Here is a 72,089-nt window from a genome sequence, read left to right on the forward strand (position 1 = left end):
TGCCGGTCGTAGTAGGCAAACGACGTTATTCCTGCAGTTTGATATACTTCAAACACAGTCACCGACACCAAAACGCACCTCACAGACACCTACAGGAATACTACGGCGTTTTGAATGCCACAAATCACACGCAACCAACACAGCGACGCGCCCGTCCGGTCCGAAGCCGCGAAGACAACCCGAGCGCGGAAGCGCACGTTGAAATAGTCCACGGAAACCGTTGCGTTAAAACAAACAAATGACCCATTCCTACAGAACTCGTAACACTATCTCGGACGCTATTTCGAATACACTGCACTGTAGTTTGAGTAGGCGTTGTTTCATGGCACGGTGCTGTGGCTCTTGCGGTATACGTTTTGCTGCGTTCTTGCCTGTTCACCGCGACACCCGTCGTGTTTGCACACGCAATGCACGCGGCATGCGCTTGGCCAGGAACCACTTTTATCCGTCTGCTAAGGCTTGGCCTTCGGTGTGCTTTCTGTGTGGCACTCCTTCCGGTCATCGACTTCTTGGTGCTCAAACAATCTTTCATGCGAGTGACCGATGGTTAGCCGATATCTCGGAAGCCAATGGGGACGGATCGGGTTTCTAAGCATTAGCAATCAGCCACTACCACTTGGACTCGTCTGCTACACTGCGCCTCGTTTTTGCGCACCTGTGCAGTTTTCTGCGCACTCTTATTAAATACTGCTGGTTTTTGGCCGCAGTTAGAAGTACGTGGTGCACCGCTGGCTTGTATTTTTTATTGCATCGTGGCTCAGTGACAAAATACAGCGATCGTCAGAAGCGTTATTTCCGTTTTGTAATTCCGAAAGAAGAGGTCGAAGAGCAAAGCGGTCGGACGAACTGAGTGGTTGTTCTGTTTTGTTGTTTGCTGACACTTTATTTAATTACGCTCTTTCCTCAACTATTCCCAGTTCGCACTTTAATAGATTAGAACAGGTGTCGGCATTGTTTTGAGGTGGTGGGCCGAGTTGCATGATGCCGACACGGTGGAGGGCTGGACTTCAAATCGGGTGGGAGGGAGAGGGGGCTTTTAAGGCAAAGAGAAATAATTCAACGAATGGCCAATAATATTTGACAGTAATCGCGAATCTGGCTGAGTGTAAAGATGAAGGACAATTCTACTAGAAGCAATCAATCCTCTGTTCTTAGATCGGGTCTAACGCCATTTGAGGTCAAAACTGGCATGTCGGACTTCAGATAGTTCGTGACACATATAAAGAGAATTTATTATAAACCACATATCAGCGCGCATCGACTAGTGGTAACAGCGCTACCATAGAAAGCGAAAAAAAAAAACCAATCAGTTTCTAAGTACTCCAGGCAGTCAACACTTTGCACGACAAATCTCTATGGTGGTGAAAGAAGCTACTCCGAAATCAATGGGGCTTCTGGCGACATGATGGGGGCCGCATACTACTGCCCCGCCGGCCGCAGGTTGTTGACCCCTGCACTTGAATCTAACAAAAGAAGTCAGTGGCGATTGTATGAAATATTCAGGCAACGAACCATGTATACAGCTGTGTTATGTTATGTAAACATAGAAGTATACAGCTAAGCAGACAATGGACGAACGATCCGGTGCTTGCTTCGCGCCCTTTAATTGTGCTTAATTTTTTATTTGATGCCATTGCCTCACTTTCTACCCGCTAGTATATATGTACCTAGCCGTTCGTAAATTGTGCGGCGTAAACTGTTGCGTAAAAAATCAGCCATTTTGCGAAATTATAACAGAAAATTTCCAGTCGTCTTAAAAGCTGAGCCTCTCCACTGCTCGCGTCCGCTTGCATGCCCCCGGTAAAGCAACCTTTTGCACTTACCTATGCCTTAGGAGAGCAGGCTTATGTGTCCTATGCTGCTTGCGAACTGTTCCTTTGTCGACCGTACGCAATGAGAAATAACCATAAATAGCAAGTTTTAGCTGACCGTTTTGCACGGTCCGCTCGGCTCTGATAGCAAGCGGGAGCCCCATTGCGCATGCGTGGCGCGCTTGGCCGCGAACAGGATTGGCTCCGGTTGCGCTGAGCGGGCCGCCAATACCGGAGTGGACCGTGGGAGACGGTTAGCTAAAATTCTCTATTATCGCCAGGAAGTTAGACAACCTGTTCTGGCCATGCGGACTCGCGTCGCGACGATCGCGGTAGCTCGCTCACAGAAAGCCGACAAATGGGCCTGTTTTAGCGGATATTATAGCGTTATTAGGCTCATTTTTCGACTCCGCCGTGGCTACTAGCCATCCGCTATCAGCCGTGCTCATCATGCGTCCATGCAAATACGTCACTGCTGCTACACGGAAGCTACGATTGAAGCAGCCTCATTCGAGGGCTCCGCTGAACCTGTAATGTGGCGCTACGGCAGCAGAAGTTTGGAAAGGAGAACACTGATACAACGTCGGGCACGAAGGAAAGGACAAGCGTTTTCACCAGGCGCCGCGTCCGCGTGGTGAAGTTTCTTCTGTGTGAATCGGTGGTAGCACGCTCAGCTGACACGGTGTCCGCCGTACCCGCAACTTACGCCATTACACCGAAGCGTGTTTCCATCAGAAGATCAAAAATATGTTTCCAGTAGCTCGATAATGCGCCGAAGCTACTTGTGGGCTACGAGAGATGTAGTAGTGGAAGTATCTGGAAGAGTTTTGACCACTTTAGGATCTTTTACGTACGCCGAAATGTCGCCACACTAACGTTTTTGTTTTCCGCTTCCATCAGGAAAACGGCCTCCGCGGCCGGGAATTGAACCACCATCCTTGGGCTCAGAAGCCAACGCCTCACCCATTGAGCCACCGCGCTTTTTCTTCTGTATTACCTTTTGGTTTCACACAAGACAGGCCACGGATAGATTAAATACCGTCTGCCAAACTTTGGCTGACGGATAAACATACAATAAACATCAAACGTGCACGGTTCTTCTAGAACAGGTGGCCATTCCAGATCCGGTGTCAGCAACATATACACTTCAAAAAGAAAACACACTTTGTGCAAAGTATTTGCTCACAGTGAGCGCGTGTGGGTCAGCGTGGCGCACCGGCATCCTTGATCTCCGGATTGCTTGCAAGCTTAGAGCCATGATGAGGTCATATGCCACACTTTTGTAGCTAGGTACAGCCATGATCAAAGTTTTACGAACCACTAATATGACAATTTTAGGTTATTTCTCTTCCTATAGCAGCCGACAAGCTGTCGAATGCATGCGAGATGTCTTATAAGTTCTGAACTAATGAAAACTACCGCACATAGTATTTCGGGCTGCTTTGCTGCAAAGAAATAACTCAAAATGTCTGCTTTCGTGGTCCGTAAACTTCTGCTCTTGGGTGTACATAAAGAAATCGTATCCCTTGTGGTGAAACGGGTAGGTCACTCTTTACGTTCTCTGTAACACATCCCGGAAAAAGATGGTGTCCCAGTACTCTATGAAAACGTGCTCAACAGTTTCCGGCTTATTGCACGAGGGGCACGTTGTAGGACCAACAAGCCTTTCTCCTACATCCATGTCGCAACGGGCAGCGTACCGGTGTGAAACTTAAAGAAAACGTTTTCACGGATACTGGGACGGCCATCTTTTTGACTCGTGATAACACGTCCTGGCCAGGAACTGAGCCACCGCGCCGTATTTTCCACCGGCCCTTAGGCCGGCACCAACAGTGGGTGACCTAACTACAGGGGACAAATGATTAAAGGGACACTGAAGTGATATGTAAACATTGCGGGATTACTAGCGCAAATTGTAGTCCGGAGTCTCCAGGCCATGTTTCGACCACTCTGGGCGCGTTTACGCGATTTTATTTAGTAGAAAAATTAATTCGAAAATGCTGTCCTCCTCTCTTTACGCTCGCCCATGTTCTGTGGCGTTTTCGTGTGACGTCAGGAGGAGCCGAGCTCGCAATTGGCTGCGCCACGGCTGCGCTACTGCACGGCTCCCCGGCCGACAGAGTCAGTCGGCCCAACGTTTCGTCCGCCGGCCGCCGGCGGGTCGTCGCAATCAAGGAGGTTAAAAAAAAATTGGCTTGGTCGCAATTCGAATTCGCTTAGTTGAAACGAAGCCAGTACAAGTTTGTGAATGGAAGAATGTGCCTTTCTTTACTTGGTTTGTTTGTACACTGTATCTAGCTCCAAGTCAAGGTCGCTTCACACAAGCGCTGCACATGCGACGCTTCGCTGACTGGTACGCCAGTAGGAAAATATAAGGCCTCTTGAAGGCGGGAGAAGAGTCAGCGAAGTCAATATAGGTACTAAGGAAATAAAATCAACTGATATTTTTACCGCACAGCGTAAAACAAAGGGTACGGGAAGCACTTTTTTGCGCTGGGCGAACAAGCGCAGCGGCCAGCAGCACGACTACGCATCTGCGAACGCTTTTCCGTCTAAGAAATGCAATTGCTAGACGAGAGATATTGTGGAAACTTGGGGGATGCTTACTGCACGAGCGCCAAACAACAAATAGTCACCTAAACTGCTTGGAATGCTAAAACTAAATAAAAGTGTAAATTGGTTATACATTATATACCTTATATTTCCGAGGGCGGCCGCTGTCCCCTGTGGCCGAGGGGTTTGGAGCGCTAGGTATGTCATCGCAAGCGTTTTGCAAGTCACAAGTTCAAATCCCCGCTCGTACATGCATTTTTTTAAGTTACCTTTTTCGTTTTTCGCCGATGTTTTCTATACTGAGTTCACCTTTTTTTGGGCCGCAACGTTCACTGCTCCACGAACTAGTCCGCAGAACTCGCGCAGCCTGGCACTTGCGCCGCGCTAGCGAGTTCTCGTTGGCGTGCTGTTGCCATGAGCACCGACTGCTTGCGGGCAGTGGGCACAGGCCAGAATCAACAGACCCTTGGCCTGGTGCGAACACGCTTTTTACGATACAGGCATGAGTGATGCAAGCTCCAAATATGGGGGAATAGCGCATGGCATTTGAGCGTCTGCGGGGACGCGGAGGGCGTTCATGCACTGCGTAGGCCTCGGCTAGTGAATGCTACGATTTCAAGCCGTTCTGGGAGGCTTATCTTATGCATTTTACAGCCGACAACATGGCAGAAGCGCGGTACGATGATTACTGAGATATTGAGAATGCCCACCCAACAACGCCATTGGTTGTGTTTTACAAAACCGAAACAGAAACCGAAACTTGTTTGATTGCTAACCTTGGGTATCGTCCAATCACGGTGCCCCTCCTCCCAACGTCACAGCCTTAGTTAATGCGGCCGCCGCAAACCGGGCATGGTAGTTTTTCTTCTTTCGCGCTTTGTAAAATAATTACCGATTTGTCAACCGGATAAACGATGAAAAGTTTGCTAATTTGAGCCAGTCTACCCAGTGCAAGCAAAAACGGGAGCTTGACAAATTTACTTCAGTGTCCCTTTTACGCCAGTCTCTGAGAAATCAAGGCAGGCATAGACTATAAGCCGAAAATAGCTGAAATAAAGCCCACTATCGTCAAATCACACAAGTTTTCAAAATACGTTTCAATACAACCATGGTTATGTGTCCGCTGCAAGCTGGGTTTGGTAAACGACAGATGGCGCCACGCGGCCATGTACAAAATCACCCTAAACATTGGTAATAAATATCCTTCCAGAGAACAGCCACGTAAGAATATTCGGCGAGGTTGTAGACAACCGGGTAGTTCCCAACTCACAATTGCCAAAAACAGAAAATCTTTAACCAATATTTCCCACAAGCAAAACGTCCAACCAAGAGAAGAGCATGAAAAAGAGAAAGGAAACGATAAACTCATGCAAACAGGGACCATGAACAGAATATTGTAGAGCCTGTCGTACCACAAATTTACCCGCACCAAAGAAAGTGAACGAAACACAGTCAACAGGACAGCGTAAAATGCAGGTCTCAACCTCGCAATTTTGGCCGTGAGACCAATTAACAAATGGTAACAGAAGTATGAGTCGGGTCTAGAAGAAGGGGACGGCCATTTACTAGATGCAGGGATAAAATAACAATATTTGGAGCACATAATGGCCTCTGGAAGCGCAGGACAACAGCTGGTGAAGGACAATGGGAGAGGCCTTCACGCTGCAGTCGTCCTAAATTGGATGTTGGTAATAATGACGATGTATAGATCCTCAACTTGTGCCTTTCTAGCGCATTTCAAAAAATTGGAGGCACCACTCTCCTAGCACCAAGAAAGCGGATGTAAAAACAAAATCGGGAGGGGCCAGCATACCCCCTTCGAAAACAAACAGGCATCCAAACAGGCACTCCCACACAGAAAAGAAAGGACAGGCACTCGCCCCCCCCCCCCTTTGGAAGGAAACCACTGCACGCCATGATAAACACGACACCAATCCAGTGACCCAGCATAAAAACTCTTGTCTACCAAAAATATGGACAGAATTCTACAGAAGGGACGGTATGGCAGGCTAAAGTTCATTTGGGGAAAGTTTCAATATCAAGAGACCACAGTACACGCCGACTTTGGGATGTACGAAAGCACGAGGCCGGATTTGTTGTAGTTGACTACTCTAGAAATCTTTGTGACTGCATGACCGTCCAACATACAGGAACAAAGAAGTGTAAGTTAGAGTTATTCTCTTGGTAATCCGAATACCGGAAGTATGAAATATAAGCGTGAACACATTACAGACTCACAAAACACATGATAGAGCTTTCTGGAGGCAGAGTACCAAGTGATTCTGTAAGATATTCCCATTTACAATGCAGAAAGTTAACAACGTTACCTCGAGAGCCTGATCCAATGATCTGATAGTGAACGACGCACTATGCAAGATGAACATGAACTCGCATATCGTGCTTCTTGTGACCATGACTACCACACTGCCATCTTCGGAAAATGTTATGGAGGAATCCTTATCCTATGCCTAGGAACACAATCTTTACCCTAGCTGCATCGAGGTCTCAATGCCGAAGAATCACAAACTCCGTGGACGAAAAATCAACACAGTTATCTGAAAATCCATGTGCGTTACTGTGTTTGGTGGGAACATGAGATATTAATATAGAACTATACAGTATAGGGGAAACATCCACCCTCTTGCGCGCAACCTTGCCATGTCCAAGGGTATGGCTAGGGGAGAGCAGATGAAACATGACATATTCCACTTCTTCGAGGTGTGGGAGGCGGATTTGACCAGCTCGTTACCTCAAGATCAGCGCAAGCTGATTGAAAGGGCAAGAAAACGGGCTGCTCAATCTAGTGCCGTAGACTCAGCTTCCACCTTGCAACCTTTGCAACCTTTCACGCTCACATTTTAAGCCACAGAAACACCGAGAGCCTTTGTCCCTCCTGGGACACGGCGTTTCTCTGGTTTCTCTTTCTCTTTTCGGAAACTATTCTTGCTCATGCAGCATAGATTGGAAATGCAGCAGCTGCGTACGAACACGTTCGGTGGGATTCGAAGTATCGCTATCGCGCCTTACATCTTAAGATACAAACAAAGATGTCTCTACGATTTTTTTATATTTCGTTCAGCCTCTGAAACTACTTTAAGCGTTATTTTATTCAATATTCTATAGTTCAAACTCACCAAAATGGGAATAAATTAGGTACAATCAGCTTTTATCTTGCTTGTTTTGAAAACAGATGGAAAGCGGCTCACGTCGTTTGCTTCTCGTGCCCGCCAGACTAGGCGGGCACGAGAGGGCGGTGCACGTCGCCAAACCTCCAGCATAGGAGCCCTATAATCGCACGGAGGGAATTATTTAAGCAAGAAGTGCACGTCTCTGATTTAAAAAGGCTACACTGAGGACGTTTGAAAAAAAAACAATTTTTTAAATAAATGGTGGAGAGAACTCTATGAACTCGAAAGCGGGTAGAATGGTCAATATATGGATCACATTCGGGGCGTGAAGGCGGAGCTACAGGCCTGCGATGTTGTGATGTACCCGGAAGCTCCAGTGGGGGAGCTCTCTCTACGCTTTGTGTAGTGCAACCGTGTCGTCGATCTCTAGGTGATTTTCTCTTTCACGCACTCTCTAAACATGCACTTGAAGTTTAGTACAAGCCAAGGTTACTGATGACGCTGATGTCATACTGATGAACTTAACGGATTATTATAGAACCATATTCTAATCACCCAACAAAGCAGTGAGTGAGGTATCTATTTACAAATTTATTAGTTTGCTGCGAGAATTAAGCCAGTACGATTGTGCTCCCATTGATGAAGAGGTTGGGGCGAGAGAACTGGTGTGTAGTATTTTATCATTATCGAAACGCGAAACCCCATAATCCACATGTCACTGCAGAATTTTACCAGCGATGATGTTCTTTGTTGGCTCCATTGTTAGTTGAGGTTCATCGCGTAGCTTGTAAGATTGCATATCTTCCGCCTGCGCTGTACGAAAGCCACCCTGTTCTAGTTCCGAAGTAGTGGTTCTGATAAACTGCATAAAGTACAATTATACAGTATCACGTATTTACGCAAAGTCGATTATAATCTATTTGCTAAGATTTTGGCCAACCCCCTTTAAAATGTTATTGAGCTTCTATTTGCTGACAATCTGACATGTGGCATCCGCGAGCTGTCTATTAAAACTAATACTAACATTCACATTGCCAGGTTTATACTTGAGTGTGTTTTGGGTACTTCAGCACAAGTAGGCCTAGTGCGACTAGATTTTCCAAAGGCTTTCGACTGTGTCAGTCCCCAATTTCTATTTCGTACACTACAGCATGTGAACGTAGGATCAAGGCTTACCGACGGCATTCGAATCTGGTTTGCCAATGACTGTGCAGGAGTGATAGTTACCAATCAATTAGCCCAACCAATGCACCTTCTTTCATCGGTTCGTCAAGGATGCTTCCACCACTCATGTTTTTCGTATACCGGGAACCGTTATATATGCACATAATACTCGACCATTATGTTCGTGGGTTTACGCTATCATAGTTCAAGAGGATAATCTTAGCATACACCTACGACATAGCTTTCTTTTGTACGGACAAGGCAAGCGTGGAGAATACTGTTGCCATTTCGCAAGAATGTTGTGAGGTCTCGGGTGCGGCCCAGACCCTCGAGACAAGCTGTGGCTTTTCGTTGGGAGAATGCGGCCCGAAACCGGAGCGTTTCGCGCGAATCAATTCGAATCGTCACCTGACGTATTTAGGTGCTCCCCTAAGACCGTTACACAATACTAACTCGCATTGGTCGGAGCAGGCCGTGAAGGTATAGCGACAAGCACATGGGTTGCAGCGACCGCCACTGTGCACCTTTTCTCGTGCTCTGGAGGGCGACACGTTTCTTGTAACCGGTTTTCTTTATGTCCAATAGGCTTTACATTGCTCTCGGCTCAAGATGGAGGCATTTCGCCGGATTTTCGCAACCGTCATTTTGTAAGACGTGTTGTTGGGCGAGTTAGTTCATATCACAGAAAAAAAGATTTCCGCAACGAAAGACACGGGCAGCGAACGAACTGGACGGTGGCTAACTCCAAACTGGATTTTTATTAAAGAAGACGGCATGCATGCATACTTTCGGCGTAATCACAAACATGTACAAAAACTAAGAAGCATCTGGTGAAGGCACAAAAAACAAACACAAAGAATAGTATCAAGGAACGAACGCACACTCTTTTGCGTAGACTAGCAGCGATGGCGCGCTCCCGAAATTATCTCCCTTTCTCTTGATGTAGAAGGCTTTCGCAACTTCACGTGCCGTGACGTCCCAACTTCGTTTTCGAATTTTTTTTGTACGATTCGGGTACACAGTGACATTCTTTGCAGTGGAATGGCAAGCGTGATCCGGTTCCGTTTTTTATGGAGAAGGCGTGCTCTCGCAGTCGTTCATTCACACATCGACCAGTTTGGCCGATATATACTTTGATATATATATAACATCTTCAATGCAATTCACAAAAGGCTTAACACGCTTGCTGTCGCATGTTTTTGGACGTTTCTTTTTTGGATCGGTTCGCGCGCATACTGTGCCAAGTTTGAAGCGTGGCTGAAAACACTACCGAGACCTTATACCTGGTTCCGACTTTTTTTAGATTATGTGCGACTCGGTGAAGGTGAAGTATAACTACAGGGAGTGTTTTTTTGTGCAAAGGCTCTGCGTTAGCTCTTTTCAAGACGATCATTGTTTTGCGGAAGGCCTCAGCCACGACAGTGAGCCCTGATCGCGGAAAGCCTGTGGCTTCTATAGTCATCTGAACTCTTTTCTATAGCATGCTCACATGATTTGTAGAGCGCAGATTGGAGGCACGAAGTCTCTATAGCTCGCTTTGCTGTCTTGGAATGTGCAGAATTTTAAGGCAGCAGTTCCTTGGCTGTTCGGGGTGAATATTCCCAGCAAACATGGTCTTCTAAAAAATTAAGGTTAATGTCTAAAAGCTGGAGACTACTCTAAATGGGTAGCTCATGAGTAAACGTCAAACCATTAAACCCTTCGCATAGTGAGCTCACGCGTGATGAGAACCTTCTCGTCCTGTTGTGCGAGGGGTACTTGGGAATGTTTATATTTTTTTGGCAGCCTGTTTCTCGCTTATGGCACTTTTCAGATGTTCAACACCCGTTTTTGAAAGCAGCACTGCAAACTCGTCTTACCCGTTTCGTCCCTAATATTGTCGTGTCTTCGATGTAATTAGAAGCCCCGCGAAGTCAACGAAGTTTTCTCTAAACAATGGGTGACATGTTTCCCTTCTTACAGGGTCGTTCTAATTGTGAGTACATAATTACGCCTCGCCAGAGCCTATTTTTGACGCTCTAGTTTCCGGCCTTTTTTCTATCCATGTATATTGTGTGCCGTACCTCCATTGTCCACTCCGCACGTCCTGAATTGACTGTGTAAAATGTGTGCTTGGTGAGCCATTGAAACATTTTTTTAAATTACACATTGACACGCTCCTTCCAAATACTTGGATCCAAGACCATGCTCCCTCAATAGCTTCGCCGACCGACTGCTGACTGGGTTCACGACCAGCAGCAATTGATCACTGTTTTGTAGACGGAGAGACACGGTCTTTTCTGGGACATTTTGCTGCGAACACTCGAAAATAAATAGATATCCCGCCATTTTCAATGCGATTTTTACAATTCGGCTGCCCTGGTGTGCCACCCTACGACATGTTTGTTTTAATTGATATGTAAAGTCTGCGGTGCTGTAGATTAGGTGATTGGCATACCGAGCAACCTAGATGAGCAAAGTCGTATTTCTGTTAAACTGAGGCGCGTGTACATAGTGTGCATAATTGTTTTGACCGCCCACTTGACTGGTTTTATCTTTTATATACAGCTTGTGTATTTGCCTGAATTTGAACAGCAGACAACAGCCATAACACAAAATACCCAAGAATTTCCAACGTTGATCTTTATTGGTCGCCGGAAATACTGCCGTTCGTTGCTTGGGCGCCAGCAACGAGCACTGAAGAAGGTAACTGGGTGGAAGGGTATTGCAACTCTTCTCCGGTCACCGGCTGGAATACAAAATGTCGTGTACTCCCTCCATTGATACCGAGCAGCTATCGCCGTATTACTAGTGAGACCAATGACGTTGCAGATACAACAAGATTCTTTCTGGTTTTCTTAATCGGAAACCAATTTTTAACGAGAAAAATGCAAGAACAGGAAGCATAGTTTCTCTTTGAAAACCTGCAGGGTTTTTAATTCGATTTGCTGTGACATTATCCGCATATGAAAATGAATCAAGAATATTTCCATTGCTAAGCACCGAAATTCAAAAGCACCTAATCAACAAACTCCATTGGTATTTGATTTATTAGGCAGTTTCAATAATTTTTATATCGCCCTTAGATATTGCAACACAGCGACTTTTGTTTTTTACTCCATTAAGGCAGGCATAAGTACCTTAAAGTAGTTGCTTAATACATGGTCCTTAAGCAGTTACCCAGGGACTTCCTTGGGCTGTACTTCCACCACGTTTTTACATTCATTCCAATGTTCCAAAAACTGTATCTGTCTTGTTTAGGTTAACTAAGGCAGCTTTGATGTACTTATCTTAACTTATTACATTGCTCCCTTACGGCAAATACTTGTCCTCAACAGTGTAAGTTCGAACTCTTGTACTGAGTGAATTTTTTGCAGATAAATCGCAGTACTTCTATACGGTTTTTAAGAATGATTAGTACCGGCTACTTGTTGGTTGATTCATCTTGTAGTTTTAGTGGACATCAACTATATGGGGCCTTTCGGCTTGTAATTACATGCTCGTTACTATTAGTAATGTATTGCTTAGCAAATGCTAGCAATTATTCTATGAAACTTCTCTAAAAAGCTATCAGTGTCAACATGTGCTGAAGCATTTGGATAAATAAGTCTCATTCAACGTCGAGGAGCCAGTGACGGAATTCACAAGGGCAACAAATTTATTTCCACAAACCAGATTGATTTCTCGGTCAGTTGACGTTCCATGCACAGGACGCATGATGAAAAACAAAGCTTAACAAATAATGGGAATTTTTTTTTTCGAAAACCGCTGTTTTATCGAAGCCTCGACGTGCACAACTTCCGGTATTACGGGATGAGTGCTGATCCCTTCAGCTCTGTTTTGGTTAACTCCTTGACTGCCGGTGTAACTTTTCTGTATTCAGGGACACTTTGCTCAGCCCAGCACTTTATCCTGGGAGTTCTGTGACTAAGCTTATCTGAATAGGTCAATTTCTCTATGAAAGCTTACATGCACAATAATAATAAACAATGTTAGCGTGGGTACAATATTTCAATGGCAAATGTGCACGTTCTGGGTGGGTGAAAGTTATGTCCTTTTAAGTACTCATCTCGCCATCGTGTTTTATGATGCACTCAGGATATATCGGCGCCTGTATGAAAACCGGCCGCTGTGCTCCCTCTCTCTGCGTGATTAGTCATTCATCATATCCACTTAGTGAACTTTGATGTAATCATAGTCTAGTTACTTTCGGGACTTCAGCAACATTTGCTAAGTTTCTGTAAACTCACCAGCTGCGGCGTCCTTTACAGACATGAATTCACCATTATTGCTCACAATCATGCTTTTGATGCCGTTCGACTAAGAGAAAATGGTGAAGGCCTGCTATACTTACTATATCCTCGAGTAATACCTTAAACGCCCCTCAACTGCAGTAGCGAAACTGAAGTTTGCAAACTATAGACACCTACAGAAAAAGAGTAACTGAGGATGGAATGGCTAGTGATTCTCTTGGTAAGGAGGCTCTCGCATTTTACACGTATCATGTGCAGCGATTGAATTTACTTCATTGTCGCTCAACACTTGAAATTCAGTCTTCACAATTCCATTACGCCAAACACTTATTCGGTATCTGCGTTCACAAACGCGGCAAGTAGTATAATATGCTTGCAAGTATCGCGGTAATGGTACGGCTCATACACGTAAACATCGTTCAGCGTAGGAGCAGCTTTATGTCCACTTGAAACAAAACACAACAACGCAGCTGAAGGCAGCAGTTTTTAATAAAAATTGGGGTTTAATTTGTTGTTTCTGACAACAGGTGTGAAAACACGGTAACTACGGCCGCAAAAAGGGGAGTTTATGGCAAATAATAGCGCGAAAACGTCAGCAACGACCACCTGCGGGACTGGTTTCAATAACAAAACTACATTATGTATTTTGTCCCACGTAGATGGGGGCAACACCGCACGGTGTGCACTGACGGGCGAAAATGAAATTCTCGGGGTACTTTGTCTTGCTGCATGCGTTGAAGGTGAAAGGCGGCGAAATTTCTGGACGACTGCTGTTCAGATACATCGGGCCCGACTCTGTGACTCATGTGAAGACAGGTTTTTGTAAAGCCAAAATTGCTAGCTTGAGAAAAGCGTTCGAAGCGAGATGTATTCCGTTTAAATCTTTGGCAAAGGAGGCTTATGTCACCATATAAAGTTTCTCTATGCGGAACTCCAGCCTGCTGTTCCAGTGGTGTCGGGCGTAAACGCTGAATTTGGTGTCTGATTTGGACCGAGCCCTGCAGCTGGTGTCTGACTTTGGACAAACGGGGTAATTGGCGTTTGGCCTGGGTTATACCCGGGACTTTGTGTGGGAGTTGGGACATACCCGGTACTTGGTGCTTGACCTAGCCCAGACTGACCGGATGTAGTACCTGCATTTGATGTTTGTACTTGACCAAACTGATTCGTAGCAGGCGCTGTACCTGATGCAAGACCTTGGCCAAACGAGCTTGGGGGAAGAAGCCCTGGACTTTGTTGCGGTTGAACTGGGCCAAACTGGCTTTGGGCAGGCACTGTAGTTGATGCTGGAGTTTGGCCAAACTGATTTTGACCTACCTCTGCACCTGCTGCTTGAACGGATCCAACTTGACTTGGGGCAGGCATTGTATTTGATGGTGGACTTTGGCCATACTGACCTTGGCCTAGCCCTGTACTTTGTTCTGGAACTGTTCCGAGTGGACTTGGGACAGGCCCTGTACTTGGGGCTGGACCTTGGGGAAACTGTCCTGGGATAAGTCCCATACTTGGTGTTTGACCAGGGCCAAACTGACTTGGGGGAGTCATTGTATTTGAGGCTACACCTGGGCTAAACTGACCCTGGCCTGCCCCTGTACCTGTTGATTGAAGTGATCCAACTTGACTTGGGGTAGGCCCTGTACTTGATGTTAGACCTTGGCCAAACTGACTTTGCCCAAGCCCTGTACTTTGTGGTTGAATTGGGCCAAACGTACTTGGGGCAGGCCCGGTATTAGTTGCTGAACCTTGACCAAACTGACCTTGGGGTAGCCCTGTACTTGGCGCTTGAAATGATCCAGTCTGACTTGGGGTAGGTCCTGTATTTGATGCAGAATTTTGGCTAAACTGAGCTTGGGTAAATCCTGTACTTGGTGCTTGATTTGGGGCAAACTGACCTGGGGAAGGCCCTGTACTTGGTGCTAAACCTTGGCCAAACTGTCCTTGGCCAGGTCCAGCACTTTGTTGTTGAATTGGGCCAAGCTGACCTGGGGCAGGCGCTGGTATAGGTGATTGAGGTGGGGCTAATCCTGGAAGTGGTGGTTGATTTGGGGCAGTCCCGGGTATGGATGATTGAGGTGGGGCTAATCCTGGAAGTGGTGGTTGATTTGGGGCAGTCCCGGGTATGGATGATTGAGGTGGGGCTAATCCTGGAAGTGGTGGTTGATTTGGGGCAGTCCCGGGTATGGGAGGTTGAGGTAGAGCTAATCCTGGAACTGGTGGTTGACTTAGGACAGTCCCCGGCATGGGTGACTGGGCTGGGGTTAATCCTGGAACTGGTGATTGACTTGAGACAGACCCTGCCATGGGTGGTTGAGCTGGGGATAATCCTGGAACTGGTGATTGACTTGGGACCGACCCGGGAACAGCTTGACCTGGGACAGGCCTCGAGACTGCTGGACCTGGGACAAATGCTGGAACGGGTGATGGACTTGGAGAGGCGGGTTTTCCTCTAGGAGGAGCATTTTTCACCACGATACGGCCTTCCTCCGCTGTCTTGATGGGAGATAACTTGGTGAAGTACTTCGTGAAGACGTAAAATGCGCTCACACCTGCAAGGTACCGTAGAGCACACGTTAAGCTTGCTGCATAATCTAAAAATGAATAATTATGCGGACACTGCGGAATCAAAATACTTTGTTTTCCACATAGCCCTAGCAAAAGGAACGTAATGTCATAGGCTTGCAATAAAAGTGAGCTAGCTCTTCGACTGCGCTGGATTGTGCTACATGAAAGCAGGCCTTCGTGATTAGTTAAATTATTATGATTCATACTGCTGGTCGAGAAACGATTGATCATACCACCGAAATTGCAACATACAAATGCAATTAGGTACTGCTTGCGAAGTTTCCACTTCGGCAGAAAAAATATCAAAAGTGTTTTCTCCAAAACAAGTTGTGCAACCATTTCAATTACACGTAATGAACTCCCACGAAATTATAATTACTTCAGACGGTAACTCATTAGACTTACGTAGTGTCAAAATAATGTCAACCACGTCTTTGCTGCGAAGCTGTTAGTTTCGGCCCCGAAAGCCCACAAATAATCTCAGAATAAAATTGTGCATGTAGAAGCGCCTCGCACTGATTCCGTATACTCCCAAAAGATAAAAGTTACAGTTCAACTTTCAATTGTTCCACAACTACAACTTATGCAGTGCCCGCTCTATGGGGGCTTCCTCTATCGACATCCGACCTCGGGTGTGAACGCTTGGAGAATTTGTAACAGTGCACTGCATAAGCAGGGAAATTTGTATTAGTGAAATGCTTCCGGCCTATCAAGCAACAGTTTATTAACTGGATAATGATTCGTGAGGGCTTAAGCACTAAGCTGTAATGAATTACCAGGGACGTTTTACTAGCCACCTCATTTGCTTTCATACCGAATTCACTGAACTTTTCCCTCCTTCGCTTCCTCCTTCGCTCCCTCCGTCATTTATGTCATTTATCTCTTACTCATAGACACATGCACACATATGTGCACGCACAAGAACGCACGCACACACGCACGCACAGACGCGCGCCAATACGTATATCACGATTTGTAATATCAATTTTACAATAGAAGTTGTAGGCAGTTATTTACGTTGCGCTTGTATAATACCGTTATATTATGGCGGGATAGGTAAACGTGGGTGATTTCGCACGAGAGTTAAGCCCTCTAAAACGCCCTTATTCAGCATGCTGGAGATTTTCAGTGCTCTTTTAAAACGTGCGACAGAAACTGACCCAGTTAACAGGGTTTCCGCTTACCTTACATAACGTGCCATAAGCAAACCCCTCTCGAACCGAATTCAGCCCGAAAGGTTGCCGTATCACTGAACCGTATGCTCGTACTTTCATAACAGGCAAAGGTGTGCTCCGATGCGCGTTAGGGAGCAAGCAAAAAGATATTGAGGGGTTTTCTCACGTACCTTCTCCGCGTTTCTGAACGCCTTGGTCGAATTTGAATCCATCTCCACCGTTGGCAATGAAGGAGGTAGTGACAATGGTGTACCTCTTCTGAAAGTGAACATCCTCATAACGTGGGATGCTGCAGTTGGCACACAAGATCCTCAGCCGTGCCACTCGCCAGCCGCCCGGACGACTAAGGTCGTAGGTTACCCGCATTCCTGGGGAAAGAATAAGACTTTTGATAAAGGCACCACAACTCAACCTACACAACTCAACCTACCTGGTGCCTAAAAAGAATGAACGAAATGTGCGGTGTACAGCTTTATTTCGGGATACCAGTGCACATTGGTTTTTTACTTACGAAGTCAAGATTATAAGATTAGAAAAAAATTAATCGGTCCTTCCACCCTGCGAAGAAGGACGACGAGAGAAACTGTATTGTGTTCATCTAAAACGACAAAATGACAGCCCCTGTTGAAGCCGCAAGTACGGCATCGGCAATTGCCCAATGGCTTCTTATGGAGGCTGCTCGGTAGTGCCGGTACGAGCGCGAAGCGAACTGCGCAGAGTGCAAAGTGAAGCCGAAGTATGACGAGCGATATCGCTGTTTGCGCGCAGAAATCACGCAGTGAAGACAGCACGCGAGGCGGCCCCGCCAATCGTTCGCGCTTCACAACGGATCCGCATTCTAATTGGCTTTATTGAGGTACGCTTGGACCAATGACATTGAAGCTTGCCACAGCGTCACCGAAAGCACCCAAGACCCCTGAGTAACAATGTTTTTGTAATCCACAGCACAAGGCCGCTCGCACTGGTTATCCTAACCAGACCTAACGCCGTGGCGGTACTTGTGCACAGTACGTCTAGCTGGCCCCTGCTCCCTGATGCACGTAGCCCAAACAGTGGCTAAGGAAAGGAAAATGGTCGGTGACCGCATCACCCCGACAGAACTGCGAACACAGGACTGAAAAAGCATACGGAGCAAGGAGCAAGCCCTCTATTGTACCGAGACTCAATCCCAACAGATACGTCTGCCCGCCACCTTCTACACAGAGGCCATAAAGACCAGGCGCCGAATAACTGCAGTCAAACGCTTTGCTCCGACCGACACCAAGATTGTTTTTTGTCCGTGAGGAAGACTAGAAATCACCAAGCTATCCCTGGAGATTCTAGCGCAGGAAATCCAAATCCAACAGCACGCAAATGTTTAACCCGATAGTGAAGATGAGACTCGCGTTCAAGCCAAATCTAACTTTATTATAAAACCGCGCCTTAAAGGGAGGAATAAGAAAGAAGCACATATAACACAGGACGTGGCGCACAGTATCCAGGGATTTTTAGTAAGGCAAAAGTAATTCATTTCAGAAGTCAAATCTACGCGCCTGAGTACAATCAATGCTTCGCACACTAAAACCATAAAAATTCCTCTTCTTGCCCTCTCAGCTTTTTCAAAATCTAGAAGCGCTGTATCGTTCTTGTGCCGGGAAATGGATGGAGGGCTTACACATGACGGGGTTTCAGCGCATGTAAACGTAAAAAAATCATCAATGGTTTCGTTGACAGAGCGTCTTTGTGCCCAAACAACATGGTGTCCTCTTGGAACTGAGGGCGACATATGCAGTCCCGATAGTCCGAGGGAAACTAGCGGTCCCTGGTGTGTCGAAGCACGACAGTTTCCTTGTGCCTGTTATTCTGCAACTTTTATGCAATTGTTATGATTTGTGTGTACGGTGCGTCGATAGTGCGCAGGTGCGAATTTGGCTCTCATAGCAACTACTTATTTACTGAATAAAAATCAGCGGTTAGTGTGTGCCGCGCCCTTTATTATATGTGCCTATTTATTAGTTCCTATTTTACCGCCCACTTTAATAAGAAATCAGTACTCATCCGCGAAGTACGCACGACTCCTAAATCCAACTTCATCGTAATCAGCATTCCATCCGGGTCACGTCCAATGAAGTATGCCGGAATGTCCTCCCTGCTCATTGGGAAACAACGGTACGACGTCGCGTCTCACGTCGCGGGCCAATGCCTCCTTGGGCACCGTCTTCGACATTGCGAGAACGGCCACTCGTTAACAAATCAATTATAACCTCCGCCGCCCCCCCCCCCCCCCCCGCCCCCGTGAACATCTCCACGTCCGCCGAGTAAACCGCTCCTAGATTTGGCAAATAGCTTTCCGCGGACTTTAGGTCCTATATTGGGCTCGAACCGGGCCACCATCTACCGCTACATAACCTTCCTATGCACAACCGAAGTAAGCACCAGCTGTCAGAACACGGGTCATCACCAGGTCGTGTGCCCTATACAGCAAATTGTGCCCCGTGGTTCTCGGTATGGCACTACAACTGCTCAAAAGAATCACTCCTGCAGTCCACGCTGCATAGTGTGTGACGGAAATCCCCTCAAAGGTTCGCGGACTTCCGCACCGTTACCAACCCAAACCACATACGATCTGCTACGCTCAAGCCGCGCCCCAAAGCAGGCTTCTCCCAAATGATTCCTGCCACAACTACAAGCCAACACCGCAAGTCCGCATCGCACAGGCCAACTAGCAGCAGAACTCTCTCTTAACCTCAGCACCAACTCCTCAAGTCGTCATTTGGCTAACAGCCCCAGGCGGTGAGAAGCGAGGAAGGGGGGCCCCCTCGCGCCCACCCCCCCCCATTCCCCAGTAACCCCCTGTAGCTACTCCCATAGCAGACCTGCATAGAGAGCTGCAGAACTCCCGAGCTGAAATTATATCTGTCAGAGAGGAAAATGCAGTTCTCAACCGCAGAGCGTTTTTCTGTAAAGAATATTCGCATTCAGCGCCCCTTCTAAGCAAGAAAACCTAACTACCCCACAACAAAAACGAACAGCTCCCTCCGTATCCCAGGATGAACTTCGGGGACAGTCATCTCAGCAGTTAGAGGAATGTCTCGAGAGGCTAGAATATACCCTGTAAGAGCAAAACGAGCAGTACAGTAACCGCCACCAGTCCTTGCTTAACAATAAGGCAGCTTGCAGGGACCATGAATGCAATCAGAGCCGTAATCCATGGCCACCTCCAGCGAATAATGGCCTATACCAAGAACCTGCTAGCTCCATAATTAATTTCTTAGAGGCGCCCATTCCAAATAGAATTCCCAGCCTGGCAAATATTCTTTTTCACCTAATACAATGGCTCCATGAAACTTGTTGTTGGGCAAGTTGGTCCATGTAAAAAAAAGAAAGTTTAGCGCAGTATAACGCTGGACATGTCCGTTCAGCGCCCTTGTAACGGTTCTAAATCCTTCTCCCATGCTTACTAGCTCAAAGAAACACTCAGTGTCTTGTTTGTTCCTTTGGGACTCGTGACAGTTCGAGGTGGCTGATTTTAATATGGAGAACAGAAAAAGTGCCCGTCCGTGTGCGCAGTGGCCAAAATTAGTCCGAAGGACGCCACTACGACCCGCCTCATATCCCATGTGCAGCTTCGGTGCATTAACCGTCATGATCGGAAAGTTTCGTTATGCATGAATTTTCGGTAATGTTCTCTTTGCCCTAATATCAGAATTTTTCGAAATTGTAATGTTACTACGAAGGGGGGAGTAGTTCGCCTAGCAGCATTTCTCTCTTGGGAGTTCGGCATAGGTACAGAATATCAATACTCACCAGACACCTGCAGGAACTTCCCGTTGTGGGACGGCCCAGACGTGAAGTTTGAAACTGCGTGCTCAAACATTTTATGCAACTGCGAACCATTCATGGTCATGACAACGAGCTCATTGTCAATTGGCATAGCACGTTGCAAGTCCTGCACCGTGACTTTGGCTGAAAGAAATAAAATGCACAATGGTTTATTTCACGTCATGTGCAGAAATAAAAAAAACATTACTCTCGACTTGCCTTCTGGAGATACACGTGTACTGAGTAAAGGCGGCCTCTATACTCACCATCTATATTATTATCCACAGAATAGATAACCACAGAAAACAGACCATACGCTGTTACAAACAAGAAAATTTTCACGCTAATTATTTAGAGTGATCTTCATTCATTGACTTCTAGTGACCAGGTGTTCATTACAGCTCATTGAAACAACTGGGGTTTGTTAGCCTCTTCTGGTCATCAACGAACACCTTTATTTCTTTTAATGATTATCTTACCTCGCTCTCAAAACAAAAAAAAAAGCTCGACTCAACATAATGATTCGCCAAGCTTATAAAAATGCGCTTGGACTCCCCCCTGCCACTGCGACTCATAACGTACTCGCTTTGGGAGTTCAGAACACGTGCGAAAAGCAGAAAGAAGCCCATCATTCATTTCAACTACGCCATCTGCACTTGACTCCCACAGGTCTCCAAGTCCTTACAGCATCAGGACAACGCCCGATACACTGCGGGAACAAAACAAATCGCGTCCTTCTAACCCCGCGACATTGCTTCCGGGTGGCCCCAATCCATCTCAATATGCACTCTGACTGCCACATTGGCCGCCGGGCTTCAAATGCTCAAACAACTGCACGATACGGGAACTGCCCCACCGCCCTGGGTGCGCCGGCCTCGTAGCCCGCGTAGTTACGCATACTGGCCAATTCATCAATGCCGCCACCCCTACCACAACCTCAATCGATGCCGCTGAAGAAAAGCCATTGCCCTGGCCGCCGCTTCCCGCCCTGAACCAGTTACTAATCTCACCGATTCGCAGACAGCCTGCCGAAACTACCAGATTGGCAGCATTACATTATCAGCCCTACTCATCCTCAAAAACTGCTCCACAATCCCGGATATCCGCATTGTCTGGGCTCTTGGCCACGCCGCCATCCCCGGCAATGAAGTGGGTCATGCTGCGGCTCGCGATTTGATACACCGAGCCATTGCCGACGGTGGCCAATGTCTACCCCCTCAAGATCAACCCTACATATTAAGTTGGTACACAGGGATTCTCGCCCATTGCAAGCAAAATTGCCGCAGCCTCCCATCGCCACACTGGCGCCTCTCCAGAGGGGGAGCTACAGCTTGGCGGTGGCTCGAGAGGAATACCTACCGACATCCCACCCACCTTCACGTCATCTTCCCCACCCAACAACCTTCCCTCTGTGTTTTGATTGATTGATTGTAGGGTTTAAAGGGACCCTGCAACACTTGCCATCGACTACTAGTAATGTATTTTTGGATAAAGTTTACTGCCCCAGAAATCTCCTCCCGCAAGAATCATGAAAATCCGTTCACAATTAACGAAACTACGCGCGATGAGAAATCGCGCATAATCGTTCCCTCTCAACTCGACCGCGGACAACGCGACGAAAGCTGCGCGCTCTCTCCCAGAGAGGGGGGAGGCTCGCGGCATTCTCTTCGGCGGCCTTCGATATATCACATGCCGGGTAGTTTTCTCCTTTTCTCCGCAACGCAGAGGGGCTTATTTCCGGCCTGGTGCCACAAAAAAGCAGGCATGGGTGCCTGCTCGCAAGTGCGCACTCGGGCTGGTAGGGCGTTTTTGAAGTAATAAACGTTTGTAGTCGAGTGGTCCCGTTGAAAGGGAAGTATTGAGCTCATCACTCAAGCTGCGCGCTCACTCAAAACACGAAAGAAACGGCAAAACTGTGCCTACAGGTTCAGGCATAGAAGAGGTTCGTACTAAGTGATGACGACGACGGAAATGGGAGAATTTAGCCGCGAAGTTGACCAGTGACAGCCGATCAGGCAGCCGTGGCCTATGTGACGTCCCTTAGGCATGCCAGGGGTTGCATAATGAGGACAACTGAAGAGAGAGCGGTTGGTTTTTCCGCGTCTTTCACATCGATTTGCGCGCTCACCGCTTCACGTGCACGTGTAATATTTGGCTCAGGTATTTCTGGCAGTGTAATGTAAACGTCGCGCAGGTTTATTTGCACTGTTCAAAGAGTGTTGCAGGGTCCCTTTAACGCGCCGACTGCAACGCAGATGATCAGGCGCGGCGTAGCGGAGGGCTCCGGATTAATTTTGACCACTTGGGGATCTTTAGTGTGCGCCTAAATCTCATACACACGGGCGTTTTTGCTTTTTGCCTCTATCAGAAAAGCGGCCGCCACGGCCGGCAATCGAACCCGCTACCAACGCCTTACCCAAGGCCTCTGTGCTTACTGTCTCAAGCCTGGAACACTCTATCATATAATATGGGAATGCCAACGTACTTAAGACGTGCCCTCACTTCCAAAATACGCCTTCCAGCAGTGGAGGGCTTGCCAGCCAGCTATCACCAAGATGTCCAGCTCAAACTGGTGAAACGAGAACCGACGGCCAGCCGAAGTCAAGGCATCCTGGACTAGGAATGCCTTCCACGCGGCGAGGCCCACCCATCAGCCTCTGCTCGATAAACAAAAATATTTACTCTCTCGCTCCCTCTTTCTCTTATAGTAAATCTCCTTGGGCACAAGTTTGCATCTCACGTCCGCGCATGAGGTGTTAAAATTGCTAACGATTCTTTTTTGTCAAATACCCTATAATCTGCGCTGAACGGTATCAGTGTTTTTAGTTAATAATTTTGCCCCGTGAAGAAGAGTTATTGTTAGACGATTAACAATCACTATCATTACATCCAAACAATACACAGATTTGTTGAACCATTGAATGATTACGAACTTCTGTGCACCTTATCAAATTGTGTTTCACAGTGTACATTGCTTTCATTACATCACACTGCCAAATATATTGGTCCAAACACCTGCTTGCGTCACCAGAATAATTAATAACGAGCAGGTGGACATAATGCAGCCCTATCCGCTTATGCGGTTATGCAGTGAATCGGCGTAAAAAGAAGAGGCAGAAGGACGCTGGGCATGCGAACTGGCCGAACCTTGCTCCACCGGGAATAAACCCCTCTCCAACCGGCTACCCAGGCGTCAGCTATCTTCCTTTACGATATATTTAAATAGCAATAACCTTTTGGGTATTATATATTTACGCGAAGTTCGTATAAAATACAATTTAGTTTAGCTTTATCATATCGTCATGACATTTTTTTGCCATCGTTTGGTGCATCTAGTCTCCCTATTCAATGCAAAATAGGAGGGTGGTTCTTCTCCAAAATACGGAAAAAAATCTTCACCATCGAACCACCCTTCAATTTCCATAGCAAGTGCAGGTTGTAAATTGTCGCAACGAACAAGGATCACCACGAGCTTCCTTGAGTACAGCTTATTGTACGTCACTCCAAACGATTTTTGAAAGTCTTTTTTCTTTGGTACACAACTTTTCTCGTATATTCACCATTACATCTTTCTTTAGATCATTCGTATCTGAATTATTTGCATTTTATTAGATTCTTTAAAGCTTTTTAGAAGGTGCCATCGGCCCAACCAACTTCAACTTTACCCTATACATGCCCAAGTAGAGGGAGGACTTCTTAAATTAGCGCTGACAATGCTTTCCCGGAACAACTGGAAGTTTTCACTGAGGCACGTTTTTAAGGTTCCTGAGGGATATCTTCTTGATCCGCCCTGTAAATTGTTAACCATTTTGTCGTCTCGTCTATTGTATTTTCTAAGATTCACTTGATGCTGCTGATGGCGTTATTATTACTGTGTTATTGTGATGCTGCTAATGGCGTTATTATTAATACTGTGACGCGAACCTTCTTCGGGCCACTCTTTTTAATCTAACAAACTGGTCTCAGGAGTGGCTAATCGCCCTAAACTTCTAAAACGCCCAGAATGCATATATCACGGTATCGTAACAGCCCGCTTGTATACAATTCAAATACTATTCCTTTACAACCAGTCAATCCATACAATTCGTCCAAGTAGGTAAGAGGCCATATTACAGTTAACCTAAACTGGATGGTATAACAAATAGAAGCGTGCCAGCCAGTCGAGGGTTTGCCCTGACGAAGGCAATTCTCTTTGCTGAAACGTTGACAAAAATCGCTACGTTGTTCGAAGTATTCTTTTCATACACACGCACACACACACGTATATATAATATATATATATATATATATATATAATATATATAATCCGCTTAATTAGGTACCCAGGTAAAGCGTTACCAACTACAAAGAGAATATATGTACATTAAAATAAAGTTGATGTGTTGTTGATGCGCCAAACAGTATTTCAAAGTCACTAGAACGGTTCGCATGCATTTCCTTGGGATGAGGAATGCTGGTTCTGTAAGTTAGTGAACTTAGGTCAACCGCATGCGTTCGAAAATCTCCTTACAGCTTTGTCTAATGGACTCTCTAACCGTCCCTCCGTTGATGATAGCGGCGTTGACTTCAGACCACGCATGGGGCACCTTGCTTTTCTTGTTGGCGTAGAAGTCGAGGAAGGAGTCTGTGATGAGATTGCCCAAATTGCACTCTCTGGAGCGGCAGACTTTGTGGCTGGCTTCCAGCAACACCTTCGTGGAGCCCACAACTTTCCTAAGCGCGTCCTCCACGGTCCGTTTGAAGGGCATCAAGCCACGGAGAATGTTCGGGTCTGGAAAGGTTAGAAAGAAAACACGAAGAATTCATATTTCGAAGAACTTGCAGGAAAATGGGTGTTAGCATAGGTAATGGTCACATTCGCAACGTACGAACAAGCGCACGCACGCACACATCTGCTCGAACCAGTGTTGAACCTCAAAATATAGCGAAGATGACTGGAGGACAGGTTACTCATGAGGAAAATCATTTCTGTTTTTTTTCAGGGAGGGAGCTCAAACAGCCTGGCTCTGCTAGTTTTGCTTGGAAATTTCTAAAGCGTGCTTTTTGAAGCCTGTTTTTTGAAGCCCACTTCGTCAAGGTTCTCGTATTTTCTAGTTTATTGTTCACTTGGACTAAGACTGGTGCACAGCATAGATAGCGCGCGACGCCAACAAGCGCCGTCTCGACTTTTGGCCTACCATCAAGTTCTGACGTGATCGCAGACAGCGGTTACAATAAGTATGACATTTCTATGAGCGTAGTAAGATTGATCTTCAAGACTAATTAACGTTAAGCCTAAATGTTAGACGTTATGCTTTACATAACATATTGTGGTCCACCTCGCTAACCGGTATCCACCTCACTCAAGTACTTATAGGCAAGCCCCTCTTCTTAATGTACAAGCAGAGGATACCGACTGACTTTTAGGCCTCAAACAAGAACGTTAGGCCTGGTCTGGCGGATACCGGACGTATGTTGCTCTTGTCTCGCAAAGTGATACCCATAGCAACAGGAACCCGCAATGCGGATGGGCCAACACATTACAAGCTTTGTGCATGATGAGACAAGCACTGCGCGATCATTTGATAAGTCAATCATTTACTGAGTGCTGGGGCCCTAGTATGGTCAATCACAACAAATCTTCCCCCTTCCTCTGCCTGGTGTACGTGTACTTTGAAGTCTAGCGCCTTACTACACACAGAGAAGCCTACACCCGCTGTGGAACGTAAGTCTACACGCCTGATAAGACGGAAAGTGTGTTGCGTTCACACAATACTTCGTGATTTGCAAGCCCAAGGGATCGGCTATTTTTTCCCCTGAAAATTCCTTCCATTAATTACACCCCAAATTAGGTACCGTGATAAATGTCGCCGCGTGTCGTGAGGACGGTTTTGCGCCGCACAGATTTGCGTAGCAGTGTGTTCCGCCGGCGACCTCGCAATCCCATTTGTCACAAGCCCGGAACGCCCGCGGAGGTGCAGAACGTTAGTGAAATGCGGTGGTCCGTCACGCCCTTTACGTAAGCCGAATTAATTGGTACCAAACAACCTCCATCAACTTGGAAAATATAGAAAACCTATATTAGATGACATTTTCATGTAAAAAAGCACCTGTGACTTGGAAAAAATCACAGACACTTTCTCTAGAGAAAGATACTTAAAATCCCAAGCTTGCTCCAATGCAACCTGAGTGAATGTCTAAGTCTGATATGCAAACTGCTTCGACCATGTCGGAATGGCACAACCGGATCGACGTAGACTTCAGAACGCGATGGACCCACGTTCGATTGCTCCCACGAGGAGCGTTTTTTTTTTTCTTAATGGGGTTCATGTGTCTTTCTGGAAACACATTGTGCAAGCAGGATATGCTGCAGTGCTGTTTGGGCGTAACAATTTGGATTGTGGACTTTGAAGACATTGGCTTTTGACCAGACACAGGTTCGCGTTTCAACATTTTTCACTTCACACGATGCAGCAAGGCAGTGTCTCGCTAGTACCCGTCCCCTGGACGACGGCGCGCCGCGCCCCTGTCCTGACCCTCGCCTTCAACTTAACCCCGCACGCCATGCTGGGAAGGTGCGCCTTGCTCCCGTTTCTCCCGCTGGCTACTTGGCTCTGGCTCCTCCGATGCCTCACTCTGCGGAAATCTTCATAAACAAAACTATTGCTAATGCAGCCCTTGCACCCTACATTATGAGAAAATAAATTCACTCGGCAAGGTCTTCCCCCCTTACTGTCCCTGCTGTCAAACGTTAGTGTTCTGCCACCTTCTACCACTTAATCTGGCACTGCGTCGCATTTTCTTCGTACCACCCTATACTTATCAACGCTTTGCCACATGGCGCCTCTCAAGACGACTTCCCCCTTCGAAGACGCTAATTTTCTCACAGGCCTTGAGGTGTTCGGCCTAGAGAGTGGTCTCTCAAGAATAGTGCAAACCGGGGAATAGTTGACTCGACTCGTATGATCCCAACACTAGCCTGGCTCTCCTGACGGCAGTGATCTCTTCTATGGCGTTCAAGGACCCACCATTTGTGCTACTCGGCTACTCCTCCCTCCCTCTTTCCCCTCTTATCGTACTTTGGCCGCATAGCCTTCCCTTTTAAAAAAAGGCTTACAATAACAACACTTCACCCAAGATCATCATCATCGTCAGAGAGAATTGGCTTTCCTGCAGTGCGCTTCGGTGCAACGTTGCCATCGGTGAAGCATATAAAGCTCCACTTTGAAATGTAGAATGGCTGGACCCGAAGCCCGGCCGCTAGCCTCCGAAACGCCGACTCAACCACTAGTCCGTAAGCCGTCCATTAATTTACTGTTTGCTAGGAAGAGCAGCAGCAGTGCTCAAAGCAATCGATGGGACGCATTTAGCAGCTCAATAATGTTTTTCTGGGCCAGACGCGAACGCGAAACCGGATAGTATCACGGAGTTATTTTCTTCTGCAATAATAAAAATTCGTTTTCGCTGCGAATTATTTTGCCTTTATTACGAAAGCTATCCAGGGCAGTGGAGCCTTCGTTACCAGCAGTAGCTTGTATTTTGGTGGCCTAGCCACAAATTTTAGACATTTCCCTTAACGCGAAATTCCGCTTATATCGGAAGTTTTAGCGGATTTTACAACTTGGAGTTAACGAGGGATTACTGTACAGGTGATCGTGTCGATGTGTGAACACGCCCGTACGGAAACACCAAAGTAACATTAAAAGCGAAGTGACATGTTCCCACATATCAACGCACGGATAAGCGTTTGGCTGATCGCCGCGTTTTGTTGTCGGCGACAATTTGCATATCCCCATGAATCCGCTGACTCGCTAAGTTGTTAAACAATGCTATATAAACAAGAATGTGGGAACGTGTGTAATCCACCATTTCTGACACTGTATGTGGAGGAAATAACTCTTTTAGAAAGGCAGTAGGCATACGAACGGTTTGGTGCCTTTACTGTGATTTTATCTTATGTTTAAATTTTGTTTGTACTTGCATTATACAAGATTGTACCTGTAGGTTACAGATTGGCACGTTTTCTATGAACTATTATTGGCGAGTCAGCGCCCGTTCTGTGTTCTTTTCCTGTGTCCTACATCTGCTTTCGCGGTACCATCTCAACATGAACACCCGCCAAAAGGCCAACTATCATTGTTTTTTATTTGTGCGTGTGATACACGTTTCTACAGTTCAGTTACGGGCGTTCCAGTAACGATATGTTGAAATACAGATGAGCGTTATTGCCAGCCACAACGGCAATAAGAGTACTTCAGAAACTGTCTCCACTGAAGCAATAAATTTCTAAACCTTCGCCCACCGAATTAGCTAAAATTAATTGTATAATTAGGAAAATTTATAAAACAGCGCTGCAGGTACCTTAGAGCACATCCACTGTCCGCCTTGAATCACTTGGGGTCTTTAACACCGCCGAAGAGTTGATTGAGGCGCATCTCTTGTGTCAGCTCACTCGTCTCACAGCCACGCTCTCAGGCAGAATGCTTCTCCGACGGCTGCGCCTCGACAGCCCATTCCTTATCGACGCGCCCATTCCCCTTCCCAGCCACATTCATGAGCTAATAACGGTGAGACCCATACCGCGCAATATGAACCCGACGTTTCATCGAGCGCGCAGGGAGCACAGGGCGAGGACGTTAACCAAGCGCTACCCAATCACCCCCTCCACCGTCTACGTCGACGCTGCGAGATACAGGAGCCGTGAAGCTTATGCGGTAGCGGCCATTAATGGCCCTGACGCCCCTCCGCTTGCTTCCCTTACTCTGTACACTAACTCCCCGGCGACCGCGGAAGAGGCGGCAGTAGCCCTAGCATTTACCCTCAGGCCGCCCCCCTCCATCGTAATCACCAATTCCAAAACTGCCGTTCAAAGTTTCGCCAAAGGAATGATCTCGCCTTTGCCCTCAAAATCCTTCTTCAAAATTCTCCCACCACCCCAGTCGAGCTGGTATGGACTCCGGCCCATACGGGTGTGGGGGGGAAAGAGGCAGCACACAGGGCCGCTTGAGAGCTCACCGTCCGAGCTGGTCCTGGCCTTGAGCCCTTCCACGGAGCCCTATCAACCCGCGACAGACTTGTTACCTTCAACGACATACCCTCGCACTACCGCCTCTCCCGCCGCCAACTACCCCCAGCCACTCCGTCCTTCTCCAACGAAGAGGAACGCCTATGGCGACTCACCCAGACACACACGTACTCCCCTGCCGATATCGACTTCACCTAATCTATCCACCTTTGTACCCCACCCCTTTGTGCCCCGACTGTGGGTCCCTCGATACCCAAGACCACTGCATGTGGCAGTGCCCCCAAAACCCATTCCCCCCTTTCACAGACGGTGAGCACTGGGCGAAGGCGTTGTGCAGCTCGTACCGTGAGGTACAGGCTATAGTCATTCAGCGAGCTGCAATGGTCACCGGCCGGTTACCACCGCCGGTCACCCGCCACCCAGACTAGCCCCATGGGGCTCAAATAAAGTTTCTCTCCCTGTCTCTCTCTAATGCCGATCGCATACTAAGTGATCACTAATTCAGGAGAAACACCAAAACAGTGAAAATGTGTAGAAATACAATTTTTACGATTACCATACTCCTTAACGCGAAATTTGGGCGCAGCGTGAACTGGAGTATCATCGATCACGGAGCACATATCTGCCGCGCCTCAGGAAGGCATCAGCAAACTCCCGATGGTGCGCGCTACTCTGACGTTATATGGCAGCGCTTCGCCAATACGGACCATCTTATTGTAAATCGGGTTTGAACCTCTCGCGCAATTGTCCCGCGGTTTTGATGAGCCACGCAACGAAGAGGACGACAAAGGACCAATGCACATGCAGCACGCAGCGGTTGCTGGTCTTCTGTACTTTTTGTGAACTTGAAAGAAGACGACGCTTGCTTCCATGGATGTCTGGTTTTGCGTCACATCTCTAGGGTGTTTCTATACAGACGCCTAGTCGCAGTTTTCTCATACAGGTCTTGCATGGCCTCGGCATACTGCCCTCCCCCTGACACTTTCGCCAGCTTGCCTGCTTGGTCTACCTCGGCTGCCTTCGCTGTCCTCTACGTTCTATCGGTTACATCAAGGGACGGCGGTGCCTCGAAACCACAAAAGCGGCCGATTGAGAGCCTTCGGTTTCAAATAGAGTAACTTGGCGGGCAATGTAGCGCGGAGAAATGATAACCGGTGGACATTGCATGAGGGGAAAGACTGGCTGTCGAGCGGCTGTATTAAGGGGTGGGAAGATGGTTAACTGGATGGAGTGAAGAATTTCATTCCCGGGCAAAGAATACTCTTGGGCACGGGCATCACGGACGAAGAGTAGATAGAGGTGTGTGGCCGTCGTTCTCCAGTGGGCATAGATAAAAGGATGAAGAGGAAGAAGAAGAAGAAGAAGAAGAAGAAGAAGAAGAAGATAAGGATGTCTCTTATCAACTTTTGATCTTGGCCCAATTAATAATGCTGCTCGCCTTAGAAGTGAGGTATGCTAAGGACGGTTGCAATGCAATGCCTTGACGGTCATATGTGCGCATGTACGCGCGGAAAAACCAACATATTTGTATTCAGCTAGGCATTTAGAATCGTATACTAAAAAGGTATTGCTAAAAACTTACCTTGACCAATACTCTGATCAAGCAAAATGGGTCTTCCTCTCCAGTGGGTTATCTCTCCTTTCCGGTTGAACAGAACCTCAAGATTTCCAAGGTATTTGCCATAGCGATAGCCTTGCACAATCACGCAACTTCGACGGCCCTTTCTTGAGACTAAAAATGGGTAAGGACCTCGCACTCTTCTCGCATCCTCCTGCAGCGGTGGCGGACCTAAAAGAGAAGGCACAAATAACCGAAACGCATATTCTGAATTTGTTAAGCAATGAGAATGAACGGAAATGCGTGCACGCATTTTGCTTGCCACTAGACGTAGGGCAAGCATGCCATCTTGATAATTTGTATTATTGCTTCTGACAGCTAAAGACCTCTAGGACACCTAAGCATTCCTTGCGATGCCGTCAATGCGAAAGCGTTGGAGTTATAATCTTGAACGATTACGCCTATATAATGTTCACCGCTATGCTTAACACTTCATTTTGATCTAGACGATTCATGATCCATCACCGAATCTACAACACAAAAGCAATTTGTAGAAGTTCCACGTGAAAGACTGTACTTAATTCTATGCACGGAATTGACACAGAGCCTACCGTGGCACGGGTCAAGTGGCAGGTACGTGGCTGCTCATAATCGCCATCATTTCTTTCCCATTTGCAACCTCTCCTTCCTGTTTCAATTACTATGACTCAGAGGATTTTCCAATTGCTTTTCTTGGCCACATATAATCGGTATTAAAGTTAGCGTGCGTAGCTGGTCTGCTAATTCTGACTTCTGCAGATACCCTTCTGAGAATTATCCGGCAGAGTAGAGAGTACATATGTCTCCCACATATTTCTAAATCGAAGGCAACCGCTCATTAGCTAGGTGTCCTTTAGTCAGCTCGAACTAACGAACATGGTGGCGAAGAAGATCCGTGCCCGTCTCGTCTCCTGTGGGAACTTCTTCGAATCCCACTCAGCGCAAAATGTACCCTGTTTACCTTTCAACTCAATCAGTTTCTTTGAATATAGGGGCTTTCTTGATATATGTGACATCAGTGCAAACTCTCAGTGCCCCTGTTTGATCCTCAGAGCAGTCGGTGGTTCGCTGTGTCATGGACGCCGGATTTTGGATCTCCTAGGTAATTAATGCTAGATTATTAGTCGGAGCCAGTTTCAACTCTTTGTGAGGGTAAAGATATTTTGTAAAGCTTAAGTCGCAAGGATGTTGAAGTCACTTGGCGGGAGAGAGAGGGGTAAGGGAAAGGTTGCGATGAATGTTTGTCGCGTGTGTGATCTGTGCGCAGCCTCTCATGCAGTTCAGGTTGTCAGGGTAAGCATGCTCGGAACGCCGGCAGGTAAGACGGCCGAGTTCATTTTCCATGTAGTCCCGACGGCGGATGCTTGGGTTCGGCTGATAGAGCTCATTATCGATCATGGGCAGGATATAGGAGGGGGGTAGTAGTTAATATGACGCACACAGGAGCTGCGTCATTAAAGATAAAGCCAGGCACGAAGCGTTGGTTGGATAATTCACTGACAAAGAGGCTTAGGTGTAGCTCTGACGTAAGGCCTCGGTAAAGGTACAAAAGATCTGTTCATTTCACTGACGTTGGAAACAAGGGAGAAAAGAGAGCCTGCCTGCTGTATTATATAGAAAACGTTTTTGTTCTCTACGACATTCGTGTTTCTAAAGATATTATAACGTCAGTGCTACTCTTGTAGAAGCCGAAGCGTTTGGGCGGGTCGAAAAGAAATTGAACGCCCGGCAGCTGCGAGTTTCTATACGCCATACAGCTGTCAGAGTAATGGCTTGCGTTGCAGTTTCCTAAACAAAAGAAACTTCTATCGTGGAGCCCCTCAAGCATATGTCTAGTGAAGTAAAATCCGTTCACAATAAAACAATTCTTTCTGGACTAGCGAGACAGAACAAACTTAATTTAGCCACCCAAGTGCGAGCCGCCACATGATGCTGGTCAACAATTCCCCGTAAATCGGTCTACCGATAATACATTTACGCATGCTAATTACGAAAGAGAAACCAAGTATGTCTTTGATAAATTTCCGCTTTTCTTGGCGGCTTGAACTCGAGACTATCTCTTTGTAGCTTGTCGAGCGTCTCATCGCTTACAGTAACAGAGTGAAGCATGTTTCTATTTGTAAATTAATCCATTTGTCTGAAATATCCCCAAAATCCTTTTCAGAGGTGTGAGAAACGGGTAAAAGGGGTTTTGGATAAAAGTACAAAATGATCAATTATTTCAACTCCCTTTTCGAGGAATATTGCTTAGACGCAGCTTACCTGAGTACAAGAATGTTTCCGAATGCCCTCCAACAATAACGTCAAGTTCGGGACAAGCCACCGCCAAGCGCTTATCAGCCTCAAATCCAGCCTGGCTGATAAGAATAAATATCTTTACTCCTTGTTGCCTCAGCCGCCATACCTCCTTGTTGATGCTTTCAGCCAGTGGTAGTATTCTTACGTGACCTGAAAACAAAGCGTAACGTATATTTCGTTGATTCACTCCCATACCCACTCGAATTAGCAAGAGCATTTTAAGGCATTCTCCCGCATTTTGTATCGCAGCGCAATATTTTTTTCCCGTTTTTTTCGAACCCATACTCACCGCGAACAATAGCTCTAAAAAACCACTTGGGAAGCCTGATGCATTAGCAACGAGCCGCCGGCCTTTTTAAGTCTATCAAACGTTAAAACGTTAAAAATGCCTCACGTGGTAAGGTTTCTAAGTAAAAAATGGGTGCAGCTTAGCTCAGCAAACCTTGGATATGCAAAGCAAAAGCTTGGCTTAGTCTGGTTTAGTCTTGGTTTCGCTCGGTTAAACCTTTGGTTTAGCTGTATTGACGACCATGTTTCTAAGCCGTTCGGTTCCGTGAAACGCTCACACAAGGAGGACGGGCGAACGCGGCGTTCATTCACGGCGACGGCACCGTTCCTCTTCGCCGTGCGCGAGACGAGTCACGTTGCCCGAGACGACCCAGCGCAGCATGCATGGGAGGCTGCGGGGGTAGTCGGCTGCCTCGGCCGAGGCGGTTGCGACCGCTGCTCGTTCTGCGGAGAACGACTGAAAACGCGGCCTTGTGCGCAGTGCCGACCTTCGGCACAGCGAATCACGCGATGTGCTTCGAGGGGAGTGTCGCCGGGGATGTGTCTCAGGTCAAAAGGGCACCTTGCGCATCCTCCACAAAATCGCTGGATGAAAGTAGTAAAGGTTTTAAAAAAATGGATGTAGTGCCAACCCCTCGCCGTTCCTCAGCAACACACACCAAAATGACAGGCTGGTCCCCGAAAAACTGGACATTTTCTTCTTATTTTGGCTAGTGCTATGCACGAAAGGCGACATCAAATAAAGCAAAGGTAAAACTACACTTGAACCACAATTTAAAAAAAAAATCACCCGGACCAGCGAATTATTTCGTTAAATTAGAAACTTTATAAAACCCAGAGAACGGCAAATTTTGTTTCTAGAGAACGACAAACTTATGTCCAAGTAAAAAAGCTCGTAATTTCCGCCTACGCGCGCATTGTGAGCAGTGGGAGCACACACTTCTCTTTGCTGGCCAGTGAAGTCAAAGCGTCTGCGGCACCCTCGTGTGCTCCAACAAACCGCCTCAGAAGGTGGACGGCGTCCATCCCTGGCTTGGTGCGGGCACGGGAGCTTCGACAGTATCCGAATCGTTCGCATCTTCAAACTCCTCTTGTGCGTCGGAAACAAGCTGCACTATCTCCTCGTCGTCGAGAAAGTCTGTTGTGTCAAAGTCGTTGTCTGCGTCGACGTTCGCGAAGTCGTCGAAGTTCTGATCTGCGGCCACCTGGTAACGCCGATGAATCTATTCCCAAGAACTGGACGATGCCGATTACAGCTCGTGTTGCGGTCTTGTGGAGCCCGACGCTGCCTCGGAAGAAGACGTGTGGAAGCCAGCATGCCGGAAACGATCAAGGGCCGGGTTGATCTGCACGATTTTCCCGGAATGCTCCGTTAAATCGAGTTTGACAGCGAAGTTTTTTGGTTATTTTGAGTTTAAAAAAGCATTAACCCGCTGGGTGACTGCGCGTGGAATTCGAATTTGTTCGTTAAATCAGAAAATTTGGAACATCGGGTTTCGTAAAATCGAGTTTCAACTGTATTAAAACTGCGCAATGGATGGAAATACAGGTGAAAATTTATTTGCGCCCGTTCCTACGGAGCACTGTTATTAGCTCATCTGCATTGTTAAAAGCTTCGGTAGTGATATTCGACCGTAGTGGAGCAGACTGTGCCAAAATTATAAAAAAAGAGACGAAGTTTGCAGTACGCGTCTTGTTTGCGCTTAGGTACCCTCAGAAAAAATGCAAGGTTTGCAATATTTTTACAAATTTACCAGAAGAAGAGAGGTTCGCTAACAATTTTTTTTATATTTTTATGCATTGCTCTGAATTAAGGAAACGAAACATGTCTAAAATGTGGTTCGTCGTCTGTTGCTGTTTAAGAAAGAACCTGAACTTCGAGGACAAAACTACAGATGTCGAAGGCTGTCGGAGAGTCGGCGCAAATTGGATAGTATCTGAAGTCCTCGCATTTCCGGCTATCAATTGGCAGATACCAACGAAAGGCTAATGGCGAATGCGACACCGGCTAAATATCAGGGTGGAGCAAAAATTTCGTGCACCTCCACTCTGCGAAGAAGGATGACTGCAAAGCAGCACGTCATCCACGGAGTCCATGAAACACAAAACGTTTGTTTAAAATTTACAACTGAACATACTTCCTAGCCAATTACCTGAATGAAGTTTGGAAAAGACCCTACCAGTCAAACGTGTAGCTGTCTCCTTCCCTCCCGCGTCGTAGGTATCTCACTGTTCGTGTAACGCGCCAACCCATTGCATCTGCCACAAATATCACCGGACCGGTCGCATTCGGCTGTTTGACGGCCACGTTGAACTCACATAAACTCCAACGGACATGTCATCAGTAAGGGTATGAAACCTATATCTGCGCGTGCCGGCCGCTCCTTCCTACCGCTTTTTCCAACCCATGCACGCATAAACCGACAACCGATCATGACTGGGTGCTTATAAGTGAAAGATTCTGTCGAACATGTCGCTCTCAAAGCCCTTTAGTCTGGATCAGTGATATTGGCCCACGTCGGCGCTTTAAGCGGGCCAGTTGCTGTTCATCCGGGAGGGATTCGCAGCTACACGACAAGCTAGAACTTGAGGCGCCAACGGCGGTGGCAGTGGCTATCCGTGATTTGCGCGCTTACGTTTCCGCTCTTCTTCCTCCAAGCGAGCGACATGCGTCCGTCCGTCCCATAGCGAGTTAACACCTGGAGGGCTTCCACTTCTATACTAGTCGACACACACTTGGGTGTCCCTTTCGCTGCCCAGCAGTAGGCATCTCATTGTGTGTGAGCCAGACCCAAATCACTCGATTGCGGAAAACAGCTGACTGGGCGAATTGAGCCATGAGACTGCCACGCTCAAGTCGCCCACAACCACAACGGATATGTCATCGGTAGCGGCATTAAGCCCTGCTGTGCATGTATGCCCCCTCCCTTCAACCCCAACCCGTGCACGCCTAAACCGGCAACGGGGGATAGGTGGGAATGGAGAGACAAAGACTTTATATGCGACCAGAATAAGATTTACTATTATTCTTCCGCCAGAATAACTGTTACCAGCTGGTCAACAAGGGCCGCAGACGCGACAATGCTGCTCGGAATGGCTTGCAAGCTAAAGAAGAATATTGCGCTCATGCCGGCGTTTCAATGGGGTAAGTTGCTTTCAACCGGCAGGGCGCGCAGCTAGTGGGCGAGGTGGAATTTTAAGCGGCAACGGCTGTCGCTACATTCTCGGCGGCGGAGATGACGGTGGCTTACGGGTGTCTTTACAGCGCTGGTGTTGATTCTCCGCAATCATCTCATAACGGTGCTACGGCCGCTGTCAGCCGACTGCGCAACTTATGAAAGAGGCATCAGGGGTGGCAAGGGGAATAATCGCTGGGAAAACCGTTGTAAAAAAGGGGCGGCGGTGGCGAGGAGCAACCCCTGAGTGGCGCCGAGTAAATCTGTTTCACCGGAATGAAAACTCATGGGGAGGGGGTGGGGGGGGGGCAAGAAATATACTGCTTTGCCGTAAAATGAAAGCCATTTCATTAGAAGAAAGGTTATTAAAACGATGAGCTTTCTCCAATGCAACCAGAGTCAAAGCCAAAGCCCAATTTGAACAGGTTCGACCATGTCCGGATGACACAATCACGTAAACGTTGGCTTCGTCACACGAGGGTCGAACGTTCGATTCTTACCACCGGAAGCGTTTTTTTCTTGAAGCATTGATTGTGTAAGTTTGGCTATCGTGCAGTGCGTTTTGGCAAAACAATGGACGACACCAGTGAGGGATAGAAAAATGCCCCCACCTCCCCGAAGGGAATCGTGAGGAAGTGCGAATGCATTTCTTGCGCCGAGAGTACACGGCGTAGTAATTCTGCTATCGCCTTGAGAGGCGCAGTACCGGCGAGGGGGAGCTGTCAGGCGAGGGGAGAGGCGCGCGCCGAGGGTGAGTGCAAACCTAACGGGGGGAGAGGCGCACCAGCTGCAGAGCATGTGACGTCACGGCGCGAGGAGAGGGGGAGCAGACGCAAAGGCGCCAGTGCGCGGTCACGTGGGAGTGTGACGTCACGGCGCGAGGAGCGGTGCGGGGGCCGGCGCGGGAGGCGGAGCGCGCGCGGGTCACGTGGGGTGTGACGTCGCTGCGCCGTTGCTAGGGGAGAGGAGGAGGAGCGCGGATGACGGCGGATTCAGGGTCGCTTATAAAGTGCATCGCACTTAAAAGCTTCGCTTTATAATATAATAGAGTCATGACAACGTGGTCACCGGCACCTTGATTGCGCGAGTTGCAGAGGTGGTTCCGTACCGACAATTACGTGCAAAATTGTTATCTATTTGCTGAGCAATCAACAAAGCCCATATGCGCTGATTCGTGCCATATTCGCTTCGCTAAAGCCTCCATTCCCACGGAAGTATTAATTTAGGCGGTCCTGCCGGGTACATGACAGAGATTAAACTGTCGGAAATGTCCTTATGTCCGCCGACGGCAAACTTGATGTTGTGTGTAGTTTTCCCGCGCTTTTACATTTTAAGCTTTATATAATGATGTCCAGCAACATTTTATGTATTGTACACGGGTTGAATATCTTACTAATCACCCCCTCCCCCCTATGTATTTCCCTCCCGTGTCCTTAGGGTATGAATATAAATAAATAAATAAATAAATAAATAAATAAATAAATAAATAAATAAATGAGTAAATAAATAAACAAATAAATAAATGAAATAAAATAAAATATACTTAGTGTCCTCTGACGGCACCCTGACAACTGTGTTAACTGAAAGCAGTGTGTGTATGCTTGCATATAACCATGCTACTATAAGAGATTAAATTGTTTTTTTTCTTTAAACGGATAGAAATATCATTTTAAAGGTTCCATGGCATGCGTATTAGCTTTTTGTTAAACTGAAACGGAAGATAGTTATGAAAATTGTGGGGTTTACTCAACTAATTTGCTGCACAACGTATGACATGTTCTGAGCTTTCATGGCGATTTAAATGAACATTAATCAAGCGTAAAAGTGTGTTCCTAACGCCAGTCTTCACTGCACTATATCGTGTGCCTTTCTGGTGGGGTCGGGTTTGATGACACATTGTGTAGTCTGTAGCGCTAAATGTAGCATACTTCTAGCATGTTTAACTTGTCGGAACAAACGTAATCAATTTTATCCGCACAAATGGGAAATATAAACTATTCGAAGGCTCAGATATTAGCGAAATGAATTGCGCACCTTACGCCTATTGTTTCTGAAGTTGGATAGGTTGCCTGGATGGGCGCAAGGCGTTTTCTGCTCTGCAGATAAACTAAGCACGTAGACTGCACATGAATTACATGCACAAACTGACCACTCCAGCTGCAAATACGACGTCGATAAATAGAGTGTCTGTTTAGTAGTTTGCCACTCAATATGTCACCTTAAATTGCAGATGGTGTGACGCTGCTACAGACCAGGGGCTCCAGGGCCGACCAAGGGCCGACGCTTAGGATCACAAGGTTCTCCCAATAAAGTTACCTTTCTTTCTCTCTTTCCCTGTTTGCTACATAGGAAATCTTTTTTTACATAATAGCGCATCAATTACTGACATTTACTTTGGACAAGCAATGTATCCCTAAAGCCGGAGAGCACCCTTCCAGCTACAGTTATTGTTCTAAGTACTAGTTAAACTCCCATGGCACGACAAAAACAGCTGTACGTTCAGGCGACTTTGAACAGGAATTTAATGTAATAATCTTGGGCAATTAACTTACCCGGCCTCGAAAAAAGTTCCGTTTCCTTTGGTACAACTGCCAGCAGAGCTACTCTGACTCCCGATATAGTAATCACGTGAGATCTTGATAGTGGCACGCCCTTAAAATGTGGTTCGCGGGAAACATCGACATTGGTTCCCACCACAGCAACACCGGATTTCCTCATTTCACGCACAAAAGGCGCCAGCTCTTTTGGTCCATCATCAAATTCGTTGTTACCCAGGCCCTGCAAGCAAGGATGAATTTGTGTTGAAGAAAACATTATTTAGAACAATTCCACGCAACCGACAAGTTTATACCAAAAATAGAAATAACCATTTTTTTTAATTTTTACACAACAGTGGGGTATATGTCCCGCGGAAACTCAATGCAGGAGACTCTGCAGCCATACGTTCTCATTAGCAAAGGAGCGCGGTTACTACTATACAGTTTCCCTATAATTGGTTCGAGGCTGTGGTGGTATCTACCATGCAAGCGGCATACCGAGGCTTTCAATAGGCAGCCTCACTTCGTGCACTGTGGTATTTACAGCAGATCCTCTGACTGGGTTCCTCATTTGAATGCTCCGTTCTGTTAGGCCGACTTTTTGAGTAACCCGCATGTACTCTCTTTTATCTTCTTGAGTGGGCTTCCTCATAGCATCCATATAACATACTTTTGTATATTTGGTTGTGTGCACTCTTCCACGATTGAAGGGAAAACAATCATTTCTTTGGGGTTATGTCTCGTTGTTTCCAATATTGAGAAGGGGTTCGGCACCCAAACTTGTAAACCAACGAAAACATCTTTGCGTGATATGTGCCAGTGCTGACCACGGTCATTTACACGAGCACAAACATTTTCACAGAGGTGGCCATTGTTAGAGGCATTCATCTCAGCTTTCTCCTTGACGAGGAAGTAAAAGAAGCTTTTTGGGCTATAATATAGCCCAGTTATGAGGAGGGACCGCAACTTTAGTCAACATGCCTATTTTTTCCCTTCAATCCGTATCGAGCTTATCTGACATATCAACACGAACTAAGGGAGTACGAGCATTTTTAGCAATAGTTTATTGCGCCTATAAGTTCCCAGTTTTACAATATGGGCTCTTCAGTGCATTTTTTACTGTATGGGTTTCTAGGCGCCTAATAATGCCTTCCTTGTGTTATAAATGATTGTTTTGAATTTTTTAAGTCGATGTTGTGCAAGAACTGCTCTAGTTTCAGAAGCCCGCAACTGGGCCATGGTCGAACGCCGTTTGCGAGGAAAATTCGCAAGCCGTGCCAAACACGCCAAAGCAAACACGCCGAGAAGCGCAAGGTCAAGCCGCCGCCACCTTAACCTTGCCACCTCGGCCTGGCAAGATTAAGCCTGCAGCCAAGCTTACCGACGCCACCCCTGTCCGCACGAGTCTTTGGTTCTATGTCTGCTGACATTTCTGCGCAGCAGCGGCCTCTCAGAGATATTGTAGTTGAGGCCCGTCCGGCTTAACTCTAACACATGCCCAGTATCGGTATAGACATCTTCTACACATAGCCATTTATTTATTTCTCCGCCATCTTCATCTTTCTCGTCCTCTATCCAAGCTCTTTCCTCCCCTTTCCCTTCCCACACACAGAATAGCTGGCCAGATATACTACCATCAGGCCGACCTTTCTGTGTTTTTTTTTTTTTTCATTTCAATGAAATTCATCTCTCTTTCTCTTCTTGCGCGCTGTGTCCACGGACCAACAGCGAAAACTTCAGCAGACGTGCCCTATCCATTGCTAACGCAATGAAAAAACAGCAAACGATAAATGAACACTACACATCCGTGCACATACCGCTGAAGTTCAAAGACGGCTCCTCGAGGATAACCACGCACAAATCTGTGAAATGAGAGTTTTAAGGTGATGCCACGAACACGTGCGCTGCCAGCCGCTGATCAAGGGTACACCGCCGGCCGGCAAGATGCAACACGTGTAGCACGAAGAAGAAACCAGGAACGAAACATAGAGGAAAGTGCATCTCGGCACTTTATAAGCAGTCTAGTCGTGACAGCCGTCATCTGGCGTGTCGGATAATCTTTAAGGGCATTTAGAAACTTAACATTAAGAGAATTAGTTTCAAAGGATCTGGTGTGCAGTCTAATGTTGATCATCGGTATATAGTGCATAGTTACTGACTTGTGTTACCCACACAGCTTCGCCAATTATCAGCTTCTGGAGGACAGAATGTGTCAATCTCTTGTACAGAATTATTGTACTTCACTGTAATATCCATGAGATTAATCGGTGTTGTGAAGAGCTGAGAAGGTCATTCTGCTATGTGAACGAATAATAGGTCGCAATTAAGATCTTCCCTCGAAGCGCAGTTGCGTCTTCTAGGCACATTTACCGATTGTGCTTCTTCCACCAGAGCCCGTTGTTACACCTTCAAGAACTCGCCTGAAGGCAGAAAACTGCACAAAAAACGCTCAGGCGGTATTAACGGGTTTTCAGTCGGCAAAAGCCCCGCAGCCCAACCGATTCACTCCACGCTACACTTCAACGTGACATAGCAAATTCGTGTGCATATTTCGCATTCCTATCAGAAAGCATTTCAGCAGTTGAGAGCTTTTCATGCCACTGTGTCTAAGAATTATGAGCTCATTTTGAAGGTCCAGGACAGATTCGCCGCCATTATTGAAGGACCGGTTGCCTAAACCTATCTGACATAAAATTTTTTGATTCCGTGTGCTAAAATAACTGCCGACCGAAGACACTGAGCAGCAAACATTGTGATATTCCAGATGGAATAAGATCATGGAGCGTCCCGAAGAAAATCCCGCTCCCCCGACTTAAGTGGACTTCCAGCTTTGTTTTTCACACAATTACCGACTGTTAGGAGATACAATTTCATGTTGCAAATTATTGAGATTGGTGTGGTTTGTCGAGCATCGGTGACAACGTTTTATGGTTTACAAAACGCCTCTAGTTTGCATTCTATAACTTCTCACATTGCATATGTACCTCCCCTCCCCCCTGTTTTTTATTAGTTCCGAGTTATTTTCCTAATGTTACCCCCCGCCCTTCATCGCGCTCGCAGAATTGGAATTTTACGCTGTTTAGTGCTATGTAAGATTCTCTTATTTGCAATTCCCGGCTGCGACTCGTCCGTCTGGCCTGTGAAGGCTGAGCGTCTGGTGTCTGAGCTAATGAAGAGTAAACTCATTTTCTCTGCGGATACACTTAAACGTGACATTTATGGAATATACTGCTGAATTATCACCCGTTAAAACGGGCTTACTTAGGTTAACGCTGAACACCCAACCTTGTTTTAACTGTGCGAGAACTCATTGAACCTGGCTTCCAGTTGCAGTCGCTGAAGTTTCTACTCGGGCTTCCTCAAAGATCAAGAAAAGTTCTTGCTAGGCAATATGTGAAGCGAAGCTTTTTTTTAGGTTGTCCGTCCGGTTTTACGTGGGGCTGTTTCTGCTGCTGCTCCTTTATGACTGATTGCGCCGCTGTGCATTCTCAAACACCAGAGAATTCTGGCGTCCGAGTACCGCAGCCGCGTGGCCCGGAAAGCGAATCCCAGGGTGTGGGGTGAATTCGGGCTAATTCACGCTATAACGCCGGTTTACCCTTACCAAGCCCGGACTATCTGCCAGCAACGCTATCCGGGGAGAGATGGTGTGCAAAGGAAGCCCTAATTCATGCCTTTCTTCTGTTCTCTGCGCTTGAAGCACGTGGCATCTCCAGCAGCGAGATTGAGATGACAAAGGTTTCTCGTTTTGGCTCGTATTTCTCTTGACGCACTTACTGTTCACCATTCTGAAAAACCAAATACTACGCCGAGCACAATATTCCTAAAAAATGGCTGGCCGCTCTCCCGCGGAATGAAGCACGCGTGGCCTAACCATGCCGTCAGAAGATTAACTTCGCGAATAGAGGGAGCTACCGCACCGGAGATGCGGCATGATGCGAACGACGGCGCTGCTTGGCTCCCATTGGGGCGTGATTTAACGCAAACTTGTGCGCTCGCGCCCGCGCCATCTGCAAATGGTGAACGAGAGCTGTGCCCGAGAAGGGATACGCCCCGGAGGGTTTCAATCCACAATACAATTTATAAGCTCCGTCAAGGGTACAATCAAAATTTAGCCCACGCCTATCCCTCCAGAAAGGACGGGCCAAATACTTCAATGACATGATCACCATAATCGCCACGACAGCACCTGGATATAATTGGCTTTGTCGCAAACTTCGGCGTGGGCCACCACCGACGCCGCCACTAGGTCAATACACGCTTCGCTTGAAAAATGGTACATGTAACTTCATTTCACCCCCGCTAGGCCACAATGAAAGCGTGACCTTAGGTCTATTCAACCGTATGCGTGCGATATACAATTTTTTATCCCGCTTGCATCATTTTGCGAAGTAGACGTCGATGGGGGCACTCCACGTAATGTTTTCGTTCAATTATACGTAGGCCGAAGAAATCTTGGGACCTTCAGGCAGAAAATACTAGCGAAGCGTTGCTGTTACAAGACCTAATCGCAGTGCTGTGGTAAAAAAATTATTCCACAAATGATCACATCAGTATAATGTAGACTCTTCCCGTGCCTTCCAAATAGTACGGTATACAACGTGAATTAAAGGGTTAAACATGTATCCGTCCGTCTCGAAAGATGAGATTGGATTGGAAAAACTTTATTGTGAAAATTATCTGCCGTTATGGGAGGTGAGATTGCCCCTTAGCATCTGTTGACAGGACTGAACAGCTTTGAACAGCCATCACCATTTTTTGCTCAGTAAGTTGCGTCTCAGCAAGCAGCCGCCAAATATAAGTATTGGGCGCGTGCTTTAAAATAACAAAACGGAAGATGTAACGTATTCTTCTCTGCCAACATCATTTATTGCAATGCGTCTTTTCATGTGAAATCAAATAAAAACAAAACATATGCACCCAACGAAAAAGTAGGATTGTAAAAGTACTTACGATTACATCGTAGCCCATTCTAGACATCGCATATGTTACAATTTTGTGTTTTAGTGTCGAGTACCATAGCGTTCCTTGGAAGAACCCTCCAGCGTTCAAAAACAAGGTGTTTCTGCGGCTGCTCTTGATTTCTCTAACCTAAAAGTCGAAGAAAAAACACACAATTTTGTTAGTGCTCGTGGTTCCTCTGTGACAGAATATTTACTTTGGGCGTCGGTGTCCTTTAACTCCTCTATTTCAGTTTTGTTTCTGACTTACCAACTAGGGTGCGATCACATTCCGCCCTGAGATTCCAAACTGAGATGTGATACTGTTCTTGCTTTTGTCGTTACGTTTTACAATTGGACACAATTTTGTTGCATCCGGAGTTCCCCAAGGTGTTTTCCATGGCACCGTTTTGTTGCTGTTGTTTATTTAAAAGAAGTGTTTTGTGTTACTACATCGTCGTATAAGATGTTTGGCGGTGATTGTATAGCACGGAAGTTCACAGATAATGCATGCTAATATAAATACCTTCAGACAAACTTCACAGACACATTCAGGTGCGCCTAAAGGGATACCGTGTGGTTGGTCACTCGTATAACGAAGCGTTCATAAAGCCTGCATTCGTGAAGCACAATATACGCCATTTTCATAATGGTCTGACATTCAAATAACTGTGAATTTGTAAAGTGTATTATGAGGTAGAATAACTATGTCAAAAGACGGTATGTAGGGCGATGCATCGCGTACGCCAGGTGTACTGTTAAATAGGGAATCTTTGAGCCATCGGAGTTTTGATAATGCATCTTCACCATCTGTTAGTCCGGGTACAAATTGCGATGTACTGTCCAAAAACGTGGAGGGTGGTTGAACATGCAGTAAGCTAATGCTCAAGATTAAACCTAAATACGAATAATTAAAACAATAAAGGAAAGCATAGCACTGAGCCAGCTGTTGAGGCTAGGTAATGAAGCATTTGAAGAGGTCAGTGGATGTAGGTACTTTGCACGACATCTCGGACTTGATTACAGCGTTGAGGAATAAATCAGAGTAAAATTTGTGTCGCTTGCGTTGATTATGGAAGCACAGCCTAATAATAAACAGTTGCATTTCTTCGTTCGTCAATGTCGCTGCAGACCATGCCTTAAAATTTGTTTCTTCTGAATTTGCCACCAGTGCGTGGCCGCGCCTGGTTTTTTTATCCTGTGTTTGAAACGGAGCGCACGATTGTTCCTTTTGTAAGCCGAGAACAGCAACCTTGTCTGATACAAAAGGTATAACATTTCTCTCACTAAACAAAATGGTTTGTGTTTGACCAACAAGGTGGTTCTTGTTGGGCCGACGCACGGTATGCTGATGCACTTTTCCTTGTCTTTGTGTATGTCGTAGGCTTCAATCATCCTTCCAGTCGTATGTGAGGCTCGCTTGAGGAACTTTGTTTTTCCGAGTTCTTGTGTGAAACCGTACTTTTTACAATAACCAGCCTGGTCACCTGCTAAATGCATGCGTGCGGCGAGTTGGTGCTCGCGTGCTCAGTTATTAAAGCACCGGCCTGTCTCCTCGTTACAGCAGTCCAGGCTGAAATTCCACGAATCTTCGCACACAACGTTACGTGTGCACTGGGTGAACTGAGTTGCATGTTTCTTCGAGAAAACCACAAAGCCCTCTAACTTCAATACCATTGCGAACATCTGTGCCAACGTGCACGCGACACAGAATAGCACGTTCACATCATATCTCAGCGCAACCTTCTTGGCAATGTGAGAGACGCCATGGAAGTATATAACGTGAGTTTTGTTGCATTTCTACGGATATTCTGTCAATTTTTTTCTTTTCTTTTACCTGTCGCTAAAGGCTTTCACAAAGGCCAGAAGGATAACGAGCATTGTTTAGCCAAGCGTTCTGATTTTAGCGTTGGCATCTATTTTAACTTGACAGAACTTGACGAGTGCCGCTCCAACTTGACGAGTGCAGCTTTTGAGTGTACTATAGGAAAGCTGACGCAATGATAAGTACTAAGGAGGTCATGACCTCCCCGCGCTTATTAGAATGAAAAACGCCGTCCCGATTTGTTGGCCGCACTCCCAGCGTCTATTAAAACTTCGTTCCTCAGTCAATCATTTCGGACAACTCAGTTGAGAAATTCTAGTTTGTGCTGAGGGGAGTGCCAATTAACAAATGATACTGGCATCTGTAGTCATTAGAGTCAACCAAAAACACGAAATGAATAGCATTGGTTCCTAAACACATATCGGGTACATTGAGCCTTAAGAAAACAGCTGTGTTCAAAAAACAATTCTGATTGTCTCCCCAGCTTTCTTTCTCGTCATACAAGCCGTGCGCATGGAATGTCAGCTTCCGATGAAAAAAAAAAAACAATTCCCGTTTTATTCTCAAATTTGTAGCTGCTTTAAATATCGTCATTAACTGGCCAGAGTTAAAGCTGTCTAAGTAGACAGGATAATCTTTATAGGGCTACTGTAACTCGAAAAGTTTGGTCTGCCTCTTGGAAAACCTTCATACCGGGTGATCAAAGTTATTTCGACAGGTTTTTTTTTTAATTAGGCGCTTAGATTTGCGTGAAGACCATCTCTACAGTGAGGTTATGCGCCCAGAAGGACACATAATTAGGAGGCAATTATTGAGTTCGGAGGCATAAAACTAAAATTAATTAATTAATTTTTTAGGGGCTACAGCAAACAGGCATGTTTTTATTGGAAAGTAATATGCAATCGTGTTTCTACTCCGTTTCACTCGAGAGAAATGTTTAGCCCATTCGTACTCCGAGATATTAAACTGCGAAGTTTAATAGCCGTTCGCATGATTACGCATGCAAGACAGTCGGTACCGGCGCAAAGCTCCTTCCTTATGTGACGTTCCTGCTGTGTACGGTGTTGAGTTCGACAACGGGGTGGAGGCGTAGGCAAAAGTGATTACTGGCATCCATTCATTCTTGGCTGGCGTTATCGCAATCTTGAGTACTCGGAACCGCTATCGAAACACAGAACAAAAGGGAGGAGCTATGCACCTGTCTTGACTTCTAGCATGCGGAATCATGCAAGCGGCAATTAAACTTCGCAATTTAATAGTTCGGAGTACGGACGCGCTGGAAGAATTCTGCAAAATGAAACGGCGTAGAAACGCGACTGCGTATGACGTTTCAATACAAACATGCCTGGTTACTGTATCAACTAAGAAGTTTTTTAATCAAGTTTAGTTAATTAAGCCTCCTACATCGATATTTACTTTCTAATTATGTCCCCCTGGGCGCACAACCTCACTGTAGGGGTGGTCTTCCCGTAAATCTAAGCACCTAATTTTTTAAAAAACCTGTATACTTAACTTTAATCACCCTGTATATGATAATACATGCAGAACTTTACACTACAGGCATGGGACGCAGAACATCGATTTACAATGCATACAGTTATATTCCGTCAATAACAATGTTCAGCATAATCACGCTAATTATGTGTAGAAGCAGAAATACTGTTGTAAACTGTACAACCCCATACGTAGCTATTGTGACCGCGAAGCTTTGAAGTGTCGAAATTAATTTATTTCATCTTCACATTATCCTCATCATCAAACACTTCAAGGGACACTTTGTCGACTTTCTCGGCTGATCATCAGCATCGCGTCTTGGGTGGGTGTTCGGAGACGGCTGTAACGCAGAATAAACGTCCTGCTTCGCGAGTAACCCACGGACTTTACGCTATGTACCAAAGTAAATGGGAATAGATGTTACGGAAGTAAATCAGCTATGGCCATACTGGTTTGAAAGTTAAGACAACTTGCCCTTTTTGTACAGAGGCTAAGGCACATGACCACTGTCTGTGGAGCAACGTGCGTCATTTGGAGGAACCTGACCTACAGGGCTTATGCCACAAACGGGAAAGCGCTGTATAGTGAGATTGATGCAGGATTGTATAGCAGTGTAGCGGAAACGGAAAGGGAGAAGGGAGAGAGACTAGAATGGAGATGTGGTGTGGTACGTGAGAGAGGAGGGCCTGAACAGATGCGTAGCGAGAGGGAGGTGTTAGCGGAATAATGAGAGGGAGAGGGAAGGGGTGGGGGTATGAAGGAGAAATATGTGAAGAATAGCAGAAGGGGATGGAAACGGGAAAGCTTAAAGGAAAAAGGGGGTCGGGATTGTGGATATCAGGAAAGCAGAGGGGAAAATAAAAGGTGGAGGAGAGAAGAGGACGGCTTACGTGGCAGTGCAGCCAGAAACGGTGTCATTTTTCCCTGGTGTGCCTCAGGAGAGGTGTATGTGCAATATGACACTGAGTAATCAGGAAACACATATGAGTAGTTATTGACATTGTTTAGGCGCTAAGTAGAGGGACGCACGATAGGAAAAGACTTGTCCTGTCGTGCGTTGATGTGTCCTTTCGCAGACCTTTTATGCGTCCTTTTATTAGCGCAAGCAATATTAACTAATATTCACCAGCGATATTCACTAATTTGTCTAGCACAAAGTTTTTACCTGTTTTTCAATATGCCGAGGGCAACCGCATGGCTTATGTTTGACTCTACGTTCTAATTTAACCCAAAAAAATCATTCCGCACTCACCTTTTGAGCTATCCTGGCCACTCCCCCGAAACACTTCGACCGGTCACGCCGCCTCTCGCCGCATTCTCCGCCCCACTGGTCGCTTTCAAGGATTCGCGAGTGAATGTCATTGGTGTGTAGGATGTTCAGGTGCAAGGAGGAAGATCCAAAGAGGGATTTCGGATACGCAAGGGCATAGTCCACATGCACTAGGAGGCATAACGCCGCGAGAACCACCGGGCCATACATAGTTTCTGCACACTGAATGGAAGTGCGTGGATACCGCCGCGCTTTTCTACTCTCTGCACGACAAGAAATTATAATTTTCTGCTTAAACTTCCATAAAGAGGTAATACTTTCGAACAATAGTCCGCCTAAAAAACGCAGCTCGTGCGTCTATGTGAAAGCTGCGTATCAAAAGACGTTTTCATCTTGTCAGTGCTTGACAGGAATTGTCCTTTCGAATTCGTTTCCCCTTTCCGTTTTACTCGTTGTTCTTGAGCGATATATTCGCCATGCCTGCGCCCGTTAACGTTAACTGATTTGACTTGCTTTTATATCCAGCTTGTAAGCATGGAAACCGATGGGGCATCTCAGCTTTTTCTATGAAGGGACAATGTGGGAGTATCACTTCTCGTTGAATTGGGCTGCTGGGTGAAGTGCATTTGAGTTACGTGCATCTAAGTTTAGGGTTCTATGATGTTGCGAAACGCGTAATGTCATTTTGGATCTTTTCCTTTTATGCCTTACAATGACCAGGAGCCATGGCCAATCATCGTTGTTACGCCTATAATTGAGACCTAACGTTATGTAATCTCAACGTTGCAACGTGCCAAGAAAAGTGAAATTTATTTCTCGTCGAGCTCCGCGTAGCTTGGTGACGACGTGAGAGTTTAAACAATGATGTTCGGAATATTAAAGACGTGGGTCTAACATCAAATTAAGACCCGCCGCGGTGGCTCAGTAGCTAAGGCACGGCCGCTCGATGGAAACTAGTTTCCATCGAGCGGCCGTGGCTAAGGCGTCGCGCTGCTGAGCACTAGGTCGCGGCTTCTATTCCCGGCTGCGGCGACCGCTTTTCTGATGGAGGCGAAAAGCAAAAACGCCCGTGTGCACGATATTTCGGCGCACGTTAAAGATCCCCGGATGGTCAAAATTAATCCGGAGCCGTCCACTACGGTGCGCCTTGTCGCCTGCGTTGCGTTGGAACGTTAAACAGTAAAACCAATCGATAACATCAAATTAGGAAATGGTTGACTGCATTTTACAGCGAATTAAATCAATTATTTGTGGCCAAGAATCGGCCCCTGTACTGACGATTGTGTATTACACGACATAGTTAACACGACTGATAACCATATTTCACTAAAAGATTATCTACACGATTTCTCAGTCGGTGGAACAAATGGGAAATGTATGAAAACTTACAAAAACACTTACCGTATCTTTTAGCACACCCAGTTCCGCTTCATTGTTTATTCATTCGTTTAATGGCTCTTCCTTACAGCGGGTGCCTGAATATAAGTACCTAGGCGCCATCTTCACACCTGTTTTGTCGTGGTCGAAGCACATTCAATGTAAGTAAGAAAGCCCTAAAACATTAGGCTACCTGAATCGTACATTGCGCGCAGCTCCACTTAAAATAAAATTTCTAATATATGAATCGCTCATCCGACCCATCCTGCGCCACCTGGAACCCTTATAAAGTATTTGAAATTAACACGCTCGGATCCCACCTTGCTACACCATACTTTCAACCCCTGTCCGAACGCCGGGATCGCCAAAGTCTCGAACGAATACTCCGCGCTACTTATTGGAGAGCAGCTATTTTCCCCTGGTGAACTGAGAGCTACTAGAAATAGCCACAAACTTAACCTTGCACCTTTTAAAGCACATATTATTTTAATCAAGTAAAGCTTCTTTTCCCGGACGTTAAAAAATGGAATCTGCTGTTGAAATTAGGTCATTGCTTTTAGGAAACGTTTTCTTATTTAAACTGACTGTGCTGTGAGAAGTTTTTTGTAGTTTCATTCATACTTTTGTTGCGTTTATTGTTACCCTCTGTGTCCGAACCTTGCCGAACATTATAATTATTTTTGTGTTAATCGGTGGAGAAGCGTGTTTTTTGCATTCTATGTACACACCCACTCCTCCGATAGCCAAGTTGGACTGCAGTATAAATAAATAAATAAATAAATAAATAAATAAATAAATAAATAAATAAATAATCAAATAAATAAATAAATAAATAAATAAATAAAAAAATAAATAAATGAATAAATAAATAAATAAATAAATAAATAAATAAATAAATAAATAAATAATGTTGTGAAGCCACAAAGTGTCCAACGATTCTCTGCTTTCTCCTCTTCTTGTGTAACCGCCATATCCAGCCCCTGACACGTCCTTTTTTTCGTCAACATAATTTTTCTTGCTCCGGCACCAGCAATCTATCAAGACTCAATTGAGGACGTCGTAAAGCCGCGCCCCTCTCCCTCTCTCTCATGCGTCAACAGCGCGGCTAGTTATATCTGTAGTTTTTATTCACCAGCCTATTTTTTATGCACGACAATGACTTCGCAAGATTCAATAGGAACGTTAGGTATACCGACGTGCGGCGCCGATTCATACGTCTCTTCGCATCATGCACATGACGTATCAAAGTCAGAGACGTTACGCTGAGAGGTACCCGCGTTCGCAAACAATAAGAAGTTTGATGGTGGACCGTTGACTGGAGTTTGTGGTAGCGCTGGACTGAGTCGGGGTTAGTTTTTCATTAAGGCAGTCAAACATCCGGGAGATACACGCGCGCGCAAGAAATTCCCGGTTCCGTAAACCTGCTTACGTGTTTTCAAAGCGAGAGCCTGGCGGCACTAATTAACCATTTCCTTACCGACTCATTGTATTCGCGTATCTTTCCTTGGTATCGCTTCTTTGTGTTTGGGCAAGTATTCCTTCGAACTGCTTCTTTTCTACCGTGCAGTGTTTGAGTCTGTTTCTTCAATTTTATTTCTTCGTTTTACTGCAGCAATAACGTCAGCAGGCAGACTGGCACGCGTAACAGCTGCCCTAGAGTCGGGGTTCTGCGTGGCTGGCGCACACCGGTTCTACTTACGGGCCATCCCGTTCAGGTGTCACGCGGCGGGCAATATTTTACAGTTTTACGTTTCAATTCACAGTTTCGTGAATATTGTAAAGATGGCCCATTAGCCCCTCAACACTGCCGATTCCGAGCCAGTCTTCCAAGTGGACATTTCTTATGAAAAAAGCAACAATGACAACAATGTTTGTTCTACTAGCATTCACCAAGGAACATCATCACCATCATCGCTCGTGCGCAGTCTTTAATGCCTGTGGCTGCTATACTGTGAGCAACCATGTTCATATACCACAGGTGCACGCATGTGCTTTGAGTTATTAAAGCAAAGCTTTACGAACCGAGTCGAGCCGAGATTCGCCGTCGCCAGCAGTTTCACCTTCATTTCACCGCAGCTGCGCCGTAGCCTTGGCAAAGCATCACGTGACTCGCCACGCCGAGCTACGCCGCCGCCGCCGCTGGCTTGGCGCAAGCGCCCTCTTCAGCTGGGTCGCCGCCTAACCACGTAACCCACCGCGCGCCCGGCTAAGAGAAGCGCCGCTCTCGCCTAGTCAGTGCGAGCTTGCCCCAGGATTTGAGCCAGGTCGGGCCGTCTTCTTTGAGCGTTGCGCGGAAGCGGAGAGGCTTTCAGCCATCATCGGCAAGCGGCGTCTGACCACCCCGCGTATGTTGCCCGGCGATCTCCGTGACTGGATAGGGACCGGAATGCGAAGCGCGCAAAGCTAGCGTTGCAGACTGAGCATGAGCGGGCAGTTCGGCTCACAAAACACCAAAAGTTTGCATATCCAGGCTTGCCTGAGCTAAGCTGCAGCCATTTTTAAAGATGGTGGTTTTTGTTGGGCTACTTGAACGCGGACATTTTGGCCTGTCTGTCTGTCTGTCTGTCTGTCTGTCTGTCTGTCTGTCTGTCTGTCTGTCTGTCCCTCGATTCAACCAGCTGGCCAAAGCGAAACAGGTGCTGCGCAATAGTCTTATATACTCACAGCCAAATCTAAACCTGGAAAATTAGTGAAAGTGATCAAGAACAAAACGTTGCGCAAATATGAGGTAGAAATTCAATACATAAATGATATTTGCATTGTCTATAAACGCATTATACGCATTTGCATTGCATATAAACGCGGTAACTGCGCCGCTCCGCTCAGTCGTTCCGCCGCCGCTCCGCCGTAGACATCCTCCGATGACCACCGATGATTTGAATGGAGACTAACAAGCCTGCTATCGCGATGGTCGGCGCAACCGTAAAAAAATGCTTCGTGAAAACATGCTGCGTAAAATATTGACACACAACAACAATGGACACGCTAACATAACGGAAACGCAACGGAAACCCCCCATGCGTCGCATCTACCCCATGGTTCCTCTCGCAGGAAGATGGTGTAAATTTTTTCTTGCTCCTCAGGTTTTTTGCCAGTTTTTTGGTAAAAGTCACTGGGCCTGACGGGGACGCTGGGCGCTTGCCGTGAGGCACGCGATCAGGAGCGCTCGGGATTTTATTGATATTTGTTGCAGCAACGACAAACATACGGCCAGTAACAACAGCTCCGCTGTTATTAGCCGAGATAAAGAAGAGGGCGAATTGAGGGGCAGCCTCGGGTAGACAGGAGGAGGAAAAGGAAGATGGTGAATTCTCGCATTTCAAATTTTATTTATGCAGGACCCAGTAGTGAATAAGACATTCCTTACGGCGTTCCTAGTGTTGATGTTTGGCCGATCTACTGCTTGGGTATAGGCCATTCACCAAGGGACATCACTATCATCGAACGCCATGTTCATAGCAGGAAGGGATTCAACCTAATCTAAGAATATTTTTTCTTCAATAAAAAAATCTTTTTTACTACGTTCTTGTTGCTTTGGACTGCTTTTTCCCGCAAGCAAAAATAGACAACCAGTAGCCCACCGATTTGCAGTTACTCGCTCACCCGCTAATAAGAAGACTCAGCGGTAACATTTCTACCTTGCTCCGGTGACAAACAGCAAGACAACTTTTTTGTACTCACGTATCCTGACAAACACTTATCTGCTTTGAAAATCGCACTGAGTGTGAATTTCTTTTTCTCCAAAAACGGAGCTTCTGTTCGAAGCCTCGATGTACGTGACTTGCTTCACTTCGTTGATATTAGTACTAGCCCTTTCATCCCTGTTTTGTTAACTCCATGACTGCGGGATTCTGTGTTAAGCGACACTCTCCTGAGCCTTGCAGACCGAGCGAGGAGCCCCGTGACTACAGTTAGCTAAAACGACCGTCCTTGTCTATAAGGCTCATGAATTAATAGCAATAAACAATGGTAGCGTGGACACAAATCGCAGTTGCGTTCGTGCACGGCCTACATGCGTGGCGGTTATGTCCTTTCATCGTCATCGAGCCGTCATGTTTCCCGGTGCACTCATGATATATCGCCACCTGCACGAAAGGTGACCGATGCGCGCCCTCTCCGCTTGGCTATTTATTCCATATACGCACGTACTGCGCTTCAACGTAATGATTGAGTAGCTTCTTTTCGCATTTTAGCAAGAAGTGTCCCTTTAGCGTTTTTTACTTGGCATACACGTACTTTCATTGCACGCAATCGTGTTTTTTTTCCAAAGAGCTCGACATGCTCAAAATGTGCGGAGGCCTGCTGTATTATATTTATTTGACCGGCGCCTCAAAAGTAACACATCTGAAATATCTGAGCATGGGCTTTGCGAAGGGGCCCCACTTACAGAGAAAGAGCTAATGAAGAGGAAACGGCCAGCGATTTTCTTTATAAGAAAGCATTGGAATTGTACAAATATCGCGCTTTGCGATTGTACCTACTTGTTTTGTGGATCAGTATTTGAAGTGCAATCTCACCATTCCATTTGGAGGAAACACGTCTGCAGGAACTGCATTCATAGACGCACGAATTTAAATGTTACCCAGTTTCGCATTTAATGGGGTGATTCATACGCGTCACCATCGTTCAGAACAGCATAAACATCGGAAGCATTTCAAACTAAACAGAAGTATGCCGCTTAATGTAGCTAATAAAAATGTTGCTACGAGGCGTTTTTTTCTGTTTTTTTTTACTTGTGGTATGTTTCCTGCCTCTGGCCGCGCGCTGCAGTGTCATTTGTTTTCCAAGCGGATCGCACGTTCCCTTTTCTTTTCAACGTCACATGGCTACCTTATTTGATAGGGAGAGTGTTTCACCCTGTCAAAGACTAGAATAATATTTTGTTGTTCTCCAGTGCTGTCGGCGTAATCCGATAGTTCCACAAACAATCACGGAAAAATATAAATGTTGCGAGGGCAGACGAACGAGGCATTTGATTCGCCGACATTTTCCACTTTGTTGACTGCTCTTTAGCCGCTTGTGTATTCTTTTTCTTAGCGGAGTAAAAGTTCGCACCAATAAACTTTGTTCCTTGAGACACCTACGTCGTCCTTGGCTACGTGACAGTATGCATTAATCGTGTTTTGTGACAACAGATATAAAAACACCGTAACTATGCTTTTAAACTTTTTTTCACCTTTTTTTTTGCAAGAAAGGGTGTAGTATAAGAGTAAAAAAGGATGTTGGGACACCATTAGACGCTTGTTTTTCAATCTCAACACCTTTATTCATAGCTGTACACAATGTTGTATGGTAAAAAAGTGTTTGACAAACTTCAACACCCTTAGTTTATGATAGGTAGTTGAACGTGTGTGGAAAAGGTGTTCAGCTGTTGATTTATAAAGGCCATGCATGCATGTATGTATAATCGCCCTTCGAAGTACAAAACACCCCCTAATACCCACATCGTAAGAAATTCTCAAAAGCAAAAAGAAAACGTCCGTATGCAATGATCGCTCGTTTTGCGACACGTTTAGCTTGGGCACATGAAACGTCAATTTGAACTTCTAAAATTGAAAATACTATCACAGCATACTTTTTCACACCCGTGTTACCTAAAAATGTATTGTATAAGCGTAATGAAGGTGTTGTGAAGTCATTAAACCCTTTTTCTTAGGTTCTAGCACCATAATTTTTAGCTTTACGCTTTTTTTCTGTGGAGCAAAGGGTGCTGACCGGCTGCAACGACCTTCGTTTTCGTAGGGCGTTGACACGGTGTGAAGAAGGTGCACAGTTGCAAGAAACAGAAACAGGAGAGCTGGGTTCGACCTAGCTTCTTCCGGTGTTGCTAAGTCTTGCTAAGATTTTGATAGGCTTTGCTAAATTTTGTTACGTTTTGCGATGTTCGTGCTAGCATAGGCTAAGTGCTGATGGCTGAGGCCAAGGTTAGCCAGATTTACAAGGCTGTTACAGTGTGCCGCCCACACTGACCGTTGATACAAGGGGAAAACAAGTTAGGTCGACCTCCAGCTCCGCCATTTCTCCAGGCTAGCACCACTAGTGCAAGCTGCATCAATTTCTTGCGTTTTAGTATCCCAAAAAAAGACTAGTACCTCTAAAATGGTATAGTAAGAGGTGAACATAGATATGCGCCCCTTGTGCTCACACTCTAACATCATCAAAAGACCGCTTCAGTGAATACCCTATCTGCGGTAATGTACCATTTACAGGCGGCGAAGTGCTTTTTCTTGGTACTTTTTTGCTAATGCAACCGAACCTAGTTCAAGCTTAAACAGCTGCGCTGGTAGTGAATTATGCCAATTCATATTTTTTACACATTGTCAGGCACAAAACATCCCGCTGCTTGTAGAAAATGCTCAGTCGATCCTTGTGAACGGGTATAAAATACCTCCAAAGTTGGTGGCATTTCTTTCTGAGTAGGTGGTCTTTCCCACCTCTGTTCTTAGTTGCCAATACCCTAATTTGTAGCTTTATGCACTTGAGGGAAACGGGGTGTTGAAACAACGAACGTCCTTCTTTGTGGGTGTTGAAATAGTGCGGGATATTGGTTTGGTATTTATTAAAATTCTACGACTTCCTGTACACAATTGCCAAACTCGCGATACAAAAAGTTTTTTTGCAAATACGCATGCTTACTTCGATATGGTCACATTAAAATGCATAATTACAAAATTTGACCTAACATATATATCTGCGACAAGCCCACCGACAATATCAGTACTTTCCTCTGCTGGCTATGAAAGCAAGAAGAGAGGATGTATTTGTATGTAGGTGTGTAATCGCTCTCCCCATGCATCCCGCTCGTCTTGCTCAATTTCTTTGTGGTCCAAGCGTTACCTGCGCGTGTTCATTTGTCGGTAGGTCATGCTGCGCGCTCACGCGCTCCACATTGTCACGCGTAGCTGCACGGCCCAGAACCTGTTTAACAGCGAAGCTCCTTAGAAAGTCGCAATTTGTCGTGTCCGCAGTTAAAAATACCAATACATTGCCGAGTGCGCGCACATGAGCGCCCGTACTTGAGCACGGGGGTGCAGCCCGAAACAACCCATTCCCGTTTGAACCCGTCCCGCTTGAACCCATTCCCGAAACGCCTTTCCCGTTTGACCGCTTCCTGTTTCAACCCGTTCCCAAAACACCCGTCCCGTTTTAACCCGCTCCCAAAATTCCCGCCTCAAATTGTTCAGGTAAGTTTCTGAGCTCAAAGCGCGCTTTTAGGCCTCCGAAATTGTGCTGGGCAAGGTGGTGTAGGCTACTTAGTAATGACTACGACATATGTCACTCATTCCTTGCCTAAATATTTAGCGCGGTGGCAAATTCTACTTCCCCTTGACTCTAACTCTACTAGGTAGATGGCGCCACCGACACGCCACCGCCACCCATAATATTTACCGCTTTCATAAAATACGTTTTTTTCTGTAGTTAGTTAGATTTGGTAATTATATTTCGCGAGTTAGAATACTCGCGAAATTCTAACTCGCCAATTTCGCGAGTTAGAATTTGTTAGAATACCCAACTTCATTCTCGGCAAGAGCTATGGACGCTACAAACTATCACTGCGACTGCGGAAAGGTTCTATTTTGTTAATTCTCGTCCTTTCTTTTGTGTGTGTGTGTTGCATATAAGTGCATGTGCATTCGTATATGCAACCGTAGGGACTAGCACCATCACCGCTGCCGTGGAGTACGCATGCGAGCAACACGTTCCAGACCGCTCGAGCGCAGAAGCAGACGGAAGGGTGTGGTTTCAGCTGTAATTCATATACGCTGTATCGTGTTGGACGGAACGCAGCAACCTACCGGTTGTTTTTTAATTGGCGCCACGTATCGTAAAACGGGCCATTGCAAAAAGGTTGCAGGTTAATAGGGCCTCTGCATACTTTGGCGCCTCCAGCCGTAACGTTTTTTTACGGTGAAATATACGTTCGACATAACTTCCGTTTAATTTTCAGGTTGCGGCGGACGCAAGTAATTTCTGACTTTCGGTTGCGTCCGACATAACTTAAAACATGAGGTTAAAATACAGTCGGACGCAACTTTAATTTAAAAAATCGCACGCCTCGGTACGAGTCACCCGAGTCGAAACTGGGTTCGTTATTCCGGGAAAGGGCGAAATGGGAAAATACGAAACCAGAAGGGCGTTTCACACCGGGTTGAAGCGGCAGAGAACAAACGAGAAGGTTCAAATGGGAACAGGCGAAATGGGAAATGGCGGAAAGGGAAGGTCGTTTTGCGCCGGATTGAAACGGGAAAGAACAAGCGGGAAGGATGAAATGGGAATGGGTTCAAACGGGAACCTCCCGAGCAAACAGGCCGCCCGCGGCCGCCCGGCAGTTAACAAAACCACGAAAATGCATAACCAGAAACATTGAAGGACCCTGGCCTAACTCTCGCGTGTGCGTGCCTCGCCACGACCGCTCAGCTTTTCCTGCGTATACGTTTGACAAGCCAAGCATACCCACTTAGGGACATTGTTCAAGATTGGCCAAAAAAAAAACCCGGCGTTCGCTGTAAAAGTGGCAGCACTTGCTCCGACCGAGAAAGACTCCAGCGTTCGCCTTAATCGTGGCAACACTTGCTCGGAATAAGAAAGACACGTCATAGCGTATGCCCCTCCAAGGTGATGTCCAATCATTATCACTTCCACGAAAAATATAAGCTCACACTTGTAGCAACAATGATGGAGTGACGGTCGCTGTGGCAGTGAAGAAGAAGAAGCAAATTGGCTGCAATCCTGGAGTTAAAAATTTGTGATGATCGTGAATTGCGTACAGCTTCGCTACCTTCAAGGCGTACGCGTTAGTGTGAGCCGGCTTCATTTTTTAGAGTGTTAAGCAACTTTGCCCCCCCCCCTTTTTTTTGAAGGGGGGGGGGGGTCAGAAGAACACACTTTTCCATCCTTAGACCCTTTTTTTAGCTAAAACACCTTTTTACAGGTGCAGACCCTGGGACAAGAGTTTACACCTTTTGCGGCCAAAACGTGTGTAAGAAAGTTTTTATGACACGGTAAAAAACAGCGTAGAGAATAACCCACATAATAGCGCAACAATGTCTGTTAGAACCCCCCCCCCCCCCCCCACCTTCGCTCCCATCTCCCTATCCCAGAATGCGTGGTTCCAATTGCTACATTATTGTTTTTTTTTACCACCAATGGGGTAAACGGATACCGTTTTCATCCGGAAATTAAAATAATTTTTTTCCGGCCACTGAACTCTTCCTCCATGCGTTAAAGATGAGGAATTAACGATACTTTTGGGTGACTCATTTTCTGCTACATCAAAGTTACGCTGGTTATTTCGCTTTTATTTCTTTGTCTCTATGTTATGTGAAACATGGGAATACGGTTAAATATAACCACCGCTTGCGCTGTATCCGCAGTTTCATTAATTTTTAATGCGATGCTTTCTATGCCTTACTAATGGTGTTCGACGTTGCGTGAGAGCGCCCTCCAGAAAAGCCAACTCTGCACAAGTGGTTTCCTAAAGCGGTGATGATGATAAGCAAAGGCATACCAAGCGCCTCAAGAAAAAACGCTTCCTGTGGTTGGAATCGAACCTGGGTCGCTTGCGTTATGAAGCCGACGTCTATCCTGCGCGGTTCGGACTTTTTGCCCTTACTGCATAGAAAGCATTTAATTATTAGATTACAAAAGCTAGCAGTCATCGAAGAAAAAGTACACAACTGCAGCTAAAATAAGGCGTCCGTCAAAACTCTGGAAAGCAGACATACGTATCCAACAGATGCAACCACTCTGGTGGGTCACTTTGCGCCGCTCCCAAATAGTGCAGCCTTCTCCCGAAAAACGGACTTTGTTGGCAAAGGGGTGGGGGGGGAGCTGTTCTCCATGCTGGGCAATCATGCCACACGTCCACAAGCTATAGAAACCCATGGCAAGTAACTCTATCATGATATTCCATTATTATGTCCAAAAAGACAGAACCAATATGTATCAGAAGTAATGTACGTGTCCTTTTTAACAGTTCATTGCCAAATATTCCGAAAAACACCGCATCGGGACACACACAAAAATTATCAGGGGTTTCAGGTTCATTTCATTAGTAGTGAGTGTCACGCCAAGCGATAGATTTACCTTTTCTGCTTGTCGGCAAGGGCGAAGTTAGTATGAAGCGACCATGGAATGTTTGAAAGGAGGTTGGCGACACTTTTCACTTTCTTATTACCACGTTTTCCCTGCAATATTTGTTTACCCTTACAAGGAAGGCTATACCTTTTCAAGGAACACTTAACTAGAGAGTCGTTTCCATGTGCCGGTTTGTCGCCAAAACCTATGTAGGTAACCAAATAAAAAACGTTTTTCTTTAAGCTTCAAGCATCAACACTTCCAGGAAAACATGGTTTGGCGAAAGGGGGAAATTTCCGCCGTTCCGACACGGTAGAAGCAGCATGGATTTTGGACGTTAACTTCAACGGAGGTTTCATGGGAGAAACCTTCGTATTTCAACCATCTGTAGGTAAAGAAACGGGCTATGGTGTTTATAGGGGGAAATAAAGCTGTTCCCCGGTCGTCCTCCGCAAAGCAAATTACATGCTTTAGCCAAATTGAAATGCTCTAGCATTGCTTGGGTCATCTTCACCAGCAGTCGGCGATTCTATTACAAGGCTCAGTTTATAAAACAAAACTTTTTATTCCTCACTGATGCCGGTCGATGTAGCGCCACAACGCACTGCATTTTCATATCAGGGCTTTCTGCTACTGGTGTCGGGTCCCGTAATCAGTCGGAAATTTATTTTTTCATTGCCGCTGCTTTTGGGATAGACGAATAACCACTTTGGACTCAAGCTGTTTAGCCACTCATTCTTTCTTTCCTTGTTGCCACAAATCTGTTTATACGTAAAAAGCGACATTTCTTATTTTATCCCCGTTGTTTCTACGGCTGGTCGCGTGAACTGAAGGCAGCCGGTATCACTGGATAACTTCGGATTTCGTCAAACTATTCTGCGGTGTGTAGAGTTATAGTGGCATAGAGGTTGCATAGAGCGGAATACAATTTTTGCGGCTTTCGCAACCCTGTCCTTTACAACTGATGTTTTCCAGAATCATATACCAACAAATGCAAGTGGAGAGCAGGCAGAGTTATGCTGCAATATATTTTATGAGTTTTCCCACAGAAACCTCACCCACCTACCGTTTCATGCGCGTTGGAACACACGAGGATTATTGAGAGGCCACGTCGCTAAGCTCTCCCTCTGACTCATAGAGACAACTTGTCCAAGTGGTTGAAGGTGCCCCTAGATCCCACGTGCTCACGGCCACCATGTAACTAATGTAACTAGAAAAAAATTGCCGCGTATCTGTTCCTTTCGTTGCAAATGTCGTCAAAAGAAGATGGTCTTTGTAGACATTTGCCAAGGAAAAGCCCCCCTTTGCTTTCCCGCTCACCTTTCATGCTGTTCCTGAACCGTCGCGCTCATTCCAAGGTAAACATACTAAAGGTTTGCGCAAGGCGATTTGAATTTACCGCGTTCCGCTGCTACAGGCCGGGTTCCTCGATGCCAGCGCTGCAGTACGGCGGAGACGCGCGTGAATCGAGGCGGCCGACTACAAGGTTTATAAAACCGCGTCGCCGTGCTCCACGTGCGTTCCAAGCAGGACGCGGAACCTAGCTAGTGGAACCTTTCGTTGCTTTTGCGGCGTGATTTTTCATATGCCGCCAGGAAGCGGCGGTTTTCTGCAGTAGATTTAGAATATAATTTGCTATCGAAAAACCAAGCATCCATGAATTTTAATAAAAGAACATTGTAAATGTCCCTTGTGTACTAATTTCCTGTCTTATATTTGCGTAATGTCTCGTTCTTGTTCAACAAAGTTGACAAGTATGAAGATATAAACCAGGCTTAGACGTGTACATCTGGCTGTGAGTATATAAGACTATTGCGCAGTAAGCATTTTACTTTGGCCGGGCGGCTGAATCGAGTTACAGACACAGACAGGCAGACATACAGACAGACCAAAATTTCTGGGTTTAAGTAGCCCAACAAAAAGAACCTGATTCGTTTCCTCTCTATCCCCTTCCATACGTTTTGCCTTCCAATAAAGACCCACATAAACTTTCTTCTCTCTCGTTCTTATTGCAGTTAACTTAAATTCATTCAACGCCCATATTTTCTACTATGGAACGTAAACTTCATGTATGTACTTCAATGAATTTTACCTATAATACTTTAACTCTAAGGCTTAAAGTGGGGCTAGTTGGTGTTGACATAGAACCATTTTACCAGCGGAAAACGGACAGGGACCTAGAAAGAAGTAGACGGGACAATCGCTAGGTCCCGTCTACGTTTTTCTAGGTCCCTGTGCATTTTTCGCTTTTAAAATGGTACTTCAACTTTCGCCAATCCCCCGTAAGTACAGGTACACAACAACTTACAGGGCATCATGATTATCATCATTAGAGCGCAGTGCAAGCTAGGAGACGACAAAGACCCCTTTTTGTCCGTTGTGTAATTGCATGCCCGTTCACCATGCATAATTACAGTGCATTTTCCGACGCGCCGCGTTACGCCCCTAGATATCCAATGCAGCCTCTTCAAGCCCCGCCCACCTTATCATCGCCATTACGGCGGGTATCTTTCCAAGAACCACGGTCAGAAGAGCGCGGTAGTGCCATCCAGGACTCCGCAGAATCAGAGGTGAGTGCTTCCGCTGAACGCCGGAAAGTTTTGGAGCCAGCCTGCGTCCTGTACAAGGACAAGTTTGACCTTTGACACAAGCATGTCGAGAAAATGTAGCACTAGATTATCCTCATTTAGGAGCGCTATTTCAGAAGGCCTGAGTTCCGCCTACTCCCGAGTTTCCAGCTGCTTGGGTTGGGAAAGTAGTGATAGTGGAGCATTCGATACACATCGAGTGGCGCACCCCGCCTGGCATATTCAGCACGCTGCATTGGGGCCGCTTACGTTGATAAAGTACGGCTTGTGCTATCTTCCGGATGCCGCACCATCTGAAATCGATCTGCAATATTCATCCCCTAGAATAAACTAGATAACCTCACTGCTACTTTGAAATCCTCGGCCTGGTTGTTGGCCACGCCCGGCGCGGGCCGGTCAGTTCTTTTTCCGGTGTTCTGTTAGTCCTATTAATTATCTTTGCTATGTGGCTCAAGGGCAGACCTGCAGTGCAGCTATGCGCAAGCACGAACCAAGTAAGAAAAGGGGTTCACTGTAGTGAACGGAATGCGCCCTGCCACCGACCATCAGATATGGCTTTTTTTCGACTTGGTTGAGTGTGCGCGTTGGTCGCTTATGAGAAATCGTCCCGTGCCAATAGCGTGTTCGAGCACTGGCGGGTGCGTTTTTGACGTTGAAGTTGTGTCATTTCTCATCGACTGTGTTTTCGCGGTGTATGAAGAAGTTCCCGTGGGCAAATCGTGTCGTCTGGGGCTCTCCTATCGGCTCGGACAACAGTGAACTCCAGTTCGAACCGAACATCCCCTGACTGTGGCACTAGTGGCCGACGGGGGCCTGGGGACTTCATTTTTGTTTGGTACTAAGTTCTTGTCTCTGCTATCGGGCATCAAACGATGACTTCGTGGTAACTACGCTACACCCACACAAAGTGGACGCCAAGGGTAGGTGTGGTTTCGGTTGTTGCGCCACGCCCACGAATAGGCTGGTTGTGTTTGACTGACATTAAAACTCTGAGGAAACTGGGGCATGGTTTTGCACGGCTGAATTGAACTCGGGACGCCCGTGCCGGACGCTCCTGCGGCGTGGTTTATTTTGATGGTCGCCGTAGCAAGCATAGCTCTACGCTGACAGGTATTTTGAACGAAGCAGGAATTTCGAGCTCGTTTTTATCTCTCGAAAAGTGCTGAGCGAAGGTTGTGCAGTCGTCTGGCGAGAGACCCCCGTTTGCGACTATTTAGAGGCGGCTTTCGCTCCATGACTGTCGTAGGGCAAGTGTTGTGTGCGCAGCGGTTTTACACGATGAGCAGCTTCTACGGAAGCGTTGGTGGCGACCGCAACATCGACCGCCACCAGTAGACCGTCAACCGGTGTGTGCGCAATATGATCAATGGAGACGCGTTTCCCACACCTCGCCTTTCTTTTAGGTGCTTTGGCGGACATGGCTTCCGCATATTTCTAATGCGCGTCTATCCGTCTCCAGCAGGAGCGTGCGGTTCAGTTATCGCCTGCTCGCACAACTGTTTCGAACGAGGCGTTGCATGACCATGCGTTTTTTTATCATCGGCGCGGCAGACAGTTTCCCTCGAGGGGTTGCGTGACGCGCATTTCTTGTGAAAACGTTACTTGCAGGATAGCTTATACGTATCACATATACTCACAAGGAGACAGTCGAAGCACCGATATCTGGTTGAGGTGGTTTATTGGCAGTGGTGAAGCCGATAGGAGCGATGGTCCGAGCATGGAGGTAACCCAGTTCGTTTCTCGCGCATGCACCTGCTAGGGTTCATCTTTCCCTGACACGTCTTTGGCGCATATCCCCTAGTCTGGATTGGGTATAATCCTACCTTCCTCTTCTACAAGATTGATGCCGGTACGGCCCATATCCCGATAGCCTGATGGCGTGTTGCATCTGTTCATTGACCTCGCTACGATACAATCAATGGTGCGTGTCTATTGTCGGAGGCGATCTTTACACATTTCAACGGAAGTAGGACAGGTGCACACCAACCAAGCAAAACCCGATTCTAGGGAGGCTCTGCCGTGTTCAAGTCTGCTTGATGAAGTAATTCACACACTAAGACGAACAAATTAAAAAGAAGAGACTGAGGCAAACTCGTAATAGCAGAAAAAAAAAACCTTTAGAAGGAATCTGTGCCCGACAGAGAAATGAAAGCGAGGGAAATGGCGGAAGCACAATGTATCAGTAAAGAAGTGGCTAATACGTATCGCCAAGTTTTCGCCTTAAAATCACGTATGCAGACTGGAGTGCTTAGAGGAAATTTTGTGTCGAACAGCGGAGGGTCTCAATAACGTAATACGAGCAGCAACTGTTTTGATTTGTTTAACTTTGTTTAATTTGAAAGAACTAAGCTTCAGTACCTCACTGAAGTCCATCCCAGCCCCGAAAGACGTTTCTCAACCGAGGAAACGCTAGAAGAATAAAAAAAGTCAAATTTTGCACTGCAGTGAAGTGTTACGGTCAGGAGTGACATCACATGGTCCAGCGCTGAAAACGTTATTATTGTGTTGACTGTACGGTAGCATCCAAGTGATACAATCAAATGGAACTAGAGGCCCCTCTACAGTCATTAAGTCATTTGTCTCAGCGGTGGGTTAGTTCGATGGCCGGCAATCGCATACACAGGGTCCTGTGACGTCCTTGAAAGGTTGTCGGAAATGGCGAGGGAGGCGACAATGCTTCACGTTTTCTTCAATATCACCAGTATTTTTTTCGAACTATGGCATAAAATTTGTGTTATTGTTATCAAGACAAAGCACTTTTTCTAATGAACTTAAATTGTATTTTGTCTTCAGGGTTCCTTTATACAATGTAACTATTAACCCAATTTATTGTAAAAAAATTGCGTAAATTTTCCGAACAGCAAGAATCTAACGACAGTCTTTCGGCTTGTGCGACGAGCTCAGATGCCCTGTGCAATGATGTCTTTTGCTGAGAAAGGTGAACAAAGCGAATGGGTTGTGTGATTTACCATGCTAGAATGAACGCGCTTCCTACTAACCGAAACTTGTTTCACATAGTTCATCTTTGCGGTGCATGAGGCAGTGAAATCTAAATAGTAACGCAGCAGCACATGCAGTGTGTCGCTTCGCCGAAGTGAAAACCCTGTAAGGTCAACGCGCTCGATTGTTGAAAGGAAATGGCGCCCAATGAGTAAGCTAATTTGCTTTTGTCACCCATATGTCCTTTGCAAATTTACGTCGCAGAAAAATCAATATCGGTAGTGTTTCTGTTCGCCTGCTTTTATTTTCTGCTTCCTGAAATACTCGCCGTAACAGACTAGGCGACGAGGAGAGGAACAGCCTGCTGTGGTGTTAGAGTCAGGGGCAATTTCCGTTGTGGTCCTAACCTGTAAACCTGCACATATGAACAGCAGCTGGAAACCATGGCAGCTCACACAGTACAGACATATCCGCTCCGCAATTCAACACCAATTATATTTGCATTCACTATATCACATCAAGTGCTTATTTGTCAATAACGCTTGCTCTCGAACCACATGTTCTTGCATCAGAAAAGCAAATGACTATCTATGAAATTATGGTAGACGTTTTTTATGCGGTACTAGGAATCTCTGCCCTTTGCATCATTAGAGCCGTTTCAGATTACTGCCGTAGATCCGATGGCACATATTTTAAAAGAGGAGCATGCTCACGCTTTGACTATTTTTTGCAATCTGTGCTGTGTTTGCTCGTTCACTGTTCTTCCCATTTTTCGCAGTGGTTGATGTCGGCCTTTTTTCGCGTGTGTGCGTCAATGCTTGTCCCAAACATTTCAGCTACTCTTAGAAATTCAGCATTCGCGGCACCAAAAGCGTTTACAATTGTTTTAGGAATCCATGGTTCTTAATCTCTTCCCAAGACATATTTTACTTCGGGCGTCTCAGACTTATAGTAATCCCTAGCCTGTATCTCCCTGTAACGCTTCCTCCACTGTATAGCAGCGGGCGCTTTAGGTCGAACGGCTTGTCGTGTCTCAGGCGAAGGTATCCTCCTTACGTACCGCCATCAAATATCTATGGCTAGCGCTGTATTACGAACTCCTGAAGAACTCCAGAGACTGGGTTTTGCAGCAACCGGAGAGCTCCACCACGAGCTTGACCAGCCCTGCGGCGATAACTCAACACAGCCGGGTGCGCGCCATGCCCGTGCTGCTGTTGAGCGCAATACTTGTGGTGGCCTTCGTCGCGGCGTTGTTGCTGGTAACCCAGTCCAGCATCCTACTGGCCGAGCGCGACATGTTGCCTTCAAACTCTTCCGAGGGAGAGCGCCAGCCCGTGGCCACGGGGTCGGGACGAGATCTTATCAGCAGCCCTTCGGAGGAAGACGACGATGTGATTCGGCACAGAATGGACACTGGCCACCACGGAGTTACGCAGGACACAGACCATCACGGAACAACGTCAGGGTGAGTGGGAAGAGAGTCCAAATGGATGTACTCTTAGTGGGGTTGGGTAAATTAGAAAAATAAGGTGTCCGGAAGACAGTTATTCCGTGACCAGTGATTGAAAACTATTGCTTCAGCGTGCACTGAAGGCTTGGCAGGGCAATGTCGCCTGTATAGGCATTCCTTAACGCGTCGCCCGCTTTCCTGTGGGAGCGGTAAGGACGCTTAGTTTAGGCTCTCATCCGGTATGTGGCGCACGTTGGCGGATGTCCCGCCTAACATCACTGCTCGCGAGTCGTGAACATTGTACCCACTTCTCCAGCGTGTGTCTGTCAGCTTGCATCGAAGGCGTCGGAGCGCCGCCTTGGGAACACTAGGTAAACTGTCATCTATTTTGCATAGTTTCCAAGAAGCGGCGCTGGCTGGCGGGCATGAAAGCACGCAGAAAGGCTACGGAGTGGGAAAGGGTCGGAGAGAGCAACAGGAGCGTGGCTTTTTGGCCATTTTTCGCTCACGCGTTAGGCAAGGATTGTACAGGCGGCGTTGGGCAGGGGAGTAGAGTAGGAGAAAGGATCATGTATTCATCAATTCTTACTAAGAGACAAGCGTGAACTCCAACAGTCGGGAGGCATGTGCACCGACAAATACAGTTTCTTTTATGCACACAAGTTTACCTTGCGTAAACATTACTGAAATGAGTGGTAGATGTGTATGTGAGAATAATGCGCTTCCTGACGTTTCTCAAACTAAACATCAATGGTATTCGTTTCGACGGTGACATCCCCTGGGAAAGTTGACATCTCGGTGTTTAAATTTCCGAAGAACTTGTAACCACGGGGTTCATCCTTGAACCGAGTACTGTATTTGATTTTCCCCGAACGTTCGCAATGAAAGAAGCCATACCCCACGAGCGCCCCTCTGGTGGTCGCTGTACGCTCTTCGTTTCACGTATGCTACAGCGAACAGAAAAGGGCTGTTGGTGCCAGATTTTGCAGCCTTGAAAGTAAGCAGTGGATGGCTTCTTTATACAAATTTCTGCTCCATTCTTAATATAAGAAGAATCACAGGTATTTCTGGCCATGATATGGCCCGTCGTGATATTCAGGACCAACAACGCAAAAACGTCCCCTTCTTACCCGCCGTGTGCAAGCTGTGCCAAATGGTTCGACATGGTACTTCAATGATGAGTACATGTTTCGTTTGGGGATTTGATGCTTCGATATTGCCCCTATGAACGCTATCAGTTCTGTACACCTGTTCATTAATTGCACATTACTGGCTACACACATAAGCCTCCATCTGCGTCAAAAATGTGATCACGCTTCTTTTATCGCGCTGATAAATGCGGAGGGCCCGCCGGACCTCACAAGACGCATGGATAAAGGCGCTGAGCCCCCCCCCCCCCCCCACCCCCCTCCGCGTCCCACTTTTTTAGCGGGATGTGTCAGAACACACTTTCACATGCATTACCATGGATCCACACATTGCGTTTCTCGGTCTCTCCAAGTTATGTCAAGATGGGCTGACTCACATTGATGTTTATGCTTATATAGATAGAGTAGCATGGCCAAGGTGCATTGTTGGTGGTTACTTGTGGTCACATGCACTAGTACGAGTAGTAGTAGCACGCTACAACATCCAGTAACGTGCTGATTTCGGTGGTCTTTCATGCGCTGTTCGAAGGGAAGTAAAGGAGGCGGCTACCAGGAATGTTACCAAGGGGCCCACTCCGACGACCACGTGGACGACGACGACGGATGGGTCCAGAGAATTAGTAAGTATCTTTGACGTGCAAAAGCGCTTAGCAACATAGAGAAGCTGCCAGCTGAGAAAGAAACATAGCGATGGTTAACGTTGCTAGTACAGGTGCAAGTGACCGATGGATTGATGATAAGATTTAACGCGCCGGCGATTAGGCGCGCCGTAGTTCTGGGCTGCGGATTGACTTCAACCACCTGGGGATCTCCACATGCGCCGAAATCTCGAACACACGGGCGTTTTCGCTTTTCGCTTCCATCATAAAAGCGGCCGTCGCAGCCAGGATTCGAACCCGCGTCCTAGGGCTCAGCCGCACGATGCCTGTGCCACTGAGCAACCACGGCGGTTTCGCAAATTGCAATTGAAGCCGCGGTTTCTAAAGCTTACGGGAGCTGTAATAGAAAGAAAAATATGCAAGTGCGAAATAAATGTATGTACACAGCGATGGTGTGGCAGTGCGCCTCACTTGCCTTGTAACCTTCACAATGCCATTCCCAGATGTTGATGATCCTGCTATTTGGCGTTGTGGCTTTACAATACCAAAAATGGACACAGCTTTGGCATATACTTTGTCAATTTTTTTACAACGGCCGGCTAGGATATATTTAACGTTACGAAAAATAAGCAGAGTTCCACCCCGTTGTAAATCTGCTTAAAACACCCAACTGTGGTTCTCTTGTGTCGGTTCGAACGTCTACGAGCGCTCGCCCGCAAATTCTACAATTCGAGCAAAAGAATCGGCAGCTAAACACCAGCGGTAATTGGCTCTATCCATCGCCCTCCACTATTGAGGGGGAGAGCAACCCGCCGTTCGAGAAAAGTGCGACTTCTCTTGGTGGGTCTGGGAACCAGTTTGTCTGGGAACCTTCTCCTACCCCTGCGTGACGCACGACCTTCAGGCAGACGTACACGACGGTCGACCTACAGCAGCTCATCTCTTGAAATGACGACGTTAGATGGGTGGGGAAATGAATAAATCGTAGTTGTTTTAGGAACAAGGTTTTTACACCTGCTTTGAGAAACTTCTATCAGTGCCGAGCGGCACAGGCCTCCATCCTGAAAGACCCCCCGACCTTCAGCGGTGGCTCTGGGGACCCCACCACCGCTCCCTTCTTGACTTCCTTCGAGAGACGGGGGCCCATGTATATTTGTAAATAAGTTATTTTTATGCCAACGGGCATTCTATCGCAAAAAAAAAAAGATCCAGGCAGCAGCAGTAGCTAATGGCGGCAGAAGACTCCCGACGGAAACGTTCCCTGACGGAATTCGCGCCGAAGCCCCCTGCGCTCATGCGGAAAAAGAAAGGCGATACTCACAAGAACTACTTTTCGCCGCCTCACCAAAATAGATCTTCAGCTGTATATATGCAGTCAGTGCAACGGTAGGCGCCAGAATACAACTAATGAAATCTGGCGGGTGAAGAGGCATGCTCATCGTTTACGCAACCTTACAAGACAGTAATAAATTTCAGTTATTTTGATTCGAAATTTGATGCATTAGTAATATGCCCTGTGGTTTTTTCTTTTTCGGCGTCGAGTTTTATCCTGTGGCTGAAAAAGTCCTATTTGTTAATATGTTGTAATATCTACCACCTCCAGCTCTAAAAATTATTAGAAGTACGGTAGCAGGTGATATAATATTACAATTCTTTCTCATGGAAGGTGCTACGGTCAAGGCATAGTCTGATAACAAATATAGCCTGACACTGCGTTGAAGTAGCCCCTTTTAAAATGGCAGAGTTTATTGGATTGCTGTTGTACCTTGTACGAACACGCACACACGCGCACGTCCACACACACACACACACGCAAGCACACGCAAACACACCACATCACACCGCACACGCACGCACACGCACGCACGCACACACGAACATACATGCACGCACGTACGCACGCACGTGCACAGTAAACTAAAATGCGAAAAGAATGAAACTAAAGGCCCGCCCGCAAGACGATAATTTCGCCCGAATGAGATTTCACAACGACGGGCTCACGTCACAGGCTGCTCGTTGCTTGGCTGACGTGAAGAAGTCCGTGCCTTCACCGCGTTCCGAGGTCCTTTGGCTGCGGTTGCCGCGTCTTCCTACCCTGACACGCAGAGATGAGGGACACGCCCAGACTCGCGCGCTGGCGAGCTCGAGCTGCGGACGCGGCAGCTCGGAAAGGCCGAGTCGCATCCTGCCCTCTCACCGGCCTAGGCGTCGTGCAGGAACAGAGGGCCCCAAGGAGCGGTTACTCGGATAGAAGTGGCAGGTCCTCCGGGACATTATCTCGAATGGCACCCAGCCCGGTAGAAAGCACGTTTTTGCACTGCCCGCTAACAGCCTCCCGGTTGTGGTCCTTCGCACGGTCCCCGAAGCCTTGTCGCCGATAGCTCAACTGTCCTCTCTTGCGCTCCTGCGCTACACGCACAGCGTGCTAGCGCCAGTGTCTCCCTCTTTTCTATGTTTCCTTCTTCCGTTTCTGGGCTTCTCACTGTCATGTGCTACTTTTTTGTGAGAGCTGGACGCCAACTATCAGTATTCCAGCTTTGCTTGAAGCCCGAAGCATTCTAGCGCGAGGCGTCAGAAAACGAGTGTCCCGGTGTGTCCTTTCAGTACGCATTGCGTTTTCGCGCGAGGCGTTCTAAAATGAGTGTCCCTGTGTTTTAGTTACGGCGAGGACGAACGACGAAGACGACAAGGAGAAGAGACGCCGACAGCCCCAGCCCCTGAAGGTTGATTTGATTGCGGGGGTTTAACGCGCCGACGCAACGCAGGCGATGAGGCGCGCCGTAGTGGAGGGCTCCGGATGAATTTTGACCACCAGGGGATCTTTAACGTGCGCCGAAATCTCGTACACACGGGCGTTTTTGCTTTTCGCCTCCATCAGAAAAGCGGCCGCCGCAGCCGGGAATCGAACCCGCGACCTCGTGCTCAGCAGCGCAACGCCTTAGCCACTGAGCCACCGCGGCGGGTAGCCCCTGAAGGGCTTCACCCCGTAAAGTTGTTTCCACTGGTAGAAAACTTTGTTTTTTTTTTGCATCAATATCGCAGCGGTGACCTGGTA

General features: G+C 46.6%; 2 protein-coding genes across 2 annotated transcripts in view; one reads left to right on the plus strand and one right to left on the minus strand.

Annotated features, from left to right (window-relative positions):
- Nucleotides 1-13,359: 13,359 nt before the first annotated feature.
- LOC144138684 (protein 5NUC-like) lies at nt 13,360-49,190 on the minus strand. Its single transcript, XM_077671086.1, has 9 exons — nt 48,838-49,190; nt 44,280-44,417; nt 39,342-39,567; nt 33,290-33,475; nt 31,013-31,219; nt 24,937-25,197; nt 20,412-20,570; nt 16,796-16,993; nt 13,360-15,434 (listed from the first exon to the last, which is right to left on the minus strand). The coding sequence occupies exons 1-9, from the start codon at nt 49,063-49,065 to the stop codon at nt 13,810-13,812; spliced, it is 3,228 nt and encodes a 1,075-aa protein (XP_077527212.1). The 5' UTR covers nt 49,066-49,190; the 3' UTR covers nt 13,360-13,809.
- A 13,614-nt stretch (nt 49,191-62,804) lies between these two features.
- The window catches only part of LOC144139368 (uncharacterized), an 18,191-nt gene continuing 8,906 nt past the window's right edge, over nt 62,805-72,089 (plus strand). Inside the window, exons 1-3 of the mRNA XM_077671733.1 lie at nt 62,805-62,879; nt 66,968-67,302; nt 68,965-69,055. Of these exons, the coding sequence (XP_077527859.1) occupies nt 67,037-67,302; nt 68,965-69,055 (357 nt within the window). The 5' untranslated portion in view covers nt 62,805-62,879; nt 66,968-67,036. The remainder of the gene's footprint in view (nt 62,880-66,967; nt 67,303-68,964; nt 69,056-72,089) is intronic.

The sequence above is a fragment of the Haemaphysalis longicornis genome, unplaced genomic scaffold (genome assembly GCF_048455015.1).
Source record: "Haemaphysalis longicornis isolate Haplotype H1 unplaced genomic scaffold, Haemaphysalis longicornis Haplotype H1 scaffold_5, whole genome shotgun sequence".
NCBI classification, from domain to species: Eukaryota; Metazoa; Arthropoda; class Arachnida; order Ixodida; family Ixodidae; genus Haemaphysalis; species Haemaphysalis longicornis.

Excerpts from the sequence above, each read along its gene's own strand:
- LOC144138684 (XM_077671086.1), bottom strand. The coding sequence starts at position 49,065 with ATGTATGGCCCGGTGGTTCTCGCGGCGTTATGCCTCCTAGTGCATGTG. Across the intron at positions 33,476-39,341 it reads GGAACTTTTTTCGAGGCCGG|GTCACGTAAGAATACTACCA; the intron begins GTAAGTTAATTG and ends CTTTGTTTTCAG. Across the intron at positions 20,571-24,936 it reads AGAGTCCATTAGACAAAGCT|CCAAAGTCACGGTGCAGGAC; the intron begins GTAAGGAGATTT and ends TATTTCTTTCAG.